Here is a 71684-nt window from a genome sequence, read left to right on the forward strand (position 1 = left end):
CGTGCTCACGAAGTGCCTGATGGTCAGGGTGAAGACGGCCGGGGTGGCAGCCACGATTATCGCCGAGGACCGTGCTCGTGGCCCTCATTGCAACCGTCTCTCCGCTGACGTGGACCTTGAACTCGGCTGCTCGGAACGTGGCCGCAGTTGTCTTTATGAGCCCGGGACATGAAAACACCACGTAGCCGTAGCAGACTAGAATGCCGAAAAACCGGGGAGCGTAGCTGCAGCCGAAGAGGCACCGCTGGTCTTGATTCTCTCCTGGACCAGCTTTGCAGCCAGTGCCGTAGTAGCATGCAGAAGGTTTTTCCGTGGGTGGAGTCATTGCCTCTGCACTCTCGAACAAGAGCCGGCCACTTGGCGAGTTGCACTTCTTGCGTGATGCCAAGATGCCCCTGCGCGCCGTCATGGGCATGTCTGCGGAGTGCATGGTTGCGACACACCTGGCGTGAGTGGTTTCAGTTGAGCACCGATCTGTGATCCCGATTCGTGACGTCCACGATTCGTTCTGAGGCACCTGAGGCGGCTGGTAAGTCGTGGCAGCTCGACCATTGGAAGGGTCAATAATGATGATAATGATGATACCTCTACTGACTGATTTGTCTATAATGATGATAATCCCGACGGTGACGGCAACGATGAATCTAATTTCCGAAGCTTTTAATAGCGCATACCACACGCAGAAAGCAAAGCCAAGAAAGCAATGTCCGTTAGCGTATACACGAGAACAAACAGGAAGGTGTGGAGTTTGTGGGGATCGCGACTTTCACGCGAACCCCTTTCTGTCTAGCTTCCCATCGCGGCCGGCGTGCACAACGCGCCTCGCTCACGCGACGGGAACCATACGGGAGGGCGCCAGCGACCGGACGGTTTGCTGTCGCCCTGGTGGAGGCGTTGACCCTTTTCCCCTCTGCCTTACCCGAGAACCAGTTCTTCCTCGATACTAGCGCCACCAAAAGGCGAGGTGTGGTGGGTTGTCGGATGACGTGAGGACGCGCTCTTGTCTTGGGGATCCGGTAGCGCGCGGACGTTGCGGCGCGCGGGCCCTGACCTGGGGAACGCGCCACAAAGGACGCGTCCGGACGAGCTGGGAGACTGCACACGCGCTCGCACGCGCTGCGCTCCGCTGCTCCAGTATGCCATCGGTGAGTGGAACCATCTCGATCTCTAGCGTTGTTTAACTCACAGTGTTACCGTTATGGCCTACGATCAATCTGTATGCAGTGTATTTGTTTTGCACGTTGCAATAAATGCTGCCATTGATGTTTTGCCCTTGCGCCTCCGGCCTTTGTGTCTCCGCAAACAACGGACCCGTCCGCAGCCGGCGCTCGCAAGGCATGTTTGCTGATCCCGGATGGCTGCGGGGTGGGAAATCACTAGGGTTTGAAATGTAGAGTCCCACAAGTTTTATTGAAGCTAAAGCCTTAGTTGTCGCCATAGAGTTCTATGGTTGTCGCATCAAGCGTGACGAACGATCCCAGTCGTCGTCGCTGTCGTCAGCGTCAACACGAATGGCAAATTGCCTCCATTGCAAATAGAAAATAAATGGGGTCCGCGTGGGTTTGAACCAAGGTCGCCCGAGCAGCAGTCAAGTTATTTAACCCCAGTGCAAACCCGGCACTTTGGCAGTACAGGAGAAGAATTAGCCGATGTGTGTGCCGTGACAAGTGCACATGGCGGCACGTCCGTTGAACGTGCGGAGGCGGCTGACTGTGGGGAAGCTGCAGCGTGAAGTGCGGCCAAGTGTGTTTGTTGGCGCACTTCGAGATCAAAAGAGGAAAAAAAGAAGGAGTGAGCAACATCTTTAATGGGCAAGTGAAGTCATCTAGGCTAGGCGCCCCACTTGCTACACGAAATGGCGGTGAAGATGTGATGAAAATGCATGAAAAGTCACCCATGAATACTCAAACACACGGACGCACATGAAAAGCACACGCACAATCAGGCGATATGGTCATTTGTCCGAGAGTTCATAGCTCAATTTCAAGTCCAGTGCTCCGGAAGAACGTCAAGAGCGTCTTTATTGCGTGACTTGCCATGTATGTTGTAAGCCAGGACCCAAGGAGATGCTTCGAAGAGATCTGGGCGGACACAAGCAGGCCCAGAGAAAGCTTAGCCGTGGTGCGTTCAATTTCGTAGTGAGGACATGCGCAAAGAATGTGTTTCAGGTCCTCGCGAACTCTACAGTTCGTGCACAGAGGTGAGGAAGCCTGGCCAAGTTTAAAAAAAGGGCCCATCTCCCCGCGAGGGGGACTCGAGTAAATGCGTCGCATAGGGGGTGGGTGTATTGCGTTAACGTTTAGTGTTTGGGGAGTTGGTGGTAGTGAATGCGTTGTATCAGCAGCTTCTTGACGTAGTTTGAATGAGTCAAGGATATAAGGCGCGTTCGTAGCCTTTCATTCTGTGTCGGTTTTGTGGCGCAGTGGGAAGAGCACCATGTACCTCGCGTTCCGCCCACAGGTAGTGAATGCGTTGTATCAGCAGCTTCTTGACGTAGTTTGAATGAGTCAAGGATATAAGGCGTGTTCGTAGCCTTCCATTCTGTGTGGGCTTTGTGGCACAATGGGTAGAGCACCATGTACCTTGCGTTCCGCCCGCAGGGTCGTGGGATCGAAACCAGGCGCCGGTAAGTATTATTTTTTTATATAGTGTAGGGGGATGGGTGCGGACCTGTTGTTGAGAGCGAGGAGGGTAGCGTGATGCGGGAGAGGAGGAGTGGGGGAGAGGGCGCACCTGGAACGGCTGTTGCGGACGCCGAGGCACGCCAACGCCGGGTGACATCGTGAGTTAAAGAAATGCTCTGCATTTAAAAGAAAATGCCTAGTGTAAGCCGCATTGAGCCTGATGCGATGCAGGACAGCTTCATCTCGCTGTCCCAGACCACTTGCCCAGACCGCTTGACATCCGAAATCGGCACTCTGGGTCTATTGTGTGCAACGGCATGTAGGTCTTATTTCGGTTAGCCCACAGCCATCGCTGAGAGAAATTGGCAACCGATGACACCAGTGTCCCTCCATCTCGCCTTGTGAAATGAACTGCACTAATAATTGGGCTGAAATGCGCGGATGCAGCAGCTCTGTCTGCTTCGTCGTTGCCAGCCACATCGCAGTGATATGGAAGCCACTGTAGAACAACGACGTGGCGGTTATTTATTGCCTGCGTGCGGCGGTCATTAATTTCTTGAGCAAGCTGCTCTTCAGTCAGCACCATCAGGTGCTGAAGGGCTGCTAGAGAGTCGGTGAAGATTGCCCATGTCTGAACTGGAGCAGTTAAAATGTGTTGCAATGCAGCACGCAGGGCAGTAAGTTCAATGACCATCGACGAAGTTTTGTGACTTAGTTTTGCGGTAATTTTTGTGCGGGTTGACGGGATCCATATTCCTATGGCAGATGACGTATCCATCTCCGATCCATCCGTGAAAATGTGAGCGTAATTTTGGTAGGTAGTAGCAATGTGCTCCAATGTAAAGAATTTCAGAGCAGGCAGAGGCAACTTAACTTTGGTCTGGATGCCGGGAATGGTTAGTGCAATTTTCCAGGTGGCAAATGTCCACGGTGGCCTGGTATGCTGTGGTGGGCTCTGATGCACTGGTGGTAATATATAGCACGTACCTCGGCTTCCGAGTAATAAGCCGGTGGATGGTCGACAGTCCTCGTCACAAACCGCAAGCGTGCAAGAAGGAGCTCTTGCTGGCAGAGAACCGCTGGACAGTGGCGCCTACTCTTCCTGGGAGTCCCCATGCAGTGTTGAAGTATTGTTAGGCACCCCAAGGCACACACGAAGGACACAATTTAGCAGCAAAGAAGTCTGATCACTGCTTGGCTTCCACCTTCACACCCCGAAGGCAGGCTAAAATGCCCGGTGAATTTTGTTTTTTCCACCTTGTGAACAATGGCGCTAGTAATCCACGGCAGGTATAAAGAATGCGAGTATTTGTGCCGACGTTCCTGACAAATAGTCGGGACATTCGTAGAGGTCCTCCAAACGCAATTGCTTGGGGCTTGCCGCCAGAAATATTCAGTAAGCTTATGTCTGATACGTACTTCTTGAGCAGCATTCAGAAATACCGCTTGTACGTTTGTTTCTTATTTCTAATACGAAAGAAGTAAATGAGCTGTTAAGCGAAAATTCCGCTTCCAGCATCGGCGGGGCCTTATGGTCAACCGCCGACAGTGCAAACAGATAAGAGATAGAAGGACAAGATCAGGGAGCTTATACGCCGCACACCCAAAGAATACCACTCAGCTGAACTCTAAAATAGGACAAACATAGTACATTCGGTATATCATGCAAAGAGAATCTCTTCGCGTTACCTTCGCCCTCGTCACGGTATCGTTATTATCATCATCATTGACCAACGTGTGGGTCGGGCTGTCATCATTATCATTATTACTGACCCCTGTATTGGTCCAGCTGCCACGACCTACAAGCGGCTGCCACCGAACGAATCACGTAAGCCACGAACCGGAATCAAAGAGACATCGGTGAGCCCCTCAACAGCAGCCGCTCAGGACCTCGTGCAGAGCCCCCGTGTGCTGCACAGACTTGCCCATGACGGCGCGCAGGAGCATCTTTTCGTCACGCAAGAGCTGTGACTCGCCAAGTGGGCAGCTCTTGTTCGAGGGAGCAGCTGCGATGACCGCAGCCACGGAAGCATTTTTTGTCCACTACCATGGCACCACCCCCGAAGTCGGCCTGGGAATTCAGGAGGATAATCAAGACGATCGGCACCGCTTCAGGTCAACCTACGCTCCCCTGTTCCTCGGCCTTCAAGCCTGCTACGTGGCAGCTTCATGTCCCGGGCTCATAAAGACCTCTGCGGCCAAGTTTTCAGCAGCCGAGCTCAAGGTCCACGTTAGCGGAGAGGCACTTGCCTTGCGCGCCACGAGCACAATCCTCGGTGAAATCCACCCCGGCCCTCTTCACCCTGACCATCATGCACTCCGTGAGCAGGCGAATGGCATGCGGTCTTGTGGCCTCCTGCAGCCAGCCTTGCCTGCAGCCCTGCCAGTGAAGCTCTCCGCGCTGCTCTTCGTGCGCCCAGAAACTGGCGGACACGACTGAGCAACGTGTCTTTCCTGCCCCAAGAAGCTTGCTCACATACGTGAAGCGCGTGCAGTCCCCGGATCATACCTGTGTGGTGCATTATCTCCTCACAGGGGTGTAATTTGGAGCAGAACGCCGATGGCGTTACTGATTTGCATAAATCGTTCGCTTGTAATTGTTTGTAATCAAAGGAATTTTCCTTGTACGTAAGAGCTGCAGTGATTTAGGCTAGTATTTTGCGCTGCTTAAAGGCCAACTGCGCTCAAATTTTTGCTTGTCCAGATTTGATCCAAATAAGTAGTCTATGCTCTTAAAATCACCATGGCGAAATCCTTAGCTTCGGTATCACAGAGCACGCCAGGTACCTTCGTTCAAAGCACCCCCGAGCAGACGACGTATGCACCTGGCCGAGAGTCGCCGAAACCAGTTCCGAGCGGCCTGTGACGGAGGTTGGGGAACCTGTCCCATGAAGCTCGCGTTTCTCCGGCGACTTGCATGGCGCTGCGCCGGTTGCAGGGATGCGTTCGGCCGGGATTTCTCTGCTACACCAGCGCGCTGTACCGCCGTCATCATCACATGTTTAAAACTAACCGCATAGGTAGCAATATCCGCGATTTTTTTTTTCAATGCAATAAAAGAGATTAGAAGCCTACAAACTATTCACGCGCTTGCGAACGTTTCGGAGTTAGCAAAACTTTTTTTACTTGAAAATATTTTCACTCAAGGAAAAAAATAGCGCGATACGAGCACTTACCCTACATTTGTCACTTCTATTGCACCTACCACAAGAAAGATATTTCATAAATTCTTGACCACTTGCACTTCCGCGTCCAATATTGGCCATATATTTGGGCTGGCCCAACGCCACCTCCATCTTTTAGACCTTTCCAAAAGTTTCACGACCTAACTAAAGTTGCTGTACACGCAGGTATAAACATTTGTGCGTCTTTTGCCACACTCGCTAAGTGAACCAAAATCAGCCTTTCTCGTAGTAACAAATACATCCGCACAGATATCGGCCGTCGTCTTTGCGAAGTGCGAAAGCTAACAAAACTGCTCCTCTCCTAAACAATAAACTAGATTTTTTGTTCAATTCTCAAGTGAAGTATTTACTAGTGGAAGAGCGTTAGATTTAGTTCACTTGAAAGTAAAGTGTTTTCAACAGCACATGCCTCTGGTAAAAGTAGAAAACAATATATAGGACATTTTTCGTGTTTTAGTGCATCATTTAGCTGTGGAAGCTGGCTTATAGTTTCAGACCACTTTTTTAATTCGATTCTCGATGTGGAGCAAGGTGAAAAATACTGGGCCGATATTCACGAAGTTGTTTGTACCTAATGTATTGTAGAAATAGTGATTGATCTCCGCCCGCTTGCAGAAATATGTTCCCTTCAACATGATCGATGTGATTTCCGAGGCGCCGGCTAACGAAAGCTACTTTTCGATATCGTAGGAGCAAGTAGCTTTGTAAATCAGGGTCCACTTTTTTACTCGCAATGCCAAGAATCGCCACTCCCGCAGTTATTCTGATGGAAAAAAATTACTGTCGGACTGTCTACTTCATGCCGGAATTGTGCATAACTCCATTATCATGGGCAAACGTTGGTGGAAGTTCTTCTGTGGAAATAACAGTGCCAAACGCGACGCTACCACGCGCATTTGAAGGCGACTCTGAGCGGCCGCCGGTGCTAGCGCGGCCGCTTCCGTTCCCTCACGTACGTCGGCCGCCGGTAATGGCCGCCTTTTCTATTCAGTTTCGGTTCCGAAAACGCCAATTTCGCGAGCCGTTTGCGTCGCGCGCGTTGATCTTTGAAACGCAGTATTTTGAATTTCGCACCCTTTTTATGTGTAGGGCCTACTATTAGGTGACATTATTTTTACGTTGTCGAATATTTGAATTCAGTTGGCCTTTAAGGTTCTTTTTTCATCTTAGAGTATACATGTCCTGGTGAATATGAGAATATTTGCTCGCGCGTTCGCCGTGGCATTTCAGTCAGAATCACTCCCTCAGAGAAGAGCAGAGTTGTGAGATCCCTCTCCTCGTGAGAGGCACGGGTCATGCTGCTCCCCGCATCAATGAGAAGCACCGTCCAGTGGAATGACACGCCCGCTGTCGCTTTTGAAGAAGGTATACCGTGACCTTTCTCCTCATTGGGAACAGCGATGTGTCTTCGAGGGCAACGGGGAGCGGAACCATCGCCTTCTGGGCCAGTGTTTTCCGTCCGCTGATCACGGATTTAGGAGAAACGTGTGTATAATCCATTACCTGTTTCCCCTTACACCAATTTATGTAGAGGGCGCAGGAGCTGCGGAAATTCGGGGGAGAAGGGCGTCGAACGCGACACAGCCAGCGGCTCCCTCTGCCAAACACGTGGACAGGGTCGGCCGACAAGGCGCAGCAGTTTCGTGCACTTCTTTGGACCACGCCCGAGTCAATGATGATAGCCTTATTTTGCCCAAAATTAGGATATCCCGAGTCAATCGTGTTTTTTTTTTTTCATAAATGCGCGAAGTCCAATGAAATCAAAACAGCTTCGCTGGCCAATCCGCCGCCATACGAACACTTCGGACAACCTTTTAACAGCAGAGCTGTTGTTGCTGGCCGTAATGTGTGCGGCGTCATCAGAAAACATCATGTCATAGTTACGCCCGCCGTTTACCGCGCACGCGTTTTGCGATGAGCGTTCGGCATCGTCCTGGGTTGCGCGTGGCGCTCGCAAAAATTTCAAGGAAACAGTCACGTGCGTCCGCGGCACAAGGAAGAGCACAAGACAGCTCGCAGACGCCCAGCTCGCGAAGCCGATTCTAGCGCGTGCCGACGCGTTCCACTCTTGGAGGAATGGGAAAGCCTGCGGACAAAACGATCCGGGGCAGCCAGTTATGCATGCGGAAGATAGATGGATATGACGATGACTACTACTGCCACGGAGCACATAAATAAACAAATTTCGCAATACGTCGTGGTGTGATTCATTGCTTACATAAAAAGAAATCCTCCAGCTTCGCCATTGTGTCACTTAGTGCAAGTTTCACCAATTTTAAAGACGAAGGTGTAACATCAAACGCGAAAAGTGACCGTATATATACGTGGCCGTCGGCGGGGCCACCGCTGTATGGACTGGTGTACGACTTGACCTCATTTCGCCAGAGCAGCAGCCAAATCCTCTCACCACGGCGCTGAACCGGCACCTTGGGAGAATGGAACCTTGCTGCCACGTGCTGCCAGGTGCACGTGGCAGCACGTATGTATACGCGTAAACGGATGCGCACACATAGCTCTTACTGCGGGGGAACTTCAGCGTGATGAGCATCCAGTCTGCTTGTCAGAAAACGAAGGCCTGAGTGCTTCTGTCTTTTTGGACAACAAACGTCACATGGTTGGCCGGTTCTTCAGGCTGTTGGACAGCTGCTGCTATGACCAGAAGCAACACTACTTACATGACGTTTATATACGTAATTATGTGCAACAACGCTAGCTGTTATCAATTTAGTGTTGACAGGAGCTGTGGGCACAGTTTATGTGAAAGACCATTGTTGGCGCTACATTTGCTGCCCTTACCAGCGTGTGGTACAGAGCTGTGCTCTCGCTGTTTATTGATTACCAGCACAATTTTTAATGGTGTGAGAAGTTGGTGAAATGAAGTACAGTGTATCTCCTGGGTTGGTCGGTGCTTCCTGCTTCGGCGTGGTTAACGTTCTTCCCAGGCCATCGCTAACAAGGATGGCAATGGGAAGCCAAAAGCCAAATTGTTTGACACTTTGTGATCAGTACTTGTAGCACTGCAGTGTATCCCTTTGGAAGCTCGGAAAAGTTGGTACAACATGACCACATATACAGAGTTGTAGGCGTGACGAAAAGAGGCTAACACAGTGTTTACTCGAAACATCTTTTTGTCACATCCAATAATCCTCCACTCGGAGTGGTTTTGCCTTGCCCGCAGGTGCGCCGTAGATAACACAACTCTGAACGACAGCCGATGTACCGAGGAGAGTTATCAGCCTGCGCTTAGGGCGCGTAAACAATGAAAAACACAGCCGACCTAAACATGAGTGCCGGCACGGACACTTTGCACGGCCGGCATTTGGTACTAGTTTCGGCGATCAACAAGAACGACCAAATCCAAGAAATAATAACAAAAAACAGGTGACGTCACTTCCGTGGGGCGCTCCAGCCGTTAGCGATCGGGTGAGGCTGGAGCACCCCGGGGGAAAGGATCCCCGGGGTGCAGCAGCTCAATTTGGGTTCTAGTCTGGGCGGCTGGCAACAAAGAGCTCTCAAATTAGACCGAAAAATATATATATATATAACTCAACCATAACATGAGTCGCACAATTTAAACCGTAATATAAAATTGTAAGTAAACCTAATTTTATCACAAACAACACGTAACACTTGAAGGTAGCACAGCTGTACGCAGCCTTCATGGCCATCACGACGGTTTAAGTCCACGAAGGCCGCCGATTTGTTATTCTTCGTCGACCTTTACTCCATTATTGTGCCTGTAAATATGACCCCAAGCAGCATTGGCCGATAGCCAATCATTGGACGCCCCTTGGCTTCCCTTTGGCTTCCGATAGCTTGGCCAGACGCCGGCCTGTACGCAAAAGCCATTCGTGGACAACGAGCGCTATACGACCGGCCTTGAGGACAAGCATTGGCCGGTGCGCAAAAAATCACACTGGACAGCCGATAGCTTGGCCAGACGCCGGCCTGTACGCAAAAGCCATTCGTGGACAACGAGCGCTATACGACCGGCCTTGAGGACACGCATTGGCCGGTGCGCAAAAAATCACACTGGACAGCGCGCTCATTCAGACGTAATTTTTGATCATAACATTTTATGAAGAGTAGTAGCCTATATGTGACGCAGGTATTTATGAGTGCCTTTACGCACGTCTAGGCATTTTCTTGTTAGTTGAATGACCACTCAAGTTCGCTCAAAATATTACTGAAGTTTGCGTGTTTTTGAATTTGTTTTCACGCGCAGCGCACAACAAAAAAAGTAGTTCCAAATCATTTTCAAGCTTGTGTCAAGTAACACATTTAAATAAAAAGTATTGGCAGGTGTAAATGCCGACAGCCTTGCCTGTTGTTGCATATTGTTGCATGAAGTCTCACTGTAGAGCACTCGTGTGCGTTATTTTGCGTGTGTACATGCGCACCCGGCGCGCAAGCAGCACCACTCGAGGGCAGCACTGCGGTCGTTGCCCGCGGCGGTCCCCCAACGGATAACGACGGTTAGAGCGCCGTGAACCGGCCCCAACGCAGCAAAAAGTAGTTACCTAAAGAGCCACAGCACGGTGCCACGAAACAAAGCGTACTTAAACTAAAGTGCAGCTTATTCAAAACAGCGTGAGAGAGAGTGTTAAACGTTCAGTAGGAATTGGTCATTTGTGTTACCCAACACAACGGTGACCGTCGAACTACTTCAGCGTTGTGCCTTTGCGCGTTCTTTGAACCCGCGGCGGGTCCGGTGGACAGACGCGTTGCACCGACGGCTCCGTCTCTTTTGTGGCATTGAAACTGCAGCGGTAGCACTCCTGTACGTGTCTGTGAGGTGCGTTTTGGTGTCGGTGGCTGTGTGAAGTATACCTGACTGGTGGAATAACATCGTTTGCCTGCTACGGCCGCCGCTGAAAACGTAAGTCACCATTTCATTTTTCTTTTCGCGGTGCGGGAGTGCTCGCGCTAGTTCCCGCCAAACCTTCAGCTGTCGTTTATAACTGGCGCTCGCGAGTGCTGCTTAGTGTTATGTTGTTGGTTCTTGCGAAGAAAAAAGTGGTCCCATACATGTGCTTCCAATTGTGTGACGCCAGTTCTAGCTATCCTTTTTCCGGCTTTGTGTTTTCCGAACAAGCAGCCGTGCTCCCACTGCAGTTTCACGACGTTCAGCATGCGTTGAAGTAAGACTCGTGTGCCGTATAAGAGTTGCGGATGTATTAAGCTGGCTTAGTTAAACTCTAGCTATAAATGAAGCTTTCGTTTGATTATTTTCTTGAGCAATGTAAAGGTATTGTCGAGCGACAAAGTAATTACACTACCTCTGGGATTCTCCGTGGGTTCCGTTCGCGTCTTCCGCGTCTGACGGGGCAGAAGTGAGCGAAGGCACAACAAAATTTCACGGAACCGCTGGCGTGTCGCTTTGTCTATTGGACTTTTTATATTACTTTGCGCTACTGCAATAAGAGTGAAGCCCATTTTCGGCGAAATTCCGGACTGTTTTCTCAAGAACGAGCAAAGTAACTGCTACCGTAAAACGTAGTATTGAAAAATGAATAGTGCAGTACGTTTTATGTTTCATAGCGAGTGTTAACAAGCTAGAACTTTAGGCTGAATATTTTCACACGGACATGTTGTAAGGCTTGTATAGGTGCTGTATTTAGTAAGCAGCGTGAATTTAGCATTATAGTGAACTATTTTTTTTTTTTACTTATTACAGGCGCTACGACGCACAGGTGTTTCCCGTGGACAAGTGGCGGATGCAGCAGTGACAAGCTTTCCAAGCTGGGCTATTCTACAATAGTACTGTTCAAAAACATATTGTGGTCTTGGCAGGTCGGCGAATTACCGGGAATGAGGGTCCTGTTTTCATTTACCTGAATGCTTCTGTATTGTAGGCATCTCAAGCAGTTAAACGAATGATAATCGGTTCGCGCTTCATGAGCAGCGCTTTTTAAAATTTTTTCTCGACTGTTATTTGTGTTTGCTTTCATGTTTGTGTTCGTATTCTTGCCACTGTTAAGTCAGATTTCTCCTATATTTGATGTGCATAATAAAAAAGCTACACAGAGAGACCCGGTGTGTTGTGTTGCTCAATTGTTTTTGGCAAGTCACGTATTTATAATTGCTTCGCAAAGTTGATGCAGTTTGCTTATTGTCCTCGCGGTCCCATTTCTGTTTTATACATGCCATTGTACAGGAAATTATTTAACGAGTGCGCATTAAATAAATAATGCGCACTCGTTTAATAATTTCCTGTATACTGGCATGTATAAAGCAGAAATCGGGCCGCGAGGCAACTCGTAAAATAAGTATTGGTCATAAGGACTGGCCACAAAGCCAAAAATGTGCATGAAAATAGCTTGGGGTCCACCCATTGGCATTATCATGGCAAGGTACTTTGCCAAGCGTTGTCCAATATTGGCCGTCCAGGGCTTGGCCAATTGTTGGCTTGTCACCTTTCCCAAACACCAGCCAATATTGGCGGCCGAGGTATTGCCAAGCTCGGACACATTGGCCACTGATGTTTTGCCATGCTTGGGCTTGGCAATTTCTGCTGCTTGGGACCTTCCTTCATTTTAAAGCAAAGCTTTCTACCTCTACCAGCCAACGGTTCTTTCGTAGCGTGCGGGACAGGAAACTCCCAAGGCGGCTGAGGAGGCGGAAGGCGCTTTTCACTCACGGAGCACAGTGTTTATGGCGCGGCGGGGCGGTATTAGAATCATGGGAGGCCGCCCTCGCCAGCCCCGACTTAGCCCTCATTCCCACAGCCGTTTTTCACCCCGTCACGTCACCGTCACGGTCTTCCGTCATGGGCGCCGTTTTTCGGCCGCGCCGAAAACGGTGCGACGGTGACGGGAGGCCGAGCTCTACGTTTCCGTCATGTCAACGTGACGGGACCATGCCCCGCGCTAAACCAGCTAATCAGAAAACAAATTTTTAGGCTAAATTTAGCGAAAAGTGAGCACAAACCATTTTCTTCACTTTTCAGATTAAAAACGCTCAATTCTACGCTAAACTGATCACTAGGCAGACGACCTTGTAATCTGACGGAAAGCTCCCGTGTAGATCCAGTCTGAACACTTCTCCGTCCCGTCAACGTCGCTTTTTGTTGACGTGACGGTGCCGTGACGGAGAAGGTGACGGCTGTGTGAATGAGGGCTTACAGATCCAAAAGGACCTAATCAGCCGGGCGAAGACGGGAGCAGAAGCCACTGGAGCCCTGGACAAAGGGTTCCACCTATGATTCTTTCATCCTTTTCTCCCCTTCCCCTTTCCTCAATCTTTACTTCAATAAAGTTTATTCAGTCGGTCATTACCAAGCGTTCCCCGTCACCCCGTGCTCACCCGGGCGGGCGCGTCGGCGGAACCCTTCCGTCAGATTTGTCGTGTGCTTTGGCGATGGTGTTGGGCCTGTTTTGGCGCAGCTTCGCGAATATTGCGCGCTTACTTCGCACGGCTTGATGAACTTGTTCGACAGCACCTCCTGGGTAACCCGGACCCGACGGAATTAAGTGGTCGTACGGCAAAGATACGTTAAGGACTGGTTTGAAGGGTGGTGTTGCGGATCTGGTAGCGTGACCGGTGATGGCGTTCGTTGATCCGGAGTTGGGTGGCGCAAACATTGGGGCCGAGTAGGGCGAAGAAAGAAACTTTATGTACAGATATTTACATGGCGTTTGATTGAGTGAACAGCGTTCTGCGCTCCTGCGCGCACGAGATTAAATAACCAGGTTGGGTCCGCCCCCTTTCACCCTTTTTTCTCGGCTGACGTCAGGACGCCCCAATCACGAAAATCCGTGGCACTGAAATTGACGTAAACACACTCACAAAGAGAAGGCACTTTTCCTCTCACACAGGTCAGTCGGTTGGCTTCGGTGGTGCAACCTTCCTTGAACAGCGGTGTCTCGGACCCACAACAAAAGCGGCCCACGATGCTCGGCTCGCAGCTGAAGATTGCCGCCGGAAGATCGAGCAACGCAGCACGCCTTTGTTCATCCCTCCCTGCACCATTCTCGCTCATTGTGACCTGCTGTCACGTATCAAGGGCACCCCCCAAAAGGGATGCATCAAAACCCCCCGAAAAATAGAAGAAAAGAACAAAGAAACGGCAATTTGTACGGCGCGCCATGAATTCACCAATTATAGAACGCCAGCGCCTAAACCCCGAGGCATCATGGTAAAATATGGCAGCGCACTGGTCATCCAATCAGACAACGCCGCGCAGGAGACCAGTGGCGTGATGGCCATATATCGATATGGGGAGGGAAAGAGCAAATGAGAGTGCGCCACGGGAAAGCCCAGAGGGAATAAAAGCGGGGCGCACAAAGAGAAGAGGGAGGCCAGAAACGGGGAGGCAAGAAATGAAGAGGCAAGGAACCACCAGTGCCAATGTGCCGACTGCCTTTTGGTTAACCTCCAGTCCCGACAGGATATCGTACTTTAAGCATAATACGGCATTAGAGAACGTGAGCGCTGGCACCATTACCCCTTTCCAGATGCCTCGCAGTACCTGTATCCCCAAAGTGCTCTATGTTTCATTACTGCTGCATTTCGTCTCCCTTTCAGTTTGAGGCGTTCATGGGCATTCAGGAAGCCAGATCCCGAAGTATTTGTACTTATTTACTAATGGTATATGGCTTCCTGTTGAATTCTTATGAATGAGCTTCCTCGATCATTGAACACCATGACTCCAGATTTCTGTGGGTTAAAATGTAGGCCTAGGTACGTTGCCTCATCACCACAAATGTCGGCCAGTTTTTGAAGTCTTCCGCATTATCTGCCAGCAACATTATCGTCCGCGTACATCAATCGCGGAATCCGTTGCTCCACCAACTCTCCACTGCTTCGGTACGACAAGTAAAAGACTAATCAACTCTCCTCCAATCGTCTTTCCATTCCTCTAATGTAAAGTGTGAACAGCAATGGCGAAATGGGGCACCCCTGTTTTAAACCTCTTCGAATGTACACGGGCTCTGTGCCTGTACGCCCTTCCCATGTAATATGCGCCTTGTTATCCTCATATATTGCCCTTAGCAGCCCTACAAATTCTGACCCAATCCCCTCTTCTTCCATTATATGCCTCAGCAATCCCCTATCTACGTTGTCATAGGCTCCCTTTATGTCCAAAAACAGTAGCATATGTTGGTCTGCCCTGTGCTGCCGAAATTTCGATGGTCTGGGTTATTACGAAAATATTGTCTTCTAAGCGTCGGTCTAAATACATTTTGCAGTTCCCCTAAAATACCGTTACTTTCCACCCACTTCAACAACTCGGCTTTGATGGCTTGTATAGCAAATCTGTAGAGCACTGACGTGACCGTAATCTGCCTGTAAGAGCTCGCCTTGTCCTTCTCTCCCTTGCCTTTATAGATCAACCTCATTCTGCTTTCACGCCATTGCGTGGGAATCCTCTCGGATTTTATAGCACGCTCGATGGCTCTATACAAGTGCGTCTTTCCCGCTGGTCCCAAATGGTTGATAATCTCTATTGGGATTCCATCCGGTCCTGTTGCCGTACTTTTGGGAACACTGCACGTTCTGCCTTTTTCCAGTCCAAAAATTTGATATTAATTTTTTTATCTGTCGCTCTTCTATTGGCCACATGTGTCCGGGTAGCCGATATCTCGCGTGTTTGGCCGAAAGTATTTGCTATGACTCCATTTTAATGCGCTGTCCCCCGGGCCCCAGGAGAACGTTACCGTCCCCGTCCTGTATCTGGGTCTGCACCTCTTTAGTCGTCGTTCCCAATGCTTTTAAATGATTCCAGAATTTTTGGGTGGCGCTCTTATCCTTCTTACGTATACCTGATACCCATTTCTCACTGCAGTTTTAATCTTTGCTTGTACTAGTTTGATCCCGCAAAACTCCGCAACTTGACGGCAGAACAATGCAAACATCTGGCAACAAATATTTTGAGAATATAAAAGTTTAAAATCACTAAATAAAACAATGCTAAAATCACTTTAAAATACTGCAAAAAATAAACAAACAATAACATTTTAAACTAAAAAAAGCCCTTTTTTATTATCTAAAGTTTGGCCACATTGTTTTACAATATTAAAACACTGGCAACAATGTAAATAAATTCAAATTTAAGCAAGTTTGTAATTTGTTAAAGCATAATACTTTAACAAAATAGAAGTTATATTGGAATGTTAGCTTTAATGGAAGATTTATTACAAATTTTGTATATTTTGTATTAAAAGTTTGGCCACAATGTTGCTTTTGAAAACCTGGCAACACTGCTAACATAAACACAATTTTGTGCGCGCATGCGTGCACGCTTGCGCGCACGTGTTCTTGAGAGCTAGCAAGCGAGTGATGCCATCGGGTCGTTGCGGTTCTGAGCACCGAATTTGAACTGTTCCACAACCCCGTTGCGACCACGACTGGACCGAGCCCCTGGTAGACTGAAGGGAGCAGCGCCCTACTACACAATTTAAATCATAAATATTGAGCGGTAAGCGAAATGTTGCTACCTAATCTTGCAATCGCTGAAATATCTGGCAACAAACTTCCCGTTTCTAATTTTTACTGAACATGACATCCAGGGCGATATAATAGCTTGCAAAGTCTCATCGAATGGCGTTGACAAGGAAACTTCTAGGAAGCTCCTCGTGAAAGTGGCTGCTCAATGTGTATGCCTTGAATTTGAGCGTCTGAGGCATGCCCGCAGGCGAAGGCGGAGCCTGTGCATTGGAGCCGCTGGACCCGTCCGTATGTTGTCCCCATACTTGTTCTGCGCAGTCCCTGGATGACATGATTTTCCCTAGATCGACCTGAAGTTCGCGATCTCGGGCCTGTCGCATCGCAGAATAGGGAGGGTTGCAAATCCTCCCTGTTCTGTGGGGTTGCCGTATGCCCTAATGTGTATGATAGGAGTGCAAGAGCTTCGACGTAAATATTCAACCGGGACCGTTTCACCTGTAAGTTTTGATCTTTTTCCGGGAACTGCTATCGGAGATGTGTCGCACTAGCCCCGCTTCTGTTCAACCAAACAGCAAAGCCACTTAACTGTCCGCATGTACAAAAACACCAAGAAAGCAGCTCGAAAATCGTCCGGCGAATAAACGCAGAGGTACAGAAACAACCAACACTTCTTGGACTATGTGACACTTCTTGGAATCGACCATTTTGCGTGTTCTTTCTGTTTTCATCATGCGTAAGTCTGGGCATCGCTCACCAACAAGCCATGCGTACGTAAACGGGTCCAGGCAGAATTTATCGCCTGCATTTAGTGAAACGAGTGTTACTTATTGAAACTTCCATAATTAAGAAAAACAAGAGGTCATGTTGGACAGATAATTATTCTCATTCCGCCGCATACATTTTCTTTGTGCTCCGTGCAGCGGTGTTTGCACGAGTGAAATGCGCCTCCTGTGTGTCAAATGGATCGTAGATTATTTTAAGATATGCTTCAACCCTTATATGCTCGATATGGTATACTGCAAGAATATATGCTTCGAGCTTGCTTCAAAATGTTCTCTGGAAACATAATATCCTTAAATGTTTAATTGCAAATTGGAGCTATTCTGTTGTTTTATTAGGGAAGGGTGGTGAAGGGGTTTTAACAGCTAGATATTTTGTTTTTTACAGATGAGTGCTACTATTTTCTGTATATAATGCAAAGAAACAAATTTTGGCCTTCTGCAATGCATCACAGAAAGATGAAGTCATCTCAACTTGCCTTGCACCATGAAAGGCGACAAAAGTAACCAAAGCTCACGGCAGGAGCAAGTTGATGAGAAGAGAAAGGTTCGGGCTGAAGTGGCAGATGTAAGATCAGCAAGCCATGCAACACAAAATGGCACAAAGCTGTTGTGACAGAAAGTTCTGCAAGGCAGATGACTTTTTAAACGTGCCTTACGTTGACCTTGCTACATTAAGTAAAGTCATTAGACTCAACAGGCAGCTTGCCAGATGTTTAAAAAACTGACAGTTTGAAAGGATTTCCTAAATAACAATCATATGCTTAGCCCTTGCAATTAAAGTAATGTGCTTTCAGAACTTAACGTAATGGCTATCTGGAATAATTAACTTTCCAACATGACCCAAGTATGGTGCACACGTTATTTTCTCAGCTGTGTGTTGCGTATGGTTCATGCAGTAATGGCAGATAAGAGGATCCTTAGGGTGATGCTGTAAGCTACGATTTTTATGCACTCAGCACTGCTGTACCATGCAAGTAGGACACTTCCCATGAATCGCTGTATCTGTGGGATGAATCTGCAGGTTGACCCATGGAGAAGCTTAAGGGGGTGATAAAGACAAATAACAATTTTGGTTCATAAAAAAAACTGCTTTCTTCTGGCAACAACGATACAAATTTTGTAGCAAACTTCAAATATTGGAGAAATTGAGGAAAATAGGTGGGGCAATGGTGACTCCCCCGCCACTTTCAAGTGATTTCTCTATGACATCACACTATCTTGTCCCTGCGACTTGTGGCCGCTGGCCTGAGCCACTGCCAAAAAAACATGACGGGGTGGTTGTAGTGGGCCCTGTAATTTTTTCTTTGATCGTATCCCTTGAATGTGAACCTGCAGTTAACACACTGATGAGTACATTTTTAGTGCTGGCCCATATTACGTCACTCCTGCCCTTTTAGGAAACTGTAGCCGGAAATTTGAAAATTTTGCAATATTTCTTGCATTTTTCTTTTTGGAAAAAAAAATCTTTCGTGGCTGGAATCGAGCTCAGTTCTTACAAATTAAACAAAGCTGTATTTTGTCTTCATGGCCCCTTTCATTACACATAAGTTAAACATTGCTCTAATAATGTCATTTATATCTTGTTCATTTGTTGTGCTTTACCGGCATTCCAAATTTGGCTGTACAATAAGGAGCGTTGTAGTGAAAACATTATGATGAAAAAACAGTGTTCTTTGTATTATTCGCTCCGCCAGGTTGGGAATGGAAGTGGGATTTGAAGTACATTTTTAAGAAGGAATGAATAGTGGTTAATTAGGATAACGTATGCATCTAATATCATATTTTTTATTATATGAGGGTCTTTCAGAACAGATTCATGGAGTAATTAGCTGTTTGCATTAGTAATAGTACTGCGGCAACGCTCTGCTGTGGGTGGCCAAAGGCCTCCGAAAGAACACCTTTTTTGCATTTCGTTTGGTAACTTAAAGTGGCTCCGAAGTGAATGCTTCATTGATGTTCAACGTTGCATTATTGCTTATATGGCTTGTTGGAAGCCGTAAATTCATTATTTGTAATTAATTAATTTACAAATATTTTTATAGAGGGCTCTAGTGTTTCAATGCATTGAATACTTAATTTCAATTGAATTTTAAAGTACACTGCACCGAACAAGCAGCTACCTGGGGTCAAAGCCTCTCAAGTGTTTCTCATGCTACACGCAGATGAGTGATCCCTGGATGAACGAGCCTTTGCGCCAAGTGATGACGGCACCTGTGGAAATGGAGAACGCCATTTGTGGACAGGGCAACATGTTGTACATGTTGAAGAAGGGATCCGGTCACGGCACCGCAGTGCCACCTTGGTAATACCCAGGAACTATTCATGGCCAGTGCCTCATAATTAATTATAGGTTTACCTGCGGGCATACACTGTGTACAGTTTTTTGTAATGATTTTTGTGGATTGTGTGACTGGTACCAATACCTGTGTAAAACTGGATATAACTTTTGTTGAAGACATTGATTAAAGAAAATTTTGGCATGCTGATCGTCGTGCTTTCAGCAGCAGCTGCTTTTGGTGAAAAATGTAAATCACAAATGCAAGAAGCATAGACGAGCTTCCCCAACACATACTGACATTGTGGAATTGAGGCAGGCTTTTAAAAATGGCTAATAAGGTAAATAGGTTCAGTCAAGAGATTCAAATTCAACAATTTCAATCAGTCAGTTATTTGTTTTCAATACATTGATAATTTAAAATCAGTAATAACCAGCAGATTACTTAAATGTGCAGCAACCAACGTTGTATTAAATTTTTCACCTCTGAAATAATGCTCATGACATCTATTGATGCTTTCACTGCAAGCTTAGTTTCATAAAAGATGAAACATGCTAAAAGTTAAAGCTCCAAACATTATGAACATGCAGCTCCACTGCATTCACTAAATGAGCATTCAAGGAAATCTAAAAAATCCTTTGTGCATTTATGCAGCATCAAATGAGGATAACCCCAATGCAGGGATATTTACCTTGAACTGATTCAATGATGAAATATTGAGAAAATTGTGTTCTTCATGAACGCAGCACTGTGGAGAAGTGGCAACCCATGCACAGCATCATGGTGGCAGTAAAGGGCCTGTTTTGTGGTACCTGTCTGGAAATGTCGAATCGTAGTGGGTGCTGGAAGAAAGGAGCGCACAAGAAGCTTCTACTGAAGGTCACAGTTTGGGAACAAACTCATCATTAACTGGTTGTGCAGTGGCTTCTTTTTTGCATAGTTTCGATACCTATTAAACACAGCAAGCACACTATGTCATGTATGTGCCAACCTTTCCAAACCGAACCATTCCAAAGCTTTCAAGAAATGAACAAAAATTTTTGTTCTCTGGGCTGTTGGCCAGGGCTTGCACTTTTTGCAGGATTTGTGCTCCGTTAGAATGGGGAAAGAGAGGTGCACTCATCAGGCAGTAAGAAAACGTGTTCAGTTCTTGTTTCTTGGTGCATTTGGCACACCTAATTAAGCTTGGCTGTTTTGTGCACTCTTACCAGATATGCAAGCTGCTCTACAAGCTGCAACTGTACCATTTGCACTGCTTTGCTGATGACTGAGGTTACAGATCGACCTGCTGGGGATTCGTGCAGGTATTTCCTACACTTCCTTTTTCTTCTACAAGGCAGCACCACTCTTGTATGGCATAATGCAGAGAAGTATGATATCAGAAAGGAAAATCTACAACTTGAGAAGGAGAGCTTCGTAGCAAGGTACACCAAGCATTGAACTAAGTTGGTTTGCAGAGAGCATGCTTATAAACTTGCCAAAGGTGTTTTATCTGTGTACCCTAGAACCTATACCAAAAAATGGCTGGTCTGACTGTGACTAATTAACATTATCGGCCACATCTCATTCCTTATTTCTCTCATACAAAGCATTTTGCTTTCATGATTGCAAATTCTACTCGCCTTAACTGGAAATAGTGGTAGTGTTTAATTTTTAATTTTCCTTTACAATTTCTGCACCCAGTGGCAGATCCAGACAGTTTTTTGGGGTGGGAAGATCCAGAGGAAGAACTGGTGAGGGTATGGAAGGCGAAAGTGCAATGGGATGGCAGATATGCTAGCTGGGTTGTGCTAGTACACACAGTGCTTGGGCCGATGATCAACCACAGCCATCCTCCCCTCTTTTTTAATCTGCGACTGTCTTTTTTAGTCACATCATATCAAGATCTGTACCTACCAGCTATATCTGTTGTATGTCTGAAAGGGGCCCTGAGATGGGTTTCTTGGGGTGTTCAATGGCATTGCACTGCAATGGCTATTAATTGAACTAATCTGTGACGTAGTAGTCCGCCCTTGAATTAAAGCAATTTTTTATGAGCGTAAAAACACCAGAAGCATCTTTCGTGTGGGTGTGCATTTGTATGGTGTCAGATATTTGTGTTATACTGGAGTGTTAAGCAATTACACACCTGGTTGGTTGCTCACCTGGTCTTGGCGAAAGGATACAGTGATTTCAGGAGCAATAACACACACGGCACGAGCCCTCAGTGCCCTGTTTCAGGCACAAGAGTTTCATTTGTTTAATTTTTGTTATCTTGTATGCTGTACCCCACTTGATTCTTTGCACCCTCTTCTGTGATTCACCGTGTCAGGCATAGCCTGGATGTTGTTTCTACTGTGAGATAAAGAGCATGTGCAGGCTGTGTTTGTAGCAATGACAACTCCTGCCAAGGAGTTTCATAATTGCTTCCAATCAAGTCATGATTGTAGGAAAATATGATTGGATGGGCTCGGCCTTCTGAGCGAACTGTGTTGCCTAGTGTCCTCTGCACACTTTACCGTTTACTGTGTTATTGGAAACTACAGTTTTCATATGCCGGTGAAAATGAAGGGACATGTTTTAGCCATGCGGTTTCCATATTCCGGCTCACCGGCTGCCAGTTATCCAAGTAGTGACATCTGGCGAATCTGTCTCAAAGCAAATGACACAAAAGTTTGTTGTCAAGAACTCTTCGCTTACGTTTGAAATACCTTGAATCTTGAACATTTTAGATTAGATGGACGTGGCAAGTAAAACAACTTTTTTATTTGCGGACCAAATTGAATCAAATTAGGAGCATTTATGTAGATAACGATTCTAACAACAAAACTGAAATCAGTTTAAAGATACCATCTATATTTTTTAAGTTAGAAGAGCAATTACCTGAAACTTGCAATCAGCATAATTAACTAATTGCGCAAGAAGTCAACAAGATTTTTACGTCAGTGTGATCAGAAATCCCTATTCTGCACAAGGAAGCTATTAGATTTTTGCATTATAGCCTTTAGGCATAAAGAAAGCACAAGAAAAGTTTCACCTTCCTTTCGAAATCAGAAATAGTTTCATGTCAAAAAGAAAGTGAAACTTCTCTCTTTCTTTTTTTGGATACCTAAAGGAAATAAAGCAATAATCAAATAGCTTCCTTGCATGGAATAGACTTTCCTGGTCACGCGGAGATAAAAATCTTGTTGAGTTCTTGCCTAATTTGTTAATTAATTTTGGAGCTGCTTTGTGGAGGTATTTAGTCTGGTAACTCAAGAAGTATAGAAGATATCTTTAACCTGATTGAGTTTAGTCATTGGGTTAGTTAACTACATAAAATCTTATAATTTGAGTAAATTTGGTCCATAAATAACAAAAATAGTTTTACTTGCCACATCCCCCCTAGACATCACCCGTATAGCTTTAAGAAAAAAAACGTGATATTGATGCCGTGGCGAAGATTTTGCTCGCCCATCCAAAAAAATTCTCATTTGTCATACTACCGAGCTTCATTTAGCAAGAATAATGTAATAAAAAACATCACTGAAGATTACTTTTATCGGCTGTACCAAGCATGAAGCGCCAAGTGCTGTGCATTTGCTGTAACCAACACGCAAGGGTGCACTTTGCCGGCGCAGGAAGCTATGTGGCGACGGTAAAGCCTGTGCAGGGAGAGAGAGAGAGAAAAACACTTTATTGGTGAGACACCGGGTTCAGGTTGGCCTCAGCCCAAATGGCCGAAGCAACCTGTAGTGCTCGTTGCGTCAGGGTCCGTTGAGCCACGGGGCAAGAGCTACCCAAGGCCTGCTCCCAGTGGGTGGGGGTGGGGAAGGGGGTGTGGGGGCCACGGGGCACTCGCATAAGGAGTGTTATAGCGTGTCGAGGTTGCGGCATCTCGGACACTCTGCGGAGAGGAAGAGGTGTGGGTGGGAGTGCTGTAATTGCGTGCGATGGGGGAACGAGTGGGTTTGTAGAGTGCGCCACATCTGTGCTTCCTCTATCATAAGTTCGGCGTTGGGGGGGGGGGGGGGGGGGATAGTTTTCTGTGGGTGAGGCGGTAGTGTTGTGTGATGTCTCGGTATGTGGTGAGGGCGTACCCAGTGACGTCGACTGCTCCATGCGTAAGACCAAGAGGAGTGCTCGCCCGGGGTATTAATGCTCGGGCCTGCTGATTAGCCACCTTTTTGGTTCCCACGCCAGTGTGAGCCGGGGTCCACAGCAACATCACGGGCCGGTCGGGAGGTTTTTAGAAGAATTTTTAGTGCCGAGGCTGAGATGTTGCCCTTCTCATAGTTGCGAAGCGCCTGCTGTGAATCCGATAGCACGACGGTCGGTGTTGGCGTCTTGGTTATGGCGAGAGCCAGGGCTGTTTCTTCTGCAGTGCTGGGGTTTGCCGTACAGATGGAGGCTTTGATTGCTGGTTGCGGTTCTGTGGCGGAGGCGATGCCTGTGATTGCGAAGGCTGCTCTGTCGGGGTACCGTGCCGCATCCACATACACGGTGTGTTTGTCTGGTGGATAGTGCTGCGAGTGGTAATGCGCGCGTGCCTCTCTTCTTCCCGCGTGGAAGGTCGGGTGCATGTTTCTTGGGATGCGTTTTACCTTGATTAGGGCTCGTATGTGTCTTGGTATCCTGGCCGCAGTGGAGTCGGTTTTGGGCGGTTCCATTTGGATACGCTGCAGTATGTACCTTCCCGTCGTGGTCTGCGCCAGCCTGTGTATCTGTGCTGTGCGATGGGCATCGATTATCTCGTCTATGGTGTTGTGGATGCCCAGTTTCGCAAGTCTGGTAGTTGGAGCGGAGTGGGGAATGTGCAGGGCCGTGCGATGGGCTCTCCGAAGTAGCGTGTCGAACGAGTCTTTGGTAGATTGGGTTAGATTCACATTAGGCAGATGATAACTGAATCTGCTGACTACGAAGCCCTGTACGATCCTTAGCCTCTCTTCGAGGCCATGTTGCCTCGAGGTGATTCTTTTTAGCATGGAAATTGTTTGTAGCGTATGTGACCTTAGGATGCGTACTGTCTCGGTTGTCCCTCTATTGGCCTGTATCCTCAGTCCTAGTATTTTTAAGGTCGAGACAATGGGTATGCTTTGCCCTCCGATGTTGACTTTGATGGGTGGTTGGGTGGCCGGTTTCGTCCTGGGGGGATGAAGGATCATTAGTTCAGATTTGGTAGTCGAGTACATGAGGCCCGCTTTGGTTGCGTGTTCCGCGATTATTTCGGCGCCTTTCCTTACGTCTGTTCGATGTCGGCGTCGCTGCCCCGGTCGACCCAGAGTGTGATATTGTCTGCGTATATCGTTGATCTTAGTTTTGGGATGCTGTAAAGTGCGCTGGCCATCGGTCGAATTGTGAGATTGAAGAGTAAAGGCGAGATTACGGCTCCCTTGGGCGTCCCCTTGTTTGGCATCTTGAAGATTTGTGTTTGGGACGTTCCTAGTTTCATCTTGGCTGTCCGGCCTGTGAGGAAGGATTTTACATAAGTGAATGTTCTTGCTCCAAGCCCGAGTGTCGAGATTTCTGTTAGTATTGCCTCGTGTGATACGTTATCGAAGGCTTTGTAGAGGTCAATGGCTAAAATGACCGCGTTGTCTTTTTTCGGTGGGTGGTGCAGTAAATCGTGTTGAATCTGTATAAGTGCGTCCTGAGTTGAGAGCCTTGGTCTGAAGCCGATATGGTTGTGTGGTAGCATGTCGTTCATCTCGAGGTAGTCTACTATGCGGGCGTTCACGACTTGCTCCATGAGTTTCCCCACACACGACGTAAGCAATATTGGTCGGAGATTTTCGATTTTGATTGGCTTGCCTGGCTTGGGAATGAGTGATATGTTTGTGTGCTTCCAATCGGGGGGGCACTTCCCCTTCTCGCCACACCTTGTTAAAGTAGGCTGTCAGGGTCTCAGTCGCTGTCTCTTCAAGATGTCGTAATATCTTGTTGGATATCTTGTCTTCTCCAGGTGAGGTCGCTCTTCTGAGCGTTCTGATGGCGGCGTGCATCTCTTCGAATGTGAATTTGGCGTCTAGCATTTCGTTGCTTGCGCCCATATAATGCGCAGGTGGGGAGCGCGTATTATCATTTTGGGTTGCGTATAGCTTTATGAGCTCACCATGCATTTGCAGCTCCGAGCCCTCGTAATCTTGTATAAGCTTGGTGATCTTCTTAGCAGATTCTGTCTTGTTGTTGCTGGGGTCAATTAATTTCTGTAGGATTGCCCACGTGCGCTTCATCGATAGTGTGCCGCGCATTTCGTCGCACGCTTGGAGCCGCTGCATTCGCGTCAGGTAGTCTGCGTGTTTGGCTATTGCTGTCTTGAGGTTCTGTAGCTTTATTCTTAGTGTTTTCCTGTGCCGGTGCATGCAGAATCAACTCTTGCAATCACGGTATACACTGTACCTCCTGCTCAAAGTCCGTAAAAACCGGGGAAGCTAGCTAAAGAAAAAAGCGTTATCGTCCTTGTGTGACCCACTGCTGAAGTAACCATGGTAACGAGGACACCTCAAACAAATGTGGGCTCAAGCATCGCTGTGGAAAATCATTAACATAGAGGGGAATCCAGGTGCGAAACCATGACATGCGTTTTTTGCTACTACTCCATTGCAAGTCGCCAAGGCAACAAGTAGTCTTGTCTTGTCGGAGTAATATATTTTGTTAGCTTGAGTGAATATGCCTACTATGTCTACAAGAACTACAGAGTAGACTTCTGGCACAAACAAAACCACTTTGAAATTCCTGTGGATCATGCACCCCTCTGTCTAATGATGATGGTGGAATGGGAAGCTTTCTCATAAGGGATTCCTTGGTTGTTCCCTGAGTTCGGGCTTTGACTCGCAGATGGTTTGGTCTTTGACTCAAGACAGTTTCGACTATTCGCACTTTCCAGCGAATACTGGTGGCGCGACGGGGTATCCAAAATGGAGGACGGGACGATGAACGGGACGTCGTATAAGCGCGTGCGCCTGGAGGAAAAAGCTGGTCCGTGCCCAGTGGTATCTCTTCAGACCATCTTTTCCCTTGACGATGAGACACGAAGGTGCTTTGTCGAAGGCGAAGAAGTTTATAACGCCAGTCACACAGTGTTTTGCGGCATCAGGGAGGCCACCGATGGCATGCTGAGCATCGATGGATTGTGCCTGCAACTGAATGGCGTCACCAGCCAACCACACTGCGTGAACGTTTGTTGGGATTGCAGGTTCCATAAAGGATGTTATACTTCCATCTATGCTCGTAAAATTGTTCAAGTACACTTTACGAATATTTATTAAACACCAAGCAGAGCTCAGTAGACGTAACCGAGCACAGTGTTTTGTTATTGCCACTTGCGCAATTGTGTCGGGGTAAGTGCGAATAATGCGAGTAAATTATAATTTTGTGGGCTGTTTTTACAAGGAAAGATCCAACGACGTTTATGCAGGCTACGGGTAACAATAAAGATACCGAAACTAAATACACTAATGCCTCTACGGCAGGGCCTGTTACATCAGCTGTGCTGTGCTTTCAGCGTGCTGTCGGAAACGGCGATGCCGCAGTAACAAGTTTTATTTATTACAAATATCTACATCGCCCATTCCTGTGGGGGGTATGAGAAAGAAAAAAAAAGCAGTAAGTTCAAAACAGTAATCACACAATGCTAAGAGAGAACGAAGCACAAACAACCCAACAAAGCACAAAATGCAACTGGAATGCAGCATTCATTAAAAGAAACCAGCACGTTAATAAAAGGACAATGACGTTCTCCTGTTGGTTCTTGGCTTCACTTTTTTCTTGTGCGTGCGTTATGTGGCGGCACGGCGCCTTTCTTCAACCGCGGTTTCTGTTGCTGCAGACCATCTATTAGTAAACGACGCACTCAACTTGCACGAAAAACACGCGCATCAATAACGAAAGAGCGAACTAATTCTTACGGATATTGCTCCAGAAGAAGTCAGCTTTCGTGAAGTGAATACTGCAAACCCCATTGTGTTGCTGACACCTTTTCCAATGCGGAGCATAGTTATCCAAACCTTTCGGGCTTTTTTATCTCTCGGAAAGGTATGAACGCTGGCTTTTCCCGGCACTGAGCGACTTCTATACTGCGGTACACAGCACAATCGATTGCTTTTTGGTTTTGCGTTCTCAATCTTCACGTTTCCGAACGCTCCGGCTGTCTTTGTCCGGGACGCCGATCATCTACAAACAGCTTTGGAAAAAAGGCGTGCGGCGGCACCACGGTTGCTGGAAAGTGCGAATAGCTCATTGAGCTTTGACTTCGACTTGCACGTAGTTGAACTTCTGATCACTGTGGCTTTGGCTTTGACCCTTCGCCGTAATCGTCTTAAGACAGAGGGGTGCATAATTTTTCACGTCTGTGCACCCCTCCCCAAATCCAAACTGCTTCGAGCATGGCGGGGTGGCGCAATCGGATAGATGTCAGCTTCATAACGTGAGGGACTCAGGTACGATTCCGACCACAGGAAGCATTTTTTTTTTTTTCAGCCTGTTCAGGTCACTTACAGCCACCATCATTTTCAGAAAATTAGCCTTCTTTCTATGCGTTTTTTTTACGTCATGTACGTCATCAGTGAGGCATAGAAAGCGTTGCATTAAAAAGGAAATGTAAAGAAAACCTTCTCTGTTTTTGTGGCAGAAAGAGGTACCAGTGCACCTTTCTTGTGTTTTCTGACAGCTACATGACAAGGTGCATCTATGATGTTCATTGTTAGAGCAAGGTAAACCCCAAACAATTAATGATCATATAAGATAAGACAAGTGCTGTATACTTACAAGTTTTGTGTGTTCACGTTGCATTGGTGCATTTGTCGACATTCCCAGCAATCGGGTCTGCAGTGTTAATATCAACTTGCATTTCATGCGGTGCTCCGAACACCACATATCAGGGAACGTTTTTATTTTTTGAGACTTACAGTGGGTTGATTTTATGGATTACAGCATTTGATTTCATGAATCAATTATTGTGCAGCCACTGTAAGCACATGTTAGAGGAAAGATTCAGGTGGAGCACTCCTTGCCCATAGTCAGCCTTGTGCCATAAAAAACCAATCATCATCATCAAAGATTGAGGCATGGGAATTTTTGAACTTTGATGTTTTGGTGATGCTGACCTAACTGTTCATATTATTGGTGCGACATTTGCTCTTTACACAACTAAATACGCAATGCTGGTACTGCTGATGTGTGTAGTAGAGCACTGCATGGGCATGATTTTAAGGCCTGGGCCCAGCTCGAGCCCACTTCATGAAGCGTGAGCCCGACCCAGCCCGTAATACCCAGGTCAACCCGGGCCCAGTTGTCCATAAGTGAGCCTGGCAGGGCCAGGCCCATGGTCTCAAGCCCAGGCCCGGACCAGTCTGGTCAGGCCCGCATGTGAGTGACCAGGCCCGGGCTTAGACACAGAAGTTAGTTTGTTTATTATATTTGCAGTGTCTAGAGTTACGTCCTACGGAACCCAAAATTGAAAACTGGAGTTATGTCCGACGGAACTTTAAGCCAGTGTCTAGAGTTATGCCCAACAGTACCTAAAGCCAGTGTTTATGTCCAATAGAACCCAAAACGAAAATTAAAGGTATGTCTGGCGCAACTTTACGCCAATGTTTGGAGTAACCTGTAAATAAAATTGAAGTTATGTGCGCCATAATCTAAGTAAAAATTAGAGTTCGCAATGGAAATGAAAGTAACATTCAACGTAAGGTCAAGCAAAAAAAGTTTAGAGCTGATGGTACCAAACACAGTCGTGTTTTATGCAATCTACACAACATTATTGCAGTACAGTGGAACCTCGATAATACGACTTTCAAGGAACCACGCGAAAGTGGCGTATGACCGGGGTGTCGTGTGATCTGTGATCGGGTACGGGTAAATGCCGCCCTAGTAGAAAATCTCACATGACAGGTGGGCTAAGGACTTAATTAAATTACTATATTAGCACATCCTCGCATAATTGGCGAACTCTTTACTGAAATCCAAAGTGTTTAAACAAAGAACGCGTATTTTGTGCCCCCTCCCTTCCTCCAGGGTGTCTGTGGTAGCTTTCCAGCCCTGCGTCTCGTCTCGCACACGAGATAAGCTGGGAAGGCCGACACAGCCGAGCAATATGAGAGGGGAAAAGGCGAGAGAGTGGCCAAGGTCGCAGCCAAGTGGACAGGGGAGGGTAAGCGGGGGGGGGGGGAAGCAACAATTTGGTTATCTCTGTGGGGTATTGCCAGTATTGTGTTACGCATGCGTGTTTTCACATTCTTTGAATGGGAGCATCAAATTGGCAGTCTGCCAGGTACCTGCACTTTGACTTCTCACGGTTGGCGTGTTGGTGCTCTGCTGTTGCGTGGGACCGATGAAGGCTCCCGCGCCCCGCTTGCCTGTACCCACCTGCTTGCTTGAATCTATTCAGTAAGTGGTCGGGCCAGCCATGGACTGTTTATTTTTGCACATCGTACAGTGCCAAATGGAGCTTAAAAAATAGAGGTCAGGACGAAACGGCGTAAAAGGGGAAAAAAATGCTGGTTTATCCCTGCCAGCATCCGTCGTATGAAGCGTACTGCGTGCACCCAAGCATTCCATCATCGGTGTTTTTAGTGCATTGTTTCTGTGGGGCATTTGCCTGAACTGCGGTGATCCGTCGTAAAACCGGGGGACGTATCATCGGGGTTCAACTGTAGTTTGTTGTAAGATGCGTGACGTCAAATTCGAAAACACACACGTTGCTGCTTTACGGCTGAACTAGTGCAGGATTGGTAAAGAATAGTTGAAACCACTGCTTACATTGGTTCTCCACTGGTTGAGCAGTCTGGAGTCTGTTACTTGCACCTGTATCACTGCAGTGATGTGGGTTTGAATTTGGGATGGGTCTTTGCAATTTTTTTATACGAATTACACGTCTTTCTATATCAAACACCCAAAAGTAAAGGAGAAGACTGGAATTGCCAAAATAGAACCTCTTGTCGCAGGTGCACTGCCAGTTTGTAGCGTGTGCAGCTCGTGTTGAGAATGACGTTGACATAGGCCAACAGTCTTTTAACAAATACAATTAGTAATTAATTAGGGGTAGTAAATGGAATGCTCTGGTACTCTTTTATTTCTTCCCAGGAAAAAGAAATATCTAGAAATTTTAATTAATAAGTCTGGCTTACTAATGAACGTTTCTTAGGAAAGCAGTAACTTGTGGGCAGAGTAGGTGGTTTTTACGGCCAATTTTAATGTGGAGCAAACAGTCACTTTATATGCAGATGTCAATAAAATGGTCGCTATTGAAGTCTAAAGCTGAATATTTCGTTTGAAGTAAATGGTTCACACACATTTTTCGTCCAGGCATTAAAAATTAAAAACACCCTGAGCTTTATTCTTTGCATGTATGTCTTATGGAAAAATACCGTATTTACCCGATTCTAACGCGCACTTTTTTTCCGAAAAAATAGGCCGAAAAATCGCATGCGCGTTAGAATCGGATACAAAACCGAAACTGCTGAAACAGCGGTAATTTCGTACCACCCATCGCCATCGCCATCTCAAGATGGCGCCAAAGCTTTTAGCAACGATTTTCCGGACGCAGCAAGCCTAGGCGTCTAGGCTTTTCTATCGGCGTTCACACAAATCGTCAAATCGTTTTACTTGCGCGCTTGAAAACAGCAATGGCAGCAGCGGCTCCCACGCGTTCAAAACGAGCGGTCGGCTGAAGCGTGCACCTCTGGAGAAGCTCTCGGGACGGGCGTGCGAGGCGTGGGCCACGATCCCATCGACCATGGTTGAACGTTCGTTCAGAAGTGTGGCATCGCGAACGCACTTGAAGGCACCGAGGACGAGATGTTGTGGTCAGTGGAGAGCGACGATGAGTGAGATTACATCGGGAAATAAATTGCCCGTTTCTCTCGCATTCGTTTGTCTGGGTCACAAAGTCCCGTGCGCGTTACAATCGGAGGTGCAAGTTTTTTCGGTTTTTTTGCCAGGAAAATCGGGTGCGCGTTAGAATCGGGTAAATACGGTACATAGGTGGGTAAGCAGTATTTGGGAAAGCAAAAGCAAATGCTCAGTGTGTATGTAGTCATTCCAGCCGAAAAAACCATTGGCCGACCTATTGGAATTTCCAATTGGCTGGCCAGTTGTGTATTAGGCACGCATTGGCGTTGCCATTGGCCCGCCAACTAGGCGACCAATTGGACGGCTAACTGGGCAACCATTTGGACACCATTGGAACGCCAATAGGTCTTCCCATCGGAGGCCCCATTGGACATCCGATTGGCCACCAACTTGTTGCACTTTTAGTTGGTGCTATCCCATTGCCGCAGCCACTCCATCTGTTGCCGCTGCATTGCGTTGATTACCTGTATCACAAATAGGAGAACTCTTGGAATGGATGAATACCTTTATTGCTCTGTTTGTATACACGGCATGCACACAGTTTGTTGATTAAGCAATTTTTCACAGGCCATTGTCCATGCCGTGTTTCGCTCGTCGCAGAACAACAGTTTAAGTTTATAATAAACCGCAGTTTCGTGCACTAAAACAACAAGACACTGAAATGTTGAATGGCATGAGCTCTCCTCTTCAACAATGTTCCATGCATGGCGAACTGCGCTACGATGTCGTGAACCCGTCAGTCGTAACATGAACAGCCCTGAAATATATTTAGGCAGACAAATTAATTCTTAATATCGCTCATGCTACGAGGAGTGAAAATGGCAAGGAAAAATGAACCAGCTAGGTTCATTCACAGGGACTCTCTTCCTTCGGTGCGAGGCTTAGCGGCATTCAGTGTAAAGATGTGTCTCGAAACACACTGCTATGGGTGTACGACATCGTTGTCGCCGCTTCTCATGCTCTTGCAGACAACCTTACATTTCCAATCTAACGTACAGTCAGAGAAGACAGCGCGTGCAATCGACCAACATGCCTGCGCCGCCAACACCACGTTGAATACCACTTATCCACTGTACGTCTACGGATTGGATCCGATTGGAGTGGATTGTGGTTGTATTTCGGAACATTTTGCTACTCAAGTCAAAAAAATTTTCTTTGGTGTTTGCTTGTTATGTTTTTGGAAAACTTTATTTTGAAATGCTGATTGGCCATATTCAAAATTAATTGCTTCGTAAATAAAAATATGTGAAGGTTTAAGTTTCAAACATTTTTGAAGTTTTCAAATGAAGGTTGAGAGAGAGCATTAACTTTTAGCAAATTGTTGTCGCAATTGAATACTATCCAAACAACTATCCAAAATGGCCCCCCAATTTGGTCATCATGTTGGAGCCAGTGGATCCAAATGGGCCAACTGGCCATCCTATCCGAGCCAATTCGAGGTCCAATTGGACCCATTGCGCTTCCAATTCGACCCACTGGGTTTCCATTTGGACCCATTGGATTTCAAATTGGACCAAATGGTCAGCCAATGGTTTTTTTCGGCTGGGATCTATCTAATGCTTCAAACAGTTTTTGCAGAACCAGCTGCCGGTTTGCGAACTTTTCTTTGAAATGCCAGCACAGCTCATATCCTGCCAACACAGACATGCATCACATGCAATGCTTCGTCCAGTGGGTCCCTGCAGTAGTAGCATTTCCACTTGTGTGTGTACTTCTTGGCATTCAAGATGTTGGTTACTGAAAGTTAACCATCTTCTGTGAAGTTGTCCTTATGCCAGACGTAACTCAAAACATTGGCCTAAAGTCCCGTTGGACGTAACTTTAATTTTCAATTTTGGGTTCCATCGGACGTAACTCAAAACACTGGCTCAAAGGGGCTATGCAGATAAAACACAAGTTTGGTTCATTCGAAAGATTGCTTTGTTAGAATCATACTGACACCACTTTTAACGAGCACAAGCAAAAGGAAATGGCCATGCGACCCACTAGCTCATTTCCTGCAACAGAACCTATGATGTTATATGCCCAGCTGTGCAATTGGCTGAGGCCGGCAAAAGCAAACGCAAATTAGGCAGGTCTTATGAGCTTGCCGAACGAGCTATATTTGCGAAGTGTAAGGCATATTAATTTTACAGCAGTAAGAATGGTGGTGCAAACAATGTGAATACATAAATACACGTAAACATAGAAGTACTGATGTGCACTGCTGTTGGTACCAGGCAAACTATGCTTGTTTTAGCTGCACAGCAGTCCACTGCTTTAGAGTTGTCTTACCCGACACTGGCCGACTGGCATAAGCGACATTGTCTTGCGTGACCCTGTTTGTCGAGCGTACCGCATGTTTCACGAAACGATTACTTTCTACCCTGACAAAAACAAGCCAGGGACAAATGCGGTCGAAAACAATGCAACGGCGGACAACATTCCGCGGCTCAGTATGGTAGCGCCGTCTGGGGGGACTGACGGTAAGCAAGGCTGCAGAGCCGTGGCCTTCGCAACCTGTGTGCGACGTTTAATAAAAAAAGTTACCGCACACTAATGCAGGTGAAAGGTAGAAGTAGTTACTGGTGCCATTAGGGTAGTTACTTTGAATTTTCGACGTAGACTATGCCCGGGGTGATGCATAAGGGAATTCATTGCATAGCAGTATTCTTTTTTGCAGTCACGCATGGTTCCAAAACACAACACGTTTTCCGGTTTTATTTCTGAAAATCTCGTACATGTTGTTTGGAACGCACGGAACGCATATTCCGTGCGTTCCGAGCAAGAACCAAATTATGGGAATTCAACCGACCGAAATCCAACCATTAGTAAACACGATAATACCCCCTATGTCGTTTCCTTTTTTCTCCTTTAAATGTGCGGTCTTTGAGAGATAAAGTAGATGACATGGCAACACTACTTGAAACGTTTGGCGTAACTTTTACGGCGATACTATTAACAGAGACGTCGTATACTTCAGCATCTGAAGTGTATACTGTCCAAATTATCGGTATTTCTTCCGCAATAGGCAAATTAAATGTGCTGGTGCCGTTTATTGGCATGCATATGCTTGCATATACAAACGTACAGAGAGTCTTCCAGTCTACCATACATGGACGTGGTGTAAGTAATGTAATAAAAATCTTTACCCGAGTTACGATTAGTATAGTTCTCCACTTGATGTGTTTATTCACTAATATCCGGAACAACTTACTTACAGCCGATGTTGTGCATACAGATATTAGTGATCAGCTTAACTGCTCACCGAAAAAAATAATGCCCTTAATATGTCATGGCAACAAATTATGTGCAGAATATATTACCCCAGCAAATCTAGAAATTCAGAAACAGTTTTTCGAAAAAATGCACATGTAGAGTCGATAGCGGTATGAAAGGCATCGCGGAATACCATGACTTTTTCACTCACGGCAAATAATTTGGTAGCGAGATTGCAGTAGGTACTTGAAACCCCTAAGCATAAATAAAACGCAAAAAAAAAAAGATTGATTCGTACCCGTGGAAGCCTAGCAGATTACTTGACTATCGTAGTTGCCTGCCTATAAACAATACACGAGAGCTTATCGGTATTACGCTGTTTTCGCGCACGCGCACGCACACACACACACACACATGCACGCACAACGGATACCCAGAGCGTTCGAAACAACTTAAAAGGCAAAAAAAAAGCATATTTTCGCGCAGCGATATCGCGAGAAAATGCAGTAACAGCGAAAAAAGAATTCAGCACACTGGCATTCACTCTGCCCGAGATGACATAACCCTGGGCTATGGCATTCGCCTTTCAAGCAAACGACCACTAAAGCTGCGTGCAAAGGCAATCGTGGGTGTTAAACAATGTACGTTAAACAACTTTTTACTTGTAGGATCGAGTCAAAATACATAGACCACATATTGAGAGTTTTCTGTCCCGAAGACGCGACAACGAAGGCTGATTTACAACTCAAAGCGCAGGCAGCGTCGGCCAGGCGAGCCTCGCTTCAACCTTAGGCTAACGGCGCCGCCTCGCGGCGTGTGTCGCAGTTAGCAAAATTACACCGCTCCCCTTGTTTCCGCGCCGAATGGGACGGCCGGAGCAACGGCGCGCCGCCGGCAGCAAATCGCGGAGGCCACGGCAGAGCTATAACCAGGCTCAACTCCCTTCCCGTGCTCCCATTACGGCCTTCGCATTGGGGCATCTTGCTGCCTGCCACTGGTCTGCTGCTACCAAGTGCGTTCACAGGCACAGTGTGTGCGCCGCAGCGTTGGGTACTGCTACATTTGTGACAATTTGTGACACGAAAAGTGCGTGGTTGCACATCCTTGTGATGAATATGCCGCCATGCACTGATGTTCAATAAGCTGTCAGCATCTAACCTTTACCTAGTAACGTTGGCCAGCACTCATAGCTGTGAAAACTAATGGTGGCATCATGAAAATATGTCCTGAACATCAGCCACATTGTGGAGAAATGGCTTCGTGTTCTACATGCATTTTCAATGCAAGGACCTAAAATTGCTACAATTACATAGTGCGCGCCTTATGGTAGAGCTGTTGCATTCGAACAACTAGCATTATTTGCTCAGCTGAAGCCTCATCATTGAACTGCTATCCACTCAACAATCGGATTTATGACTTGTAAAAGAATATTGCCAAGTTGTATATAAAAATGAGGCCTTACCATTTTTTTTCATGTAATCAACCGGAAAAACTTGCACAGCGGGGTACGAACACAGCTCACAAGTAATGTATTTTTTAAAATCTGTAAATGACAGATTGGGTACATACAGCAGACTGGACAATTAGTCTACCTTTGTATTTCTTCTACCCTGTATAATTTTTAAGGACGCATGTTTCATACTTAGTTGCCTGATAGACGGTATTGTGCAGATTAGGGCGGACTTCTGGGGAAGTTTGTATTGCATCGTAGAAGTGTAATCCCTCTACCATGTGGTCACAAATTCGCAGGCGCCAGACATTGTGATGCTTGAATGTGCGCTTGCGCGAGCATCTGCGGGTTGGGAAGAATGGGCTCTAGTAAAGTTGCATTGGGCAGCTCAGTGCACATTGCTCAAAATTCAAATGCATTCTCTCTTTAACGAGACTGTAGGGATAGCAAAGCATAAAAAACAGCTCGCAAGAGAAACCATTGGGACGTTTTAAATGGCTCGCCTTAGCCACGCTTGCATAAGCATGCCATCTCTGGGTTTATTGGCCAAATAAATTGCATATCTTGCCCCTGAATAATTCCAAATGGCCGCAGCCTACTTTGTCTGCCTTGTTGGTTTCCTGTTTTTTTGTTTTGTGGTACCTGGTGTCACACAATTGTCGGTTGTTGCCTAGTTGTTATCTGTAAGAGCACGAGCTGTGTCAAAAATTATTGTCATCTGGTCGCCTGACAGATGGATATATACACTGTGGAGTCTAATTTTTTCTGATGTGCACATTTTTTCGTAATATATGAGTTTTTACGAATACATGCTATTGATTGATTAAGGGGTTTAACGCTCCAACGCTACACAGGCGATGAGGCGTGCCATAGCGGAGGGCTCCAGATTAATTTTCTCCACCTGGGTAACTTTAACGTGTGCCCAAAATCTTGAACACACGTTGGCGTTTCCGTTTTTTGCCTCCATAAAAAAAGTGGCCGTCGCGGCTAGGAATCGAACACGTCCCGGGACTACGAACAAATGCTAGTTGGAAGCACTTGTCGCTCTTGTCCTCCTTCGACTTTGGTGTAATTTTTGGCATTTCACACGTCTACAGTAGGCAGTTTCGTGTGGTTGCTTTTTTATATAGTCCTGTGGAATTGGCCACTTTCCCGAAATTGCGTAAAACTTGGCATAAAATAAAAATTTGTGTCACGGTGTGCCTCAAGTCATCAAATTAATGTTGCAAGCAAATATGCATACGTGAACAACTTTTGCTCTTATCTTATTGCATAAACAACTGCCTTGCCTATATCTCGTTCATACCAGAACAAAAAATCTGGGCTACAGCAACTGCCCTGTTTCGTGTGGAAATGCCACCGCAAAAGCTTACTGCTTATGGTATGCGGTCAGCACCCCAACCACGCGTTAGAAAAAATCTCATGCGCCGAGCCGGTATTGCGAAGGCCGTATGGGAGCACAGAAAGGGAGTCGAGTTTGGCCGTGGCTGAGCCTAATGACGCACTGGAAGTTCGTTTGAATACCCGCCCTTGTGTCTTCACGGCAGACGTCACGAAAATACACGTTTTGTCGGGAGAATCAAAATTTTAACTGAAATTGATTAATTTCTCAGGGAATACGGCATCGTTTCGTGCCGGACAAGCACTAGGGGCACTGTAAAACATGGAATCTTTTTAATAAAACAAACTTCTATTTTGTGTGCATGGCCCCATTAAACTCCTGTTGGGCGTAATTTTAGTTTTAAATTTTGGGTTCCGTCGAACGTAACTAGACACTGGCTTAAAGGCCAACTGCACTCAAATTTCACCTGGGCCGAATTTACTTTGAACGTACAGTACGTACCACCAAACCAACTGGGAGATGACTGGCAGCCCTGTGAAATGCGTCGTTAATTAGTTAGAAAAGTCTGAAATAGCTCCGTCGCTGGCGACACTGCGACTGCCGGCGTATCGCGCAAACAATCATGATGCGGACGTGACACGTTGGCCAGCCGGGAGCTATTTCCTTCGCCCAGCTAGGAACACTGGTCAAGCTCCTCTGGGCGCGCTTCTCATGGGGCTGCGGCGAGGGCGAAGCATTGCACGCAGGTTTGCTCCGGCGGGCCAGCCACACGCGGCCTCGCTTTCCGGCTGGACCAGCTGGAGCGTCACTTCAGCCTGGCCATGATGGCCGCGCTTCTCTCAATTTCGGATTCAAGATCTCCAAGTTTTGATGGCCATTTGTGCGTGGATACATGCATTTCAGCTGTCATATTTTGTGTCTTGCAGTCTTTTTAGGCAGTCTATTCAAAAACGTTTTCAAGAAGTTGAAATTTTGAGTGCATTTGGCCTTTAAAGTTCCGTCGGACGTAACTTTAGTTTTCAATTTTGGGTTACGTCAAACGTAATTTTAGACACTGCGTATTATATTTGGTCAAGTGCCCTTCATAATGGGCAGTCAGAAGAAGCATCTGTAGTGTGTACAGCACTCGGGGATGGAAGTGTGAAATTTCAGTTTAAGTAGTGCACGTACTTTAGCTTCCACAGTCCACTTCACGTCACATCGGCCTAATAATAGCTTGTATTCTTACATCAGAGCCGCCACCACCACCACCTTTCCTTCACCTTTCTTTCCATGCCACGTTTCAATCCACGAGTACTCGGCCTTCGCACTTCGTACATTGAAATGTTTAACCTGCAGTGGTTGCTCAGCGGTGCTGTTTTCTAGCACATGAGTTCGATTCCCGGCCACGGCAGCCAGATTTCGATGGGTGCAACATGTATAACACACGCTTGCATAAGCAGACGTGCAGAGCTCCACGTTGTCTGAATTAATCCTTTCCCCTCTACAGCATTTCTTGTAATCATATATTTTGTATGTTATACCCCACAATATAAAATCTTGATGCAGTGCATGAAATTCCATTAAAATAATAGCATCTCCGATAAAATACACAGGTGCGCACCGGGGCACACCAGTGTGCCTTTTCATCCTAGATAAACAGCACCGGTGCGCACCATCTGTCCTCGACAAACCGTGGCGCACCGTTGCGGGACAATTTTTGGTCGCCCCGTTGTGCACCGAGAGAGTCGATAGAGCACCAGGGGTGCAATCCCAAAATGCATCGCGAATGGCGCCGGCAAAGTGGTTTCCTCCGCCGTCTGCTGCAGCGACGGCGCGTCGACGCACTCGTGTAAAGGCGAAAACGACTGTATGTTGTTATTTACGAGGACGAGTTGCTTGCATATTCATCACAATGAGGCGACAGTCTCAGAACGGGTGCTAAAACAGCCAGACAATGCGTATGAGCGCACAAACATTGTGTGCCATGTAGGAATTTCGCTTATGGCAAAGAAGTCTGCATGCGCCAGCCAGTTGGAGTAAATGTTGGAGCTTTGCATTCATTTTTTTCGAATGAGGTGCCACGCACAGTCGCTGGGGTGCCTAGACTGTATCTTGAGGGACAGGCCGTTTAATGTGACTCTCAGATGACGAGAAGCAGCTTGTAGGGGGCTGTTTAGTATGAGTGCGTTGTCGCGCATGTGTGAGGGATATAGGTTGTGTGGTGGCTTCCAATAAATATCAGTTTGTAGCAGCGCTGTGTCTTATTGAGCTGCTTTATTGGAACTTGTCAAACACTTTCATAAGTTGCTTGCTTAGCCCATGAAATGTCGCTAGCATAGAACTGCCCAGTTTGTCCTCGATCAACGCTCCGTGCCAGTGCGTACCTTCGCAAGGCACTGTGCCCTGCGCCGGTTTTGCGGGCAACCCCATGCATGTTTATTGAGGACGCTATAAGAGTGCAGTGAATGTTAAACCTAGCAAAAAATGTTTTTAAAACAATGCATACATCAAGAAGTGCATAGAAGTAATCTTAGAACATTCTTTTTAATGCTCTCTTCTACACCTCACGTTGGAAATATTAATGGCCCGGGCCTATGGCTTCAAACTTGAGTATGGGCCCGCCAATAAACGCTGCGGGCCTTCTGGCCCAGGCTTTCGGGTCAGCCCAGGGCCGTGCAGTGCTCTAGTGTGTAGTGGGAATGGTGGCACTTGAAAAAATAGATTTAAATAATGGCCAAAAACTATTGCCACAATGGTTATTCTGACACTCATTTCTGTGCGCTTATTTCTATGATAAGTCCGGTACTTACAAAACTATTAGCTCTCTGGAAATGGCACATAAAAAAAAAGAAACAAAATGAAGCATTAAAGGGACGCTGAATTGTAGAAACAAGTTTTGCCTCTTTTGCTAGAAAACAGTGCCGTGAATGCAGATATACTAACCCATGGCAACGGCAGTTGCTCATTAACGCAAAAATTGCTAAAAGTGGTAAAACAGGTATTGCCCCCCGCATTCACTTTTCTGCACCACAATTTGTGACGTTGTGAATCTTGAATGTGCAAGTGTGGGATTAGTGAAGCTTGTCTGAGCATTTCTCTGAAACAAACACTTAGGCTAGGTTTCAAAAAGTGTGTTCCATTTAGCTGTTTGTTCTAAAAAACTGCCCAGGCGGCTGCACCAATCAGCGCTTCAACTTTCAAGATTTGGGACATCACAAATCGTGGTGCAGAAAAGTGAATGTAAGGCGCGATACCTGTTTTGTGCGCTATACTATTCTAGTTACGGTAACTGTCATTGCCATGAGTGGTATAGTATTTACATTCATGGCAGTTTCTTGCTGACAAAGGCAAACTTGTTTCTACACTTTAGTGCCCCTTTAATAACTTCTGCATTCTATAGAATGTACGAGTGTGCTGGGCCAAATCACTGTCGCTGAATTACTTCCCTATTTTAACTCATGCCTTTTCCTGCAGTCATGTAAACATGTTGACTTCTGCTTCAAAGTAACGAACATTTCACAAGCAATGCTGTTGGGCCGCACTCATACATTGCGAGCAAGCTAGCAATGCATGTACAGCAGCGAGGTAAATACCAATATTTCTACCGCTGCAGAGTTGACTGGGCTGTATGCTCTGTTGCATGTAGTGCACGTGCATCTGCATTAGAGCCCATTTGCTGGCCATTATCAAAAGAAGATAATGCTGCTTCTGTTTTGCTTCAATTATGCTTGCCATAAAAAAAAGTAAAAAAAAAAACACATGGCAAGTGGTTCAGTACATTCTATGTTCCAAAGTGCACCAAGAAATTTTGCATATTCCCAGTTAATAACTATTTAGGGTGGACACATTAGTTCAGTAGTGCTGTGGAATAGCAGACCTGTTATTTGTAGTGTACGTTTGTGGCAGGTAAATATAGCAGCAATTGTTTCGTGAGGAGGGGTTAAGCTGTAGTTTCTGGTCTTCCCACGTTCACGTTGTGGCTGCAGTTGCAGGTTCGACCACCCTAGACGATGGAAAGCCATCCAAACGTGCGTTGCCCCCGGGTGCCCTGGTGTGGAGGTCGCATACAGCATGTTGGGGATCACTGAGGCTGCCGCCCACTTTGCAACGGGGTCTTGCCAAGGGTTGGAACCGTCTGCCTGCCCTCCAGGTGATGCACCATAATTTTTGCTTGCATCCCCTGGCCTTTCATGGGTAGGGAAGGGCTGTTGATGCATGTATGTCTGACAGCCCGAATATTTAAGGAACACTAAAGTGAATTTGCCAATATTAGCTCTAATACACATCCTTTTCATTGTTTACCTGGTCGCTATAGCAGTGTTTAATTTATAAAGGCAGAAAGAAGAAAAATACCATGCAGCATCTGCAGCAGCCGCCATAACTAAATTGTGGATGTATGCTTCGCAAGTGGTTGACACTGCCAATATGACGCTAAAACAGCCTTCGCAATTACAGCAATAGACGACCGAGAAATTGAACTGACTTCCGTGACAGTAATTGGGAACGACTCCACAACTGCAGAAGAAATAGGAATAGCCCTTAGAGCCACTAAATCTCAAGAAATTATCAGCATGGTCTTAGATGCGCAACCTGCTGGTTACCATTACGCCGCCGGTCTCATTGCTCCATCGGCCCTCCGCATCCTACAGTCCACCCCTAGCCCCCCTTACCTCTACATTCTCTGGACCCCGGGACATGAGTCTGGGGGGATGGGGTAATGAGACGGCTCATGCTGTCGCCCACGTGTATATCTATCGGGCGTTCCCCTTCAACACTCCAGGGTCACCGTCAGAAGAGTACCATTCTGTTCCTCAGAAATAGAAAGATATCCTCGAACACTACCGCCTCGAACACCGCATCTTGCCCCCGCCCCATGACAAGTTGACTAAGAAAGAAGCCATTGCCTACTGCCACCTTCAAACGAGCACGTACCCGCACGGCACCCTCCCCCAAGCCATCCACCCCACTTCCTACTCCGCCACTGGCAAGTACTGTCCCCAACCCGCACACTCTTCCATATAATCTGGGCGTGCTCCCACACACCATTCCTCCTCCCCATCCCCTCCCCCAACCATGAGCAGTGGGAAGGCATGCTAGCCAGCCCGGACCCTAGCAAAGCTTTGGCTAGTTGAAAGGGTCGGCCAGGCAGCGACCGCACAGGGACTTCTGGACTGAGAAAACCCCCCTATTGCCATGACTCCAGAACTGATATAAAAATAAAGTTTATTCCTCCTCCTCCTCTATCACCACTTAGCCCAGTATTACAGTTTCTGTGCTCACTTTTAATTTAAACCATCTGCATTTAATTCAACGCACAGAACACACACTATAAGGAGGGCAATACGACACCACATTGCTGGACACGCGAGCAGGGGGAGGGGGCAATGCATAAGCATCCCTTGCCAAGTACCCCATCAGGGCAGTGCATCTGCACAAAAACGCATAACTGATGAGTGTAAGACATTTATTCATTGTACTGGGGTCACATAAAATCGTTTAAAAGAAAATGACCAAATGAAACGAAAATTTTCCAAATTGGCTGTTGATGGCCAGATGTGGCAGCCATCATTCATAACAGGAAACTAAAAACAAGGAAGGTAAAAATAAAATGAAGTAATGAGGTTGCAAAGGCCTACCTGATTCGGTGCCCTCATTCAGTTAACTTAAATGAGCAGAAATTGAAAACATTAAAAAAAATGAACTTCCGAAACCACAAATCCAGTGCCTCCATAAAAATAACTAAAAAAAGAAAAAAAATGACACCACCTTCCCGCGAGGGAACCCTGAGTTGATGCGGAGCATCTCGGAGGTTCCAAAACGTTCACGAGATTGGGTATCTAAATGACGGAACTCCGGACGGCGCAGCATGACTTAACCGAAGCAGCAACTGAGGGTGCGGCGTGCGGACCGGGTTTAGTATATAGAGCAGATGGAGTGGAGGGGAGGAGATGAGAGAGGAGACATGCATGCGCGCTTATCGCGCAGCTGCGGTGATGAGTAGCGCGCGCGCTATCGCACACCTGGCGTGGAGAGGGGGAGGGGAGGAGCAGCGCGTGCGCTATCGCACAGCTGATGTAAAGAGAGGGAGAGGAGGAGAAGCGCGCGCGCTATCACACAGCTGGTGGGGAGAGGTGCGGACGAACGACGGACGGACGACAGAGCCGAGAGCAAGAGATGCTTTGCATCTAAAATACGCCGATTTAACATGTTCATTTAATGCTACTAAGCGTATGTTTAGTGAAACGAGAAGCAGCGTAAGAAAGCTTGCGTATTAGTAGATGATTCTCAGCACTTCTGTAGCTTTTTGAATCACTTTTTTTGGTTCACTTGTACCATGGGCTTTTTAGTTTGGTACTTGGATGTGTTCATATGCCACGCCAGATGGTAAAAGCTGACAACTCAGAGCTACAGCATTTCGTAGCCTTGCATCTACACAATAGGTGACCGGTAAAGAGCGCAAAGGCTCATGGGTACATTGTCTGCTCCCGCAGAGCCCAGCCACTTCCGTTTTGAGAGCTCTCCTGGCTTCCCATAGGCCAGCGGCTTTGATGCGTGCGTGTGCTTGTTTATCTGTTTCCATCGAAAAAAAAAAAACGCTCATGCATTGCACATTCAATGGATAACAACGATGAATCCTACTAGGGACTCCTCTGAAAGGTAAGCACCCTGTGACAAATAAACAACACGCACACACGCGTGAAAGCCGCCGGCGTACGGGAGGCCAGGCGATATCTCGAAACGGAAGTAGCTGGAGCAGACGACGTACCCATGAGCCTTTGCACTTTTCACCGGTCACCTATTACGGGGCCATGCCAAACATTGGTGGGGCAAACGTGGAAACGGCGGGCCTATCCCCTCGCACTTCACACAAGCAACGCTCCCCAGTGTGGGTTCCCTAAAGAGGCCACTTTGTCAAATAACAAGGTCGACGTTTGGCCTGCTCAGCCAGCATCACAGGCACCAAAAAAGCAGCATGACACCTTTTACCCGAAAAAGACTCGACTCCTGAAGTCACTGACCGAAAGCCAGGTCCAGGGACATAAAGCTACACATTCATGCAAAGCACAAGTGCATCACAATAGTTTTGTTTAATTAACCCTTACTGAAAGTACATGTAATTAAATGAAATAGTAAAAGCCTAATTAAAAAATGTATATGACGTGCATGAAGTCATTCAAACTTAACAATATACACTGGTTTCACTCCTGTGCCAAATGCTCCAAATTGCATCAATTGCATCAAATTCACTTGCGCCATTGTGATAAAAAAAATACTCACTTGTGCCAGAGGGCTTAAAATTCACTGGTGTGGCTGTAGAGGGCGTTATTTTGCGCTGCCTGGTGAGATCTGGAGGCAACGTGGAGGAGGTTGATTATATAGTGGCACCGCGGGTCATTTGGAGATATAGCAGCAATAGTGCTTCGTAGCGTATTTAGTGGTTCGAGTGGCATGTGAATAGCTTCCATCTGGTCTGCCGTCACTGACAGCTATCAGACGAATCTTTGCTATTATTTTGTGTTCATTCCGACTGTAATGGGGTGTTATACATTGAAGAAAAGTTTCGCTTATTTGCATTCCTCTTGAGTTCTGCCTCAGTGTGTGCGTATTTCAAAGAGGGAACTCTGGCCAAAACTTCAGTGCACCAAAAACACTGCTGAGTGAATGCCACAACCGGCAAGGGCTTCTTCAAGTTGGTATCTTATTCAAGAACGTAAAAGCAATTGTGGCGCAGGAAAGTTGAAATTTAATGCCTAAATGACTTCAGGATCGCCACACTTATTTAGGTTGCCATCCGTAACCATAACTGTGCAATCAGTGTTCTTGACATGTCCGCACGCAGTTTCAGGCTGGTGCTTATTTTCGCTGATTGAACTTGGGCCTTCCTATTCATTCTATTTATTTAGCTTTATTGTGGAAATGCTGTCATTAGAATGACGCTGGCACGTTTGAACTGCATACAAAAGCATCGAGTGGCAGAGCAGTATGCACTGCCTTGGCAGTGCAGTATGGAAGTGATCTTAAGCCGCCTGTTGCACGTGTTGAAGATCACTGAATGTTTTGTTTTGAAATACTTGCGAGACTGTCCTTGTAGTCATGCCTTATTGCTGTCTGGGCGCAGAAATCACGCACGCGAAGTGTTTGTGATGCTAACAGCTTTGTACACACAAGGGTACCTCCGATTTTGCTGCTCCTTCATCTCTGCACCGTGATAAAATGCTGACATGCGGGTTGGTATGTGTTTGCGGGGGACTGTCGGCTGAACGTTGACCTTAATGTAGCAGATGACATCGTGTGGGTCAAAGTGCGCAGAGTAGTGGCGACAATGATTGTCATGCATAAGAATGAGAGAGGGAAGGCGATTGATACTCTTCTCAAATTATTCAGCATCTCGGGTCCCTGCCAAGATAGTGGTCATGGGCTCTGCTTACAACAATAAATTTCGATTTTTTGAGACATGAAGTAGTATGTGGTAGTGTCAGGCATGTGAGAGTGCTTTCTTTGAAGACCGGGCCATCATGTTTTTATTCGATATCCTTGCATGGTAATGTAGTTAAGTCAAATAGTATATTAAAATGCACCCCGCCCCGAAACTTTAACTTAAACTGATAAAGCTTCTTTTTATTGAACAGCTCCCAGATTGGAATTTTTCTTTTGTATGATGGTTTTTGTATGTTCCATTCTCTTACTTTTTTCATTTTTAATTTACTATATGTGTTCGGTGTTTTTCCCTGTTACTTCTGCCATGCTGACAAAATGAAAGTTTGGTTTATTTAAAAGATTTGGTGCTTTATAGTGCCCCCAGCGCTTGTCCGGGAGCAAATGATGCTTTATTCAACTGAGAGTTGATCAGTTTAAATTAAAATTTTCATTCTTCCGCCAAAGTGTGTGTTTCGTGACGTCTGCAATGCTGTAACAAGGAAAGGTCTTAAAACAAACGTTATTGTGCTAGTCTGCAGCAGACTGCAGAATGCCTTTTTACCATCAGTCCTCCTAGATGGCGCCACCAAAGGCGGTTCGTGTTTGCTTTGTTTCTGACCATATTTGCACCTGGCTTGTTGTTTTTGTTATGGTAGGTAGTAATCGTTTCGTGAATGGGGTATGCTCAACAGGGTCATGTAAGATCGTTATACAAATAAAAGGGTTACAGTTTAAAGCTTCTTGGTGATCCAAAGTTCTTCACACTCAAAGAAAGATAATTACACCTATCTCAGCCTCAAAATTTCATGTCAGTACTCCTTTAGCAGTGCAGACCAGCCAAGTTTTACGATTTTATCGTAAAGTGCCAGATTTTGAGCACATTTTTACGAGTATCGTAATGACAACTATATTTTTACGATTTTATATGTTTTGTGCCGAAAACTTAGCAAAGTTGGTGCAGTTGGTCCGTTCAATCCAATCTACTGGCTGCATTTCGCCATTTCACGAAGCCATGCTGGCAACACTGTATCGGCTTGTATCCAGAGCTAAAGCCGAAGACTATTGACTTCACGGAAATGTGCTTGCTCTTTGTTTCCCCGTGTACTTCGTGTGGTGAATTGTGTGCGTTTTTTTTTTCCTGGAGATGTAACGGAGTGCAAGCTGCTTATGAGATGTCTGAGAAGAAATACTTCCAGGTGTTTATCCCAAGCTATTCAACTGACTTTCCGTGTATGAAGAGGTCGCGTAAAGGTGAACGATACGCATATTGTAGTCTGTGCTGCTCTGATGTGCGTCATCTTAATACGAAGAAACACAAAGACTCGGTGGAACTAGTGGACTCCACCGGGAAACTCGGAGGGTACTTAAGCAAAGCGGATCTTGATGCTACAACTCGAGCGGAGTGCCTTGTTACTGCGTTTCTGATCGAGCACAACGTTCCGTTTACGGCTTCTGATCACGCTGGAGACCTTTTTAGAAAAATGTTCCCCCGATTCGAAGGAAGCCAAAAACTACGCCTGCGCCCGTACGAAGACTACTGCAATTGTGAAGGAAATGGCCAACAATGTGATCGACGAAGTGATAAGCCACCTAAAGCACGCTCCGTTCTCAGTCACTACAGACAAGAGCAGTGACGCCAGCCACGATGCAAAGCTTTATCCCATTGTGGTTACGTACTGTGACAGGACTGTTCGCACTGCCTTGCTCGCGATGCCTGCTCTCGAAGGCAACTCAATGGGACGAAACATTGGTGCGCTTGTTGTGGACACGCTAAAGAGCAAGAACATACCGCTCCAGAACTGCATCAGTATGGTGTGTGACAATGCACCAGTCATGATTGGATCTAAAAATGGAGCTGCTGCTGTGCTCAAAGAAAGCCATGAGAACATCGCCATCTTAGGGTGTTGTTGCCATTTGATCAATCTGGCGGCACAAAAAGGCTCGGCATGCCTTCCAATGAACATGAATGAGGTACTAGTTAATCTTTTCTACTACCTCGAGAAAAGCTCGAAAAGGAAGGACAAGCTGAAAGCCTTCCAGTCTCTCCACGATGTAGAGGCCAAAAAGATCTTGAAGCATGTCAGGACTAGGTGGTTGTCCCTCGGCAGGAGCCTTAAAAGGTTTGTCGAGCAGTGGCAGCCACTGCTTAGCTTCTTCTACAGTGAAGTAAGACCATCTGGACCGGTCTTGAAGCTACCCACCAAAACACATGACCTCAGCGCTGGTTCTCATAAACATGCTAAAAAACCAGAGGGCAGTCATCAGAGCAAAAGACCAAGACAGTCGGGTACTGCTTCTAAGGGAATCCAAAACCACCCAGACGGCAAGGTCTTGAGCAGAGAAGAAAGGCTATTCATGTTTCTTTCGTCAGATGTCAACCGGGCATATTGCGACTTCTTGCTGTCCGTAATTCCGGAGTTCGAAAAGGCAAACATGTTCCTGCAGTCTGGAGCCCCTCAAGTATATCTGCTCCGAGAAGTGCTTAGCAAGTGTTTAGCAAGAGAGCTGATGTTGCGGTTTGTCAAACCTTCAGTTATCAGAAGAGCTGATGTGCTGACCGACGCATACCTGCCAACTCTCCCGAATTGTCCGGGAGACTCCCAAATTTTGGCCTAATCTCCCGATTGTACGAAAGCTATCTCGAATCTCCCGAAAAGTGGCCGCCACAGTAGAGGCATTTTTTTTTAAACCACGCGCGTACGTCAGTCTTTCCTGCTGCGACAGTTGTGGTGCTGCAGGAGAGCACTCGCCACTATTGGCCGTGAGGCCCACCACTGGAGAGGCCCGCGCTGCGATCGTTTTGACGTCTTGTAGGATCACCGTTCCTATCTTGCTGCGTAGTTGGCTTGCAACGCGTGACACTTCGCTTAGGAAGCGCGTTCTAAAAGTATTTTCGTGTTAATTTCCTTCATTTGAAGGTAATTCTCAGTGCGTCAAGCACAGTTCGACCTAATCGTGACTGTATAACCGTATCACCTGTGGTAGATTATCCGCAAACACCATGAGCATGGTGGTGTATTACGCATGCGACCGAAGCGTAAGCAGCGGCTTGTTTCCCCGATCAACAATGTGGACTACGACGATCGCCGAGAGAGAGAGAGAATAAACGGTTATTTAAGTCAACAGGGGGGATTGTGCTGAAGCTTGAAGGAGGCGTCCTCAGTCCAGGATGCCTTGAGCGCAGGCAGCATCGACAGCCCTTTGAGCCAGCCGAAGCTGGTCGTCCAGGCTGGTGCTCGCCAAGGCGCTCTCCCAAAGCTCGACAGTGGAAAGTTGCAGGTTGGGAGGAATCAGTGGAGATTGGTCACATCCTCCGACCATATGGCGTAGCGTTCCGGGTTCTCCGCAAAATCGGCAAAGCGGGGAGTTCTGTCGGTAGAAAAGGTGAAGCCGGATAGGATGGGGGAATGTATTAGTCTGGAGAGCACGTAAATGACGTTCGTGCTCTCGGGGTAGAGATTTGTGTGGGGGAGCGAGTGTCTCACGCGACAGCCTGTAGTGCTGCGTGATCTCGGCGTAAGAGGTCAAGGGCTGCATGCGCTCGGGTTCGGCAACGCTGCTCTCGGCGCCCGCTCGGTGGGTCAATTCTCGAGCGATGGCGTCCGCCACCTCGTTTCCGGGGATACCGTGATGTGCGGGAGCCCATACAATCCTGATTAGCTTCTTCAGGGGCTGCTGCTGAATGATGCGTAGAGTTGTTGTGTGAAGGCGTCCCCTAGCGAAATTCTGACAAGCCTGCTGCGAGTTGGTGACAATGACCGCTGCATTAGTTTTTACGACGGCGAGGGCGATTGCTACTTCCTCTGCTTGTATAGTATTGTCGCCGGCAAGCGAGAGGCTGCAACGGTGCTTGTTTTCGACGACTACGGTGGAAACCGCCGCGGACCTACCCGGATAAGACGCCGCGTCCGTATACGCTGTTGTTGGTTGATTGCCATAGATCTTGTATATGGCTTTTGCTCTGGCTTCCCTCCTGTCGACGTGGTACACAGTGAAGTTTCTAGATTTCCCTTGTTTGCAAGAAATGTATAAAGCAGGAAATCATGAAGCGTTAACTGCTCGCAGAAGCACACGCACCCGCCGTGCCTGCCCACACAGCCGACGGTGCAGCTCGAACCGACGCAGGTCGCGGCAGCAACGACTTGTCGGCGCTTTTTAAAATCACACAAGTCGTGGAAAAGATTGGTGAAAGTGGATGTTAGTGTGATGAAAAATTCTGATAGGTAGTGTCATCAGCAGTGGTTTTCAAAGCGATACTCAAATATCTGCCATGATTTACGCCGACCGGCCGCGGAGGTCGGTCCCGGCAGCGCCGGCCCGTTCACGCATGGTGCGGCGAGCGGCCGAAGGATGGCTATGCTTGCGTGCAAGAATCGGCCGATGCCGTGCAGGTATCTTGATCGTCGATCGCTTAAACGGAAATCACCGCGCTTACAGAGTTCCCAGCGCGGTGAAACGTTCTGTTAGGGACTGTAACTCGCAATTCTAACAGCGATGAAATATCTGCTGCGACGCCAAGCCTAAAGTTCCCAACATCCGATTACGTGCATCGGAAGCTGGCTGCGAGCTGTTGGCGAAGGCCCTCCCGTCTCACACGCGTGTGTTGCGTTTGGGTTCCTCTAACTTCTTGGGGGCCCCCAACGCTCGGTTCTCCTATTCTAAATATACCCATTACCCGAAATCATTAACGACGTGTTTCGCCTCGTATGCAGCCTTGCCATCTGTGAGCAGTCGTGAGTTTCGAAATTGATGCTTGAGAAATGCCGGCTTACTGTAACCATACAAAACACGCTGCAATTATTTACCAAGCCGAGCACCTAATGAAAACTAAATATAGCCTTGTCGGAACCAGCTCGAAGGCGTTAAAAACTCGAGTTCATACCGTTCACACATTGCGGACAAGTCGCGAAAAGTAAACATCAGCCGTGCAGAGTACAAGCTAAGGCAGTGATCGTTAATCAAATCCGGGCATGACTATAAAAACATCGTAGGGCAAGTAGGCACTGATTAAGCCAAACTGCAGACCATAACAATACTTTTAAGCATGTGCGGCGAAGCAATCTGATCACCGTTCTCGCGTCATTCATTTACCAGGCAATACGAGCAGTTCGCGCGGTGAGATCATAAGTGAGCGACGCTTTTGCGTCGCTGTTACAAGGTATTTGCTTGCACACACATGTCCCGTCACAAGTATTTCATAATGAATTTACAGCGTACTTTTCTCGGCATCAGTTTCATCGTCCTTGGCATTGCGCTGGCTGCGTATGTAAGAGCTGTGGGTCGCGATGGTAGCAACTGCCTAAACGCGGCGGTGTCGCCGGGAGCAAGCGAGTCGCAGATTGCTTGCCCGAATTATTTGGTTTACAGACAACTTTTTTGGTAATTTGAATCAAATCCACAAGGAGCGGGCGAGATGGTGGCCACAACAACAACAAAAAAAAACAAAAAACACGCTTCCTCATACGCACGGGAAATGTTTTGTAGCAGACGACAACACGATTCGGCGTCCTACAAGTGACGTCACTCGTAGGTGGCGCCACGGTATGTCCTCGAGGCCAATACTTCTAGTTTATTGTAACCTTACCGTAGAGTACCGCTAAGTATATTCTAGGCACTATAGACTGCTATAGAGTACCGCGCATCTGGACGAAGGCCGGCCGTGAGACGCACTCGCCACTGTACCGAAAGAAGGCGAGGGAAAGGGTACCACAACTGTTGCGTCTGTCTGTCGTAGCTGATGTTCCACACATAGTTTTGGCACGAAGCGTTGATGCGAGTACTTCAAAAGTGTCGGAGGTAATGCGGTGTGTTGTCAACGTGAAATTTGTAGCAACGCCGGCCACTTCGGATCGCCATCTGCCAATGCAGATCGGTTGGTTCGGTGGAAGGGGGGCATGCACGCCGCGGCGGCGGCGCCGATCGAGGCAGCCGTGGCCGTGCGTGCGAAAATCTGTTGCGAGCGACCTCCACAAGAATCGCTAGCTACCACCACTGAAAACAGGTCTTTCATGAACGCGGCAGGCAGGCGTCTTCCTATAGGAGTCGTTTAGAGCACGACCGGGTTTGGAGGAAGTGCGAGCGCATTATGTACGCTAGGCCTACGCTGCCTGCCTAGGCGTCAGTTGCATGTTTTCCCGAGTTCAGTTGTAAAATCAATGGCACTGTCAAAAGCAAAGAAGTACTTGCAAGTATTTCTGGACTCGTACACAGCTGAGTTTCCGTGCTTCGTGACTTCGCGAAAAGAACAAAGCAGCTCAAAATAAACATCCTTGCCCCTTTCTGATGTCAATCTCTAGTCTCAGTAATTTGCAAAAAAAATCCCTTTTTCTCTCTCCCTCCTCCCCCCCTCCCCTGCTGCGGTCTCCCGAATTTTCATGTTGCTAGGTTGGCAGGTATGCCGACATTGACTACAAGTCTTTCACCACCCAAAAAGATGATGAAGACCTAGTAATGGGCAGCCAAACCACGCAGAGCTTGCAAAACCTGAAGAAAGAAATGAGGGAGGAGGTTTTTACACGAATCAGAAGATTTTTCGTGACGGCAACAGAGTACATGATCTTGAAATTTCCACTGAAGTGTGAGCTGTTGAAGAATGCAGAAGTGGCAAGGCTTGCTTCCATTGAACATGCCAGGTTTGCTGATATCAAGTATCTAGTCAACTGCTTCCCAGTGCTTGTACCAGTTCAAGAGGGGCAAAGTATGAATTCTGCTCTGGACGACATTCAGGCAGAGTTTTGCTGTCTTCAGTTGGAAGAACTACCCGCTGTAGTAACGAAGCAGGAGCGGATCGACGAGCAGTGGCGTGCGGTCTCCGATCTGCGAGAAGTAGATGGCACTTTGAAGTATGCTAAACTTGCCAAAGTTATGTTGGGGGTCTTGACACTCCCGCATAGTAATGCAGAGTGTGAAAGAGTTTTAGTAAGGTCGGAAAGGCGCACACACAGTTCCGTGCCTCCATGTCCAAAAAGACAGTTGAGCATTTGATTGTTGCGAGATGTGCCCAGTCTTACTCAGAGAAGTGCCGACAACAAATGCAGCAATCCAAAACATATCGGACGTGACGCCAGAAAGTCACGTGGGGTTCGTCTGGGTGGCCAGAATTGTCATTCACGCGGCCGGCCCGCATCGAACGGCTCCTTGCGCCGGCCATGGCCACGTCGGCGGAAACAAGTGGAAACGAGCGTTTGAAGGCAAGATAGGGGGCTTCCAAACGCAACATGCTCGCTAACGACAATAATTGAAGATTGCCAACGACGACTATAGCGGCTCACTAGCGTTTCGGCATGCGTTGCTGTCGCGGTGAACTCGTCCCACCGAGGTCTGGGAAAAGGCTTAGCATCGCCGCAGTTATCCAGACTGCTTTGCGAGGCCGCGACGACGACGATCGCCCGCGCAATCTTTCACTGCACTATCACCCCCTTTCACCTATTTGCAAACTGATTTTCAGCAATAGTCCCGCTCCGCCGGGCGGTGACAAGTTTTAGCTGCTGCGGTGTATGCCGTATTGTGCATACACCGCACAGTGGGCTGCTTGTCGACCATGCAGGCAGATGCTTGCTGCGGTCGCGCGTGTAGCGGGCGTTTGTGCCCGCAGAGATGCTCCGTGTTCTTCAGCGTTATTCACACCTTGTAAACGGCGCACTATATCTACAAACTCAGTTAAGCTCGTGTAACAGATGGGGACGATCTACATTCGTCCATGCCACCGGTGCAGGACGAATACGCCACGCCGCTGGTGCAGGAGCGCTGCGCGCAAACACATTTCCCCCAGAGCTGGGAGCGCTGATTGGCTACAGCATTTAACGGGGCCCACCAATAGCGCAGCCGTACTGTTGAGAGCTTCGTGCGTCACACTGGTGCGTCACACTGGTGCGTCACACTGGTGCGTCACAAGCGGTCTGTCGCACGTCTGAGCGCGGCAGTGTGGCGGCAAGGAAGTGGTAGGCGAGCAAGGAAGAAAGAAAGCATCTTTGTTGCGTGTTTGTGCAGCCCCTGCTTTGCGCAGAGCTGTAATATTTGGTATACATTGTCGTGAAGGGGTACTCTAGCGATTGCGCGATTGAAATGGCGACCTTCAGAAGCCTATTTAGGCCCCCTTTAAACTGGAAGTACTCTCAATCGCAAGTTACAACCAAACGTGTTTTCCCTTCGTGAACCCCTTCGACTACGAGCCGGTCACTGCATATTGTCGCTAACATTGAGGCTCGGCACCAAAGCTTTGCTGGTCGTCTATATTCACAGAGTGAAAGGGCCCTGTATTTTTTTTAGAATACTGACTGCACACTAACATCGACAGCATGGCGCATTTGTGTACGAACCTGGGACGCAATGTAGTTTTCCCGCATTCCGAGTGAAGTCAAGGGCAACACAAGCACGTAAATCTTTCAAAGTGCAGTTGGCACCAGGATTTCAATCCGTTGGCATTAGTTCAATCCGAGCGGCAGCTACCACCGTTCCCTATGGAATACCTGGATGGCAGTGATACGATCACCCGATATAGGCGGCACCCTGAAATGGCCCCAAAATCGGATCTGCACGTTTCACGCCATACCAAACATAAGCGACATTGGATTGACTTATAACTGTGATAGCGTCTCCATTCCTGTCGAGTACTAGTGTCGAATTGAGTGTCTGCCGCCAACGGTAACAGCTTTGGCCAGCACAATCCCAAAAATATCGTGGCCATTTTTTCTCACAATTTCGAATTTTCAGGTCATTCAGGGGCAGAGCGCGGCCGATCATGGCGTTCACCTGACGCACTGGATAGTACACGAAGTGCCGATTCCTTGCCTTCCTTAAAACAAAACACCTCCTCTTATTTCTTGTAGGGACGAGAACCACAGAGACACATCTTTCTCATTGACTTGGCCTCACCTGTATAATGCAGCGCAGGCTGCCAAGGTGCCCACCATGGGTTCTAGCGAGTCTAAGCCGTATGCGTCAGCTGCAGCTGCGCACCTCATTGCCTGTGAAGCGTCGGCGCGTTAAACCCCACAATCAATCAATCAAACAGAAAATGTTGGGGCAGCTTCGCACTAGTGGTGCGAAGACTGTATGGGCAAAAAGCGAAGCATATCCTTGTTTCAGCTACGCTTGTGCGTGGTATGCTTGGAGATTGTGCTGCTGAGCCCAAGGAAGCGGGTTTGATCCTGGCCGCTTTGGCTGCTTTTCTGATGGAGGCGAAAAGCAAATACACAGGGCCTCTTTATCCGCGTGCTGCCGCCCGCCGGTTTAGCCCCGCAATCTCTCTTCTTGCGCCAATTGGCCTTTTATGCCGCGTGTCCCCCGAGTAGAGTTGAGCCCGGCTGCGAGGCTATGGTTGTTGACAGGGTAAGAACGTAGGAGATGCTCTGCCCACAATCGCTGTGTGGCCGCTTCCTGACTCTCCGCGGTTAAAAAATAGTTTCTTATGTTTCAGCTGCATATGTTTCTGTTGATAGCAAAATCTTGAAGGCGCCGCGCCTGCCGTGCCAATTATTACAAGCTCGTGCTGCCCTTTGTGGCGAACTACGGAACTGCATCGACAACACTGTTCAAAACTACCTCACAATTTGTTTTTTCTACAAAATGAGCTCAAATAATTCTGAGTACCACAATTTTAACCTTTTGTGAAGCAAGAAAATGCAAACATAGTCTTGACTTAATGAAGTCTGTAAAAGCAAAAGTTAAGATGCAAACTTGCAGTGTTTTAACAAATGTTGTTGTTATTCTTGCTTTTTAATGTTTAAAGTTGTCATTTATTATATATAACAGCATTACAATAATCCGTTACTGGCTTGTAAACAAAATTTTCAACCGGAAATTGCGGGTTGGGCGGATATAACGCTTTTGGCGGAAAACATTATTTTCACCCCGCGGATATAATGGCGGCCAAGCGCGCCGTTCAAATTATAGTCTGTGAGAATATTCTAGTACACTAACGAGTACTAGCATATTCTAGTACACTACAGTTTTAGTACAGCGTTTTGTCGGTTTTTCATTTCACCGTGGTAGTAGTTAAAAGTGAGAGTCAAATTACATAAAAATAACTAGGTTGATAGCTACAGTAGTTTCTGTTTTATAGTGGTAGAAGTTTCAAATTTTCCACGAACCCCTCAACGCGCTACAAACCTGTGCAGGCTTTTGGAATTTTTTTACGAAGGGAGCTTTTTTTCCCACAAAATAACTCCACAAATGCTTTCGCCTGTGCACAAGGACTATACATAAAATTTTCGTCAAAATTGAAGATGTCCACCGTACACGCCTGTGCCATCTGTCGTGAAAACACCCCAGTGTAGAGATGTCCCCAGGAAGTGTGGCTGTGGGGTCGCCGCTGATTTATTCGTTTTCCTTACTAGCTCTGCTATTTGTATGTAGTTTAAAATCAGTGCCATTATTGTCCCGACAGAGCCGTCCTTCTTGAGAACCAAACTTGTGTTTTGATTTCATGGCCCGCTGAAACTAAAAAAATGTGAAAGTGACCTCGCAGCCCACTAATTTGTGGAGTAGAATCTAAAACTGTTAATTGCATAACAGGACGTCGTTCTCTCCATACCAAGAATGTGTGGGGGGCGTTGCGGGGTTGACTCACTCGAGACTTTTGACTTCACCTCAGTTGCAGATACCCAAGAACGAGGTGGGCTTTCTGCTACCCCGCCCACTCCCCTGCGTGCCCAGTCGCTCGACCATGGCAGCACTCACGAGGTGGACAGGCTGCACAATGAAAAGACCGAGGTGCAAGCCAAGGCAAGTCGTCTTGCTTATACTCGCGTGATTTAATGAAAAAGAATGCTGCAAATATACCGTCCAAAAAAGCCGTAAAATGCTCAATCATTGGACCTTGATAAGCAAGGCACTATGCTGAAAGGCTTTTTTCCTCTGTAAGCAGGCATTGTGCTGCTGAGCCCAAGGGCGTTGCGGGTGCGATTCCGGCCGCTTTTGTAATGGAGACGAAAAGTAGAAACGCTCGTGGGTCCAGGTATCGGCGCACACTAAAGGTGGTGCAAAACTAATCCGGGGAATTCCATTACGGCGCGCTTCATAGCCAAGGTGTAGCTTCGGCCTTCAGAATAGGAAAATTTGAATTTTCGCCGTAAGCAAACAGCGAAACAAAGTTTTCACTTCTCTCAGTTTTCCTGTCGGCCATCTCTTCTCCTGCTCAGGTTGAGCAGCGCAGCCATCAGCTCAGCCAGCATATGGACTGCCAGCTGCACAGCAGCGAAACTGCCCACAAGGCTCTGGAGCAGCGTGCCCGAGAGAAGAAGCTCGAACCTAGTCCACATGACGCCGCCTAGGAAGCCACGAGAGGCAACCTAGAGGTTCCCTGAGAGGGGACCTATACCAGCAAAAGATATAGTAATAAAGCTTTCATTCATTCATTCATTCGAACTCAAGGAGGAGATCCGACTGAAGGCCCGGGGTCTGTGGGGATCTCAACTCCTCCCCTCTTGTTACTCTTCATTCACCGCACTGTTCAAGAGCGAGACAAATCGCGGTCACCAAATGCGACACAGCTGACGAGTACTGGGGTACTATATTTTTTTACTCAAATCATTCGCCCCGGTGCTTGGTTGGCGTGCGTTGTCCCTGTCGCTAGTAAGCGATAGTTCGTACAGCTAATAAATAAATACTGTGGCTTGCAACAAGTGATAGAAAACCGCGACGACTCCAACAACAAAAAAAAAGTCCCCGCGGTAGAGACAAAACAGGAGGTAACGTTGCGCGCGCAACCGCCAACCAAAAGCACGCCAATTCTATCAGCGGGGAATGGTTACGAGATTCCCAGACACAAAAATAATAAGCTGAGGAAAAGTAATAGAGGAAACAGACTGAACTCTCATAATGCGATTCTTTGTCTCCAGCGATCGTAGGCCTCTTGCAGTTAGCTGGCGGGAAAATCGTAGGCGCATACAACACCGATCCTGGATCCGTGGATGGTTTATCGCCAAGGCTAGTGGGAACTCCATATTCTTCCTTACTTTAATGGCTGCCATTCAGTTTCACCGGTACTATGTAAAAAAAAAGCATTGCAATAGTTTCCCGCACGCGGACATAGTCGGGGGAAAATGTCCAACCATGGTTGGACTTCAAGCGGTGTACACGGTGAATCCATTGCGTTCATTGGTCCTGAAGACGTGGCCATGTTGAAAGCCGAAAAAAAACTTCGATCCCGGCGCGCAAATAGCATAAAAATGTGCACAGTTCATGACCCAACAGTTCGCATGCGACATCACGAAGTCACAGTCCCTCCATAAACCATAACATAAGTTTATGGCCACAAGTAATTAAAAATTATGCCGCAAATATGAGCAATATTGGGGTGATAAGCTTGGATTGAGCTTTGGTAGAAAATGCATTAAAAATATGCAACAGGGCTTCAAGAACAGTAGAACTATACATGGAGAGCAGGTGAATCATCTTGGCACCATTAGCAGCTCTTTTCGAATTCTTCTCTGGGATAATTTTCTTGGGCACTCTTGAAGGCACTCGCGAACTAAGCAAGCTCTTCATTGCTTTGCCATGAAATTCCAGAATGCTTTTCAAGAAGGCTGCTCATATCTTCTTCTTCACCTTAAAGAGACCCTGCAACACTTTTGATATAAGCTTTCACTCTTTCCTTTGCGTCTGGAAGCACTGTGAAAGCTACGGTTATTGTCAGCACGGAGCGGCACTGCGTTATTTGCTCGTTGCACCAGATATGCCTTCCGTTTCTGATTTGTTTTTGTGGCTTTATTTTTGAAGTTCCTAGTAAAAAGCGTTCATTGGCGTTTCTGTGGGCAAAAACGCCTTGGCGTTTTTGTCCACAGAGACGATACCGTGGGGGGTTGAGATATACAGATTTGCTGTAAAAGTCTCGTGTATTTGAAGCATGAAGCGCTCTAGCGTGAGGCGTTGGAAAACGAGTGCCCCGGTGTGTTCTTTTAGTACGCGTTTTTGCCCACGAAGATGAAACATTCTAGCGCAAGGCGTTGGAAAACGAGTGTCCCGGTGTTTTTGTACCGAGACGACACGAAACGACGACGACAGGAGACGCCGACAGCTCATGCCCTTATGGGCTTCACCCCAAAAACTTCCGGTTTTTCTTCCGGGCTGCCGGAGGCATCTTATTGAGAACATACGTGGTGATTGCTCAACACACAGCGAATGCACGTGCGCTGTTCCGCGGTAGCCGGCTAGCGTAGCCAAAGTTGTGGCGTGAGTCACCTTGTGTCGCACCCTGGTGTTGTCGCTATTACCCTGCCTCAACGGCCGCCTGCTGCACGGGCTGCATGGTCTTTTTTTGTAAACAAATATGGCGGTGGCCTTGCAAGTGCTCTTGGGATCTGGCACCGTCTTCGGCTATAGCTAAAATGACCCAGACTTAATCCGCTTGGTCCGATCTGAGAAATGTGGTCACCCATTGCTCTACACTGGTGATTTTGAGACCTAACTTTGTCGCCTGTGGACAGGCCCACAGCACATGTGCTAGGTCTGCCCTGTCCTTACACCGGTGCCACTTGCCGGGATATTGCCCGGGGTAGCAGTGACTGTACGCTAACGGGTTGGGGTATGAGTTCGTTTGCAGAAGTCGCCAAGCCACGGATTGCCATTTACTGAGAGTAGGATGAGCTGGGGGAAGCGGACCCGCTCTAGCCTATAGTGATGAGTGATGCCTCTAAAGGACACGAGCCGATCCCTGCCCGAACAGCAAAGTGAATAAGCGCCGTGACCATCGCCAGCTCAGATAGAAAATCCTCGAGCAGCATCGTGCGCGTATGCGTTCCAGTCCAAGCCGAAGTGTGCAGGTACGCATAGTAGATATATTTTGCCAGACCGCTGAATATTGCGAAGTCCAGTCCTACTGAGAATTGCGGACGCCTCTGGGGAGATGCGCCCCCTGGCGTAATTTATAATACCAGTCATTAGGTCGCTCACCTGATATTTGATTTTTCCGGAGGCCGTCATTGCCAAGTCAATGGCCACCTCTTTGCCCACCTTCGGTTCTCTCGTGCGGACCGACCAGGTGCTGATCAAATTACCCTGCTGATTGGCTGTATATATACCGCTAGGGCCATGGCATCGCGACCCCGGCAATCGGCCGCATCCACGTAAACCACGTCCTCCAAATTTCCTAATCGTTTGTGCAGGACCTTCACCCTTGCCTGTCTGTGTTCCAGATTGTGGACCGGGTGCATCTTTTTTGAGATCGGTGGAATGTGAATTTGTTCGCACACTTCGGGAGCCAAGGGTACCTTGTGTGCGCCGGTTTGAGGGTAACTGATGCCCAAGGAGCCGAGAATATTCCCACCGGTCTGGCTGTAAAAAAATGCATTTGAGCTCTGTTTGGAAACTTTAAGGATCAAGTGTATAGATTAAATGCCGACCGGACCTGCAGCGAATTTTGTTAACGTGGATCGCTTTCCAAAAACATTTCGTTGTCGTGAGATATGAAATACAGTGTGTTGCGACGATAACTGGAACACTTTAAAATTTTTTCCTGAGCGATCGGCCGCTCTGTTCGCGCTCAAACTTCACACAAAGGTCGCATTTTGTGGTCTATTTTGTTTGACACCGGGAACAACAACGGTAGTTACCTGTTTATTCTGAAAATAAATAAAAACGATTTTCGCCTATGGGAAAATGGCGGCGATTTGGACGTGCGAGCCCGAAAACCGGGTTTTCTGATCGTCTGTTAGCTCATTTCTAGGTGCATTTTCTGATCGTCTGCTGCACCATTTGGCTCCGTACGTGAATCCCAAACATGCGTTTCACTCTGCAGGTGGTTCCGTCGTTCCAACATCAACTTGCGCTGGCTCGCACGTCCAAATCAGCGGCCATTTTCCCATAGGCGAAAATCGTTTTTATTTATTTTCAGAATAAACAGGTAAGTACCGTTGTTGTTCCCGGTGTCAAACAAAATAGACCACAAAATGCGACCTTTGTGCGAAGTTTGAGCGCGAACAGAGCGGCGGATCGCCCAGGAAAATTTTTTAAAGTGTTCCAGTTATCGCCGCAACACCCTGTACATGGGCGTCTATGAATGTTCGCCGAGGATTTCAAAATATTTCGATGCAGCAGGAATTTCGTACTCGTGGGATTTTGTTATCGCGGGGTTTGGCTGTATCCTGTTCCGAGATGGGTACAAGCCCAGCAATTCAGGTGCGATGCAGAACGTTAATTAAACGTGTTAGTATGCTGCGCCGCGCTGTTAAACCGACCTAAAACACAATAAATCATTTTTAATTATGAAAAGAATGCGCAGAACTGAGCTAAGAGGACATTCCGCGATGAAAAAAATAACCGGTCTCGGAAAATATTATTGGCAGTGCTGCGACTTGAACTCGGAGTTTGTTCTAAAACCCACTATTAACCTAGGCTACTGAAGCAGAACGGCTGAGGTTTTTTAGATAGGAGCGTTGCAAGTGAAGCAGTAGATGACGCTGGTTGGCACAGGAACTGGCGGGCTTGTACTCACAAGGAAAGGAAATCTCGTGTTTGTTGGGCAGCGCTTTGGGAAACATCTAAGCACCTTTACCACTTCATTCAGGTAACAAGTCAATCAATCAGTCCGTATTTTAGTCAAGAATAACTCGAGCTAGCTAAAATGGTGGCAGCCTTGTGTGGGGGTCATCGTCCAGCTCTGCCAATTTGTCAATGGCAATGAATTTCATCTCAAGCTAATAGTTGCCATGATAAGGATTAGGGTTCCGTGTTGCTCGAGTTTATTCTCGCCCCTTTTTGAATTGGTGTTGTTCAGTGACTGAGTTCAGTCCTTGAAAGAAATCGGCATTTATCAAGGCTTCTGTTGTTTGAAGGGGCCCTAAACAGGGTTCCAAAGGTTGAGATTTTACGTGCGCAATCATTGGAGTACTATCCAAAGAACATCCTGTCGCAAAAATTATTTAAAAGCGTCCAGTATTAGCCGAGCTATCGTTCAATAAAAAGGGCCCGCAACAAGGCCTGGCGCATTCCCTCTTTAACCGCTCCTCCAAAGCACTGTGGAAGCGGAGACGCCACCGACCAGGCGCAAGACCCGATCGGTGACACCTAGAGAAACAGGGTTGCGTCGAGAAGCGCGCAGCCATTGGCTCCGCTCGGCGGTACGTCACGCTTGTAGCAGACGACGGCCAAGCTCCGCCTACTACCGCTAGAGTGTACTAGAAGTTTTAGAGTGGCCCGAGCGCGGGCCTCTCCCATTGCTCCGCCGGGTCGACTTTCGCACAGAAAATAAAACCGGTATAGCGGCGGCGCTGCTGTCGTCGACAACTGAACAGCAGGCGCTCCCCGGCACTAGCTCCCAGCCTGCGGGCGGCAATATTTGCGTTGTTCGCTGCGGTGTTTTGCGCTTCCGAAGCTGATTTATTTTGTATTACGAGGTTTAACGCGCCGGCGCTACACAGGTGATGAGCAAGCGGTACTGGAGGGATCCGGATTAATTCTGACCACCTGGGGATCTTTAACGTTCGCCGAAATCTCGAAGACATGGGCGTTTTTCGCTTTTATCCTTCACAAAAGCGGCCGCCACGGCCGGGAATCGAACCTGTGCCTTTGGTCAGCTGATTTACAAAGACGGAGAAGCGTAATGACTCCGCTTGAGCAAACTTTAAACTAGTACGACCCGACACAAAATTTTCGTTCCCCCTCCCCCCCCCAACGATACTTCATTTTTATGCGTTTTCGGAAAACGTTAATTGTTGATTTTCTGAATTTTTTGAAAATGTTAATCTTTCGTTAACTCAAAGTCGTAAAATTAGCTGAAAATTTTGAGATAAGCGAGGAGTGTCGAGTTATGTCAAATGCAGAAAATTTCTGGCCAGGTCCCTGAAATAACAGCTAGGCTGCTAACAAAAGCACTATTGCACAGGGGAGATTTCGTAATAAAGGCAAAATATTTCGAAGGAAAAAGAAACTTTTATTATCGCAGAAGAAAGAACTGTGTTGCGCTCGGCTGTTTCGCGTTCACATCTGCATACCAGAAAAACGTACCCGAGCTTCTCAATGCATCGCATGAATTGGTGGCCGCCACCGCAATATTCTACCTTGTTACAAAGCAGACGCAGCATGTATTTTGTTTCTGCCGTTGTAGGCCCTTATGGAGGCTCCTCCTCCGGTCCGCATGATCAGCTGCGTCGTCCAAAGCTATCTCGATGATATACGCGCCAGACAGGATTCCGGTAGCGGGGACGTGTAGTCAGCGTAAACTTGCACTTCCCGACCGCGTTCGTCGAGTAGTGGGAGTAATCATTCGAACGGGGACCTTGTCAGCTGCCTGCAGCGGACTTTGCCTTGTGTCCTCTCTGCCAGTATTTCAGGACATCCGTGGTCCGTCAAAAAAACGTTTCGAGATAAATCGGGCAAATGCGTAGCGTCTATGGGAGGTAAACACACGGTGAGAAAAATTTCGAGAAGATATTTTGAGATAGCAGAGTTCTAGTTAACGAGGGAATAATTTGACGGACAGGCACCAGGAATGTTTTCCCTTCCCCTTCTTGACTCTGCGCATCAAGCAGAAGCGGCGGGCGCACATTCTATATAAGCTGCAAAAAGTTTAATGTTTTTTTACATTCTCATTTGGGACGAAAATACCAAGAGCCTTTTTCTAGGCTACCCCGGCTGTTGATGCTGTACTGTCGTTAACGGGCTTTCTTATTTTATTAACCTGCTATGTCACATATTGCAGGCACTTGGTAAGGAAGTGTGTACTGAAAACGAAGTGCCAAGTCTGCATGACCAATCCTGCATGCCAGGGGTAGATGCCGCTGTGTTTATAACCTCTTGTATTTTGGGGGGACTTCTGAATCCTTTCGTGCATTTTTGAAAGTTTATTAGCGATATCTAGGACGTTTTTACCAGTTGCTTCAGGAACAAGGAGATCCAACATGACAGCGTTATGGATGTGCCACAGCCCTTATTCATAGCAAACACCTTAACGGCGTTGGTTGCGACCAGCACGTGAGACCTTGACAGCAAATTTGCTTGGGTTCTGTATACATTGTGACAGGGATTCATTTCTATATAAAAGGTTTAATCAAGTGCCGTGATTACATGCGAAGGTGGGAGCAACACCTTAAACGTAGGCGTCGCTAATGATCGAGGGGGAGTTATGAAAATGCGGTGGCCAAAAATGACAATTTAAACCTCCATGTTAGCGTTATTCCTAAATTTTTACCTGTGTAGACTTTGTGCATGATTTCCCGCGTTACAATTCAGTTTCTGGGCTAGCGAAAATGAAAACAAAATGTGTATTTTGTTTTAGTTTCGTTTATTTGAACTTCCATGTTAGCGTTCTTGAACCTTTACCTCTGTAGTAGACGTGGTATATTTCATTGTTGTCGCGGCCAATATATTTTCTGATCTATGTTTTGCATTTGTTTTACATGTGTGTAATTGTACCATCAGCATACTTGTGAATTAAATTTGTGTTAATTTTATCCAACTCCTTTCTTGACCAAATCAGGTGAAAGGTGGTGCGATTAATAGAACGTTGAGGGGATAGTTATATGAAAGACGGTCGTTGGGACAACTGAGCTAACCGCTGGGCTAACCCCTTTTTAGTTAAAAAGATATCTCGCTTGCGCGTGTCATTTTCTGATCGGCCACCACGGTGACCCGTAATTATCCCAAGCGGGCCACTGCTTAAATACTGCTATAATAACAACTCAGACGAGCTCATCGAGGCGCAGCTGGCGGCACAGCGAGAGAGGCTGGCGGGGACCAAGACGGGCCGGGCCATACTCGAGACCTTGGGTACGGCTGTCAGGTCACGGGGAGGCAGCTTCACGAGCTCTGTAATAAAGTTCGAGAAAACGTGCGGGTGAGTCCCATCCCGAAGAACGTACATCCAGAGCACAACCGGGAGCGGAGGCGAGCCAGGGCCAAGTACCTCATCGAGCAGTACAGCGGTGACCCGAGAACGAGATACGTGGATGCAGCAGACTACGGAAAGGGCAGATACGCAGCGGTTACCATCAATGCGAGAACGGGGGAAGTGTCCACGTCAGCGAGTATGCGGTGTGTTAATGCAACCGAAGCAGAGGAGATCGCCATCGCCCTAGCAATGGCCGAGCCGGGGTGTGACACCGTCCTAAGCGATTCGCTAGAAGCCGTACGAAACCTAGCCAACGGCCGGATCAGTGACAAGGCAGCCAAGATAATCGAACGAGTGGTTGCGCAGGAAGAAAGAAGAGTAGAAGTAAGGTGGATCCCTGCGCACGCGGGTGAATGCTCTCCGAATACACCCAACCACAGGGAGGCGCGCGCTATTACTCACCGCGCTCCCAATGTGGAGAGTCGTCCCGAGTGCGAATGGTGGTCGGAGACCAAGGACCGAGCGAGATGCTATGGCGAAACACTCAAGAACATGCGGCTTTCGAGACGGGCGTACCCGCCGCCACATCGGTCTCTGGGTCGCGAGGAAGCAGTGTGGCTAAGAAGACTGCAGACAGCGTCGGTCACATCACCGGCAGCGTTACATCAGATGTTCCCGGATGAATACCCCGAGGCCCTGTGCAGTGTGTGCAAGAAGGGACCGGCCAACCGGTGGCACGTTATGTGGGACTGTGCCACCGAACCGGACAGTGCCAGTTTCGAGAAGTATCCAGCGAAACTTCAAGGAGCCATCGAGTCAGCCAGCAATATAGATCAAAAATGGGCCAGCCAGCAGATCTTCACCGCGCTTCAAAGGCATGGGCTCCGGAAAGGAACTAGTGCTCAGTAGGGCTGCGACAGGGGATGCAACGTTAGGCCGCGTTGAGGCGGAGCCGTAAATCGGCCCCCGCCTACTGCAGGATCTTTGTAAATAAAGTCTTTTCCAATCCAATCCAATAACAACTCACGCAATAAAAAACAAACGCAACTTATGATATTAACCCACATAACTGCAGTCCGAGCGTAAATTGCAAGACAATAAATAAAAAATTCACCTGAGAAGCTATCATCCCCGTCCTCATATATTTTTTCATGTCATTTGCGTCGACCAACTATGTCCATAAAGCAGCACAATAAGGGCACAATCATAAAGCAATCATGAACTGGATCATACGAGGCAATTTCACGCAAAATACTTTTTATGGGAAATTGCTAAAGAGAAAATTTCACTGCAATTACTTTATTTACAATCCGCTACGAATGATGCAAAGAAAAATCCGCGATTTTCCGTGTTGTTGTCGAGCGGGAAAGGAAAAACTAACGCAAAATGAACTGCAGCGTTTATTTTTCATTTCGTTAGCCACAGTCCACTGTAGCTACAGTATATTTAAGCAATTGGAAGAGCCGCAGAAGAAATTTCGAGCGCTCCGCGCGTAACGCAGCAGCGTTCCCTGGCCCGCGCGCGACCATGCGCGCGGCCAGCCGCCGCTTTCGTTTTCAGTTGTCGTTGACTACAGCGCCGCCGCTATTTTCTGCGCGAAACGAGCACCTCTCCGGGCGGCCGCTCGGGCCACTCTAAAACTTCTAGTACACCTACTACCGCTCAGCGGGGTTGGTCGGTGGCCGGCCCGCATCGAACGGCTCCTCGCGCCGGCCGTGCTCGCGTCGGCGGAAACGAGCGCAAACGAGCGTTTGAAGGCAAGATAGGGGGCTTCCTAACTCAACATGCTCGCTAACGACAATAATTGAAGATTGCCGCCGACGACTATAGCGGCTCGCTAGCGTTAGCGTTTCGCGGTGAACTCGTCCCACCGAGGTCGGTGAAAAGGCTTAGCATCACCGCAGTTATCCAGACACTGCTTTGCGAGGCCGCCGCGACGACGACGACCCTCCGCGCAATGTTTCACTGCACTATCACCCCCTTTCGCGTATTTGCAAACTGATTTTCAGCAATAGTCCCGCACTGGCGGGCGGGGACAAGTTTTAGCTGCTGCGGTGTATGCGTTATCGTGCGTTCACCGCACAGTGGGCTGCTTGCAGACCGAGCAGGCAGAGCACGCTTGCCGTGGTCGCGCGTGTAGCGGCCGTTTGTGCCCGCAGAGATTTTCCGTGTTTTTCAGCGTTACCTTGTAAACGACTACAAACTCAGCTACGCTCGTATAACGGATGGCGCCGATAAAAATTCGTCCGTGCCACCCGTGCAGGACGAATACGCCGTGCCGCCGGTGCAGGAGCGCTGCGCGCAACCGCGTTTCTCCCAGAGCCGGGAACGCTGACTGGCTACAGCACTTAACGGGGCCCACCAATAGCGCAGCCGTACGTGTTGAGAGCTTCGTGCGTCACACGGGTGCGTCACAACCGCTCTGTCGCACGTCACAGCGCGCAAGTGTGGCGGCAAGGGAGCGGTAGGTGAGCAAGGAAGAAAGAAAGCATCTTTGTTGCGTGTTTTTGCGGCCCCTGCTTTACGCAGAGGTGTAATATTTGGTATACATTGTCGTGAAGGGGTACTCTAGCGATCGCGCGATTGAAATGGCGACCTTCAGAAACCTATTCAGGGCCCCTTTAACGACTGCGCCTGTGAGCATAATTTCTGCTGAAAATGTAAAGGTAACCCACACTGCCCAAATTTTCGTACACATACAATACAGGACCACGTTACGCACAAATGTGCACCAAGTAAAAAAAAAAGTAACTGTGGTCTAACATTTTCAAAACTGTAAAGACGTTCGCTGCGTGTGTTTCTGTCAGCTGTGGTAAGGGGCTTCTCAGGAAATGAAAAACAAAACCTGGTCGTTGCACGTCACCGTTGATGCTGCAACCAGGCAAGAGATGCCGTTTACGCCAATCAATCCTTGCTATGAGAACTGAAGTTTCCAAAGGCAAACTTCAGCAGAAAGAACTGTGTTTGGTGAATATTTCAAAGTTTATTGTATGACTGACAGACCAGCAAAAACTGTAAAAATGTTTTTTTTTTTCACTTGCTCAGCTTAATATAACAAGACGCTCCTGCCCTCTGCCAAAATCATTAAGTGTAAATACGCTGGATTTTTGTGAAGTTGGTGGCTTTTCTTATTCGTAGATGGCTCTAATCTGTTTTTCTTCTCAATTTTTTACTAATTTAGAAAAAAGAAAATAGCTTCAAGTGTTTTTTTTTTTTTTTTTCAATGGTTATACCAGAGTCCTTCAATGCTTTACTGGTTGCGAAACTTAGACGCTCGTTTCATATAGGGACCACGGGCGCCACTACAGGTGCCACCGCCGCACGAAGGGTATCCAACCGCGGCGTGTGCGGCCTATTGGCCAGCTCTTGGTGTGCAAACGCTCGCTGATTTTGGTGTCTGCGTGCTGATTAAGTGTGCTTTTTTTTTTCGTAGTAGTTAGCGATGAATAGTCCAGTCATTGTGTATATCACTTGCCTTCAATGGGGTTTTATTTTTCGAAGTAAATTACCGTAGACTTCGGCCGCGAACGGCAACGCCTTCTGCGTCCTCTGGCACAAGCGCTGTGCCGTCGTGTTTACGGATTTTTAAATCTGTATTGGTTCTTTTCTCAAAGCAAAAGTTGTAAATACCGCACATACGGTAGCTCCCTAGACACGGACTGCTATGGATAATACAATAAAAAAATGAAAGAAACAAAGTACGCATCGTTCAGACTACGCTTGATGAATCCGTTGATTGCTATAGAATGCACAGAACGCTAAAAGAGATAGCCCAATAGTAATGTCGTTTTGATGAATGGGTACATACTTGAGAACATCTAAAAACGCTGCAGAAACGCGAAGGATCAAAACATGAAGAGATATATGTTGCACCGTGTGTCTTTCCGCTTCCACGCTTCGCAATCGTTGCAAAAAAAAAAAAAAAAAAAGGAAGCGAAAAAAGAACAATAAAACTGATTGTATCACACGCAACAAAAAAATTTCAATATTACGAAGGGAGACAAAAGAGCGTGGTCCAGCGTAGAAAAATTTATTTTTTCGCGCTGCGATGTGCAGCACACGATGGAAACAATATTACCACGTAGCCAAGAACGACGCAAAGCTTTTCTGAACGAAATTTATTAATAGCGAGCTCCTGCTCTACAAAAGACTAGAATGAAACAAACGTCGAAGAAGCAGTCCGCAGTGTGGCGTGCACAGATGAACTTCGATAAAGTGAGGTGCGCAGCGTTTGCTATGCATTCATTACTCTCGGAACGTTATTTTCAGATCCATGGAAATAGGATCGAGAACATTGTCGAAGAAATAAAAGATCAAGTTAGCGGTAAGGTGACACCCTTTCCATTCAAACAATACTGCCCGACGGGACGTATACTGCGAACGATTTATTCCTGCAAACTTCTTGATCTCATCTGCCCATCTAACTACGACAAAAAGATCAAACGGGCGCTCCGGTTGAAACGCCAGAGAAGAAAAATTACTCCCACCTCCCCTCGCGGAAACCCCTGTGTAGATGCGACGCATAGGGGGTTTCATTGTTGTTTCCGTTAGGTTGATTCTCCCATCGCGTGAAACGTGCCGTGAACCCCCTGCCGCGGCTATGACGCAACACAATCCAACACAATCCACTTTAATCCAAGCCAATCGAATCCAATCCAATGCCCCTCGCGAGAGTGTTCGCTTCAGAAAGGAGAGGGGGTGAGCGGCAGAGAGCGCAGCTCGCGCGGCGAGGAGAATGGGGGAGGGGTGTGTACGGACAACGACGCCGTATGGAGAGACAAGGCGAGTGAATGAGATGCAGTCGCATCTAAAACCTGGAGCGGCTACGCGCGGTTACAAAACAAACAAAACGAACCCTAAGGGGTAATTCGCGGAAATATGAAAAATAAAAGCACAAGGACGTCCCAAAGCTTTTTTTATACGAAAGCCCGAGTGCAAGGTAATACAAGTTTGCAAACAGGTAATGAAGCACCGCTGCTACCTGACTGATCTGACAAAAATACGGATTTAAGTTAGCCTTGTACAATTCTAGGTCCAGGATGCTCTCAAAAGGGTACATGGCTGTTTTCATTCAAATCTCCCGTTCCTTGCCTTGGAATGGCGCGCCTCCATTTCTCACGCAGCTCCCTGTCGCTTGGTCAACAGAACATGGAAAAATTTTCTGTTGTATCGTTGTACAAGGAACGACATCCCGGGACGCAACACGTGTTCGGCATCGTCGTTGCACTACTGAAGTCGCATCACAACAGCGCGAGATGCACGTTATTTTTTTCCCCCGCACAAAACAAACACAAGTCGCCGCGTCTCCGCCGTTCGAGCCAGCGCAACGCCGCCCGAGGAGTGACCTCAGTGAGATGGTGGCGCCACCGCGCGGCGGCCAAGCGCAGCATATGAAGCTCTCCCATTGAGTTACGGAGCAGTTTCGTGACCAGTAAAGCATTGAAGGACTCTGGTTATACCCATGTGTATGCAGTAACTTAGATATGACACCATCCAAAAACCATTTCATCCTTATTGCTGCAATTTTTAAATGGCTGTTTTGTGTGTTCATTGCTTTATTGCAGAGCCAACTCCTGTCCTCAGAGCAACAGAAGCAGAGCCTGGAGAAAGAACTCAACCAGAGCCGGTCGCACCTGAAACGCGAGGCTACACGTGGCCAATACTTGGAGAGTCGTCTGTGCAAGGCCGACGAGAAAATCCAAGAGCTGCTGCAAGTGGTCAAAGAGAAGTCCGGAGCTTCGGACCTCCTGAGGGGAGAGGTGGCAAAGTCGCCGAGGTCCATCACGGAGCCCGCCGCAAGGGTGCAGAAGCTGGAGGCCGAGCGACTCGAGGGAGAGAGAGCATTTCGGCTGGCGTACCACACATGATCAGAAGAATCACCAACCGGCACAGAGGCATGAAAGAGAAAGACACACTTCGTCTCGTCCAGGCTTTCATCCTCTCCAGAATAACTTACTCAGTGCCGTATGCAGTTCTAAACAAGAGAGAAACCGACAAACTTAACACCGTTATCAGGAAAGCAACAAAACAAGCTCTGGGCCTTCCAATGAGCGTGTCCACCGACAGGCTATTTAGCATTGGGCTACACAATATAGTCGATGAGCTAATTGAAGGTCACCTGTCTAACCAAAAAGCTCGCCTCGCACAAACCCAAATGGGCCGGAAGGTACTTGCCCAATTAAAATTGTTGCCAGTGGGGGACGCTGTCTCAACAAAGGAAATGCCGGAGAAATGGCGGAAGCACATCATAATCCGTCCTCTACCGAAGAATATGCGTCCCATTCACCATCAGGGTAGGCGAGAAGTAAGAGCCAAAGCTATGGACAAAAATTCACCCGCATTTCCCCGAAGGGGAGCATGGGGAAGTGCGAATGCACGGGTGATGCTATGAGAGGGAGTTATGTTGAACTGTGTTGGCATTCGCCCGTTAGTTGCATTTAACACCCCCGCGTGATCAAGTGGGGATTCACACACCCCGTTAGTCGTTCTCTGGAAATCTTGGTGAATTAAAGTGTATGTTCGAGGAGATCACACACACACGCAAGTAAAGTGAAACGACAGTATTCTTTATTCAGCACTTGTTGGTGTTGTCGTTGTAGTTGACGGTCATTATGACCGCCTTGTGGTCACTGAAATGTACGGTCAAGAGTTGTTGCAAGACCGCGCGTATCAGACAGTTCCTCGCAAAGGCCAGGTCGATGTAGCTGCCGTTGATGGTGGTGGGAGCCTCTAGCGGTAGGCACGTCATGGAGTGGTTGGCGAGCATGTATTCCATCAACCACTCGCCGCCCTTTCGCACGTCCACGTTAAAGTCCCCAACAACCACGACCGGGTCCGAGGGCTTTACGCGCCTGGCCACACTCTCCATCGCCGCGTCCACGTATTCGACGACGTCGTCGCGCGAGATGTTTGGCGCGAGGTAGAGGGTGACGACCACGATTCCGTCGCCCGAGTACGCGTCGGTGTAGACGGCACTGTACGGCGACTCGTCCCTGACCGGCGAGGTGGACACGGCGTGCGACACGAGGTTCGCGTAGACGTGACCGACGAGGTAGACGCCGCAGTACTCGCCCCGACTTCCGCTCCTGGCGAAGCAGCAGTCGTCGATGGGGAAGTGGGAATGCACGGGTGATGCGAAAGAATTCTTCTTGGTCAATCGCCCTAAGTGGGTATGTGCTAAAGAAATTAGGAACTCTTCTTGGCCAATCGCCCTAAGTGGGTATGTGGTGCGGATGGACGGACGGCGGTGAACGCGTGATTCAGGGTCGCTTAAGAAGTGCATTCGCACTTAAAAGTATGGATCTCTGCCCACAGTGGTCTACACAGATGCGGCCGCATACCCCAAAAGACAAGCCAAAGTAGCGGTGGTGACAACGAAGACAGACCTCGCCGTCGGAGCAACCCTGCCACGAGCCTCAACAAAAGAAGCGGAAGAACTAGCTGTAACCTTAGCTCTTTCACAAA

At 47.5% G+C, this 71684-nt stretch overlaps 1 protein-coding gene, 1 long non-coding RNA gene and 1 pseudogene across 5 annotated transcripts; all 3 read left to right on the forward strand.

Moving 5' to 3' along the window:
- Positions 1-9998: 9998 nt before the first annotated feature.
- LOC144169378 (uncharacterized) lies at positions 9999-11837 on the forward strand. The gene is made up of 2 exons (XR_013322436.1): positions 9999-10688; positions 11487-11837. It is a non-coding gene; the product is annotated as an uncharacterized LOC144169378 (long non-coding RNA).
- Positions 11838-16044: 4207 nt separating this feature from the next.
- LOC144169392 (uncharacterized) lies at positions 16045-56811 on the forward strand. Of its 4 annotated transcripts, none has more exons than XM_077698529.1 (5): positions 16045-16229; positions 19143-19282; positions 41023-41186; positions 56049-56179; positions 56596-56811. In XM_077698529.1, exons 2-5 carry the CDS (start codon positions 19143-19145, stop codon positions 56725-56727), a joined length of 567 nt encoding a protein of 188 aa, XP_077554655.1. In that variant the 5' UTR covers positions 16045-16229; the 3' UTR covers positions 56728-56811. The 4 variants fall into 4 exon arrangements, 3 of the variants coding, with proteins under 3 accessions (XP_077554655.1, XP_077554648.1, XP_077554642.1); XM_077698522.1 differs by lacking the exon at positions 16045-16229 and adding an exon at positions 16378-16486; XM_077698516.1 differs by lacking the exon at positions 16045-16229 and adding an exon at positions 16510-16695.
- Positions 46627-52596, forward strand: LOC144169382 (uncharacterized; annotated as a pseudogene).
- Positions 56812-71684: the final 14873 nt, after the last annotated feature.

This window comes from Haemaphysalis longicornis, unplaced genomic scaffold, assembly GCF_048455015.1.
Source record: "Haemaphysalis longicornis isolate Haplotype H1 unplaced genomic scaffold, Haemaphysalis longicornis Haplotype H1 scaffold_1, whole genome shotgun sequence".
NCBI classification, from domain to species: domain Eukaryota; kingdom Metazoa; phylum Arthropoda; class Arachnida; order Ixodida; family Ixodidae; genus Haemaphysalis; species Haemaphysalis longicornis.

Bases quoted from the DNA above. Each gene is read 5' to 3' on its own strand.
- LOC144169392 (XM_077698516.1), top strand. From the start codon at position 16,636: ATGTGTATGATAGGAGTGCAAGAGCTTCGACGTAAATATTCAACCGGG. The intron at 16,696-19,142 runs GTAAGTTTTGAT...TGCTACACGCAG, and splicing joins CAACCGGGACCGTTTCACCT to ATGAGTGATCCCTGGATGAA. The intron at 56,180-56,595 runs GCAAGTCGTCTT...TCTCCTGCTCAG, and splicing joins AGACCGAGGTGCAAGCCAAG to GTTGAGCAGCGCAGCCATCA.